A 51,790-nucleotide genomic window follows, 5' to 3' on the forward strand; every position below is an offset into this window, starting at 1 on the left:
CCACAAAACCTGACGGCTATGATTCGATATCAATCATAACACTTATTAACTGACAAACGACCGCATGTTGGCAGCTGTATATGTATACAAGCCAACGGCAGCTAATTAGCAATCTCATGCCTAATTGATTCTTGTCTCCACCAATAAAATCTCTAGTTCTTTCCATTCAAAAGTGAAAAATTAAATTTTAAATAATAATAATTACTTTTGGTAAACACAACAAGGTTTAGCGAAACGCTATACTAACATTTAATGTTTTCAGTTTAGTGGCATTTAAATTCGCAAGAAAATGAAAATGTGAAATATTTTACGGGTATTCGAAAGTAAAAATACATTCAAAGCCTAAAAAAGGTATGTAAAAAGGGGGAAATCATGACATTAAACACACAATAAAAATTATAAATTATACACAAATTAACTCCTGACGTTCTGGAATTACAGACTATAGTTGATTCCTGGACTCATGCATCAAGGGTCAATCAATTTTATAAAATCGATGATGAATTTTATTTTTTTTTAATTAAATTAAAAATTCAATTAAGGGAATTTTCTCATACATATATCTTATCCTTATATACTGGAGGGATTTCATAGCAAAAGAACTTGCGTCATGTTAATAATAAAACTGTAATTTGAGAAGCTACATGCAGTTTGGATAAGATAAATGTACAACTACCAGGAAATTGAAATTATGTAATACTATGTATTCATAAAGTCCATATGCATGTCCTTAATATTGTGGACCAATATACTATTTTTCGGAATCAAAGAAGTCTTTTTACAAGTGTTCTTACAACGTATTGTCTATATAAGAATGAAAGATTGACTTATTGGTAGAACGTTTATTAATTACATAATGTAGTTATGTGCACAGACCTTTGATCTCTTCAGTCTGGCTCAACAAAAACATGGGTGAATTTTTATACATGCCAACATTTGTTAGTTTGATTAAAAAAGATCTAAAGGCATGTGGTTAAGTGTAAAAAACGTGAAAAGGAAGAAAGTAATTATAAATAAGGAAAAAGGAAACTAAGTAAAATATTTGTGAAAAGAACACAACGGAAAAAGGAAGTTTCCCCTGGTTAGATCTTTCTGTTATGACAGGCAGTTTACATGTATAAAGTTAACATAACATGTTCGTTATCTCCATAGTTTCGTTCATCGAAATCAAAAACCGATGCACTTAATTATTGTAGGAGGAGTAGCATTTTGAAAAATTGTTTACAGACAAACAGACAGACGGACTGTCGACGGACACTCTACTATTGCTTAAGCCCTTCTGCTCTCTGTCCGGTAGAGCTAAAATTATAAAGAGTCTCATGAGTTTTCAAATATTTTTAATTTTAAGGCTCTGTCGAAAGATGTTTTCTCCCCCTAGGCACCTGATCCCATTTTCTATGCTGCATTGATGGGTCCTTGTAATTGCACTGTTAACGACCTGGCATTTTAAATAAAATTTTGAAGATTAGTCAATGTTTGTTATGAGTCTTCCTGTTCTACACCATTGTACCATGCAATATCTGGATTGTTTGTATAACCCATGTAAAGATGACGAGTCACACTAGCTTTTTATTTAAAATAAGTATGAGAGCAGGAAGAGTTTCATAACCTGAACATAGACTGATTTTTTGAAACAATTCTCATTAAACCAATGGCATGTATTTATAAAAGATATCAAAACTGAAAATGTAAAGAAATAGATTAATTTACTTCAAACACACAAACAAAATATATTGGGAGAATTTTGTCCTACAAAGGTTTCTTAAAGTTTGCATTATAATACTTAAATAAAAACTTTTTACTACTTTATGATCAGTACTCTACTGTTTTACATGTATATGTAATATGGCATGCACTTAAACTTTTATCTGTTTTATCAGTGGAAAGCGAATAGATTACTTGTTAACGACGCTTGCGCAGCTGATACATGTGTAATGCACTTGTAAGTCAAGATATATACTGATATCTAAATTAGTTGTTAAAGCCTGTGCATGTTGGCAGTTGTTAAGGAAGTCCATCAGTAGGATTTATCAATGTTTTTTAAGGAAGTTTCCCATTATATAAATGCAAATGCGCATCCTGTATAATGTTGCCACTAAATCCTCCAGGATACAGCATATACATTGAAGTCTTCGACTGGCTTGATCTCTTGTGTATCCTTTACGTTACTGATTCAGAAGTTACTGTTTTTGAAAGACGAAGTCTTAATAATTTTTTTACATTCTATTTCAATGATTAATTAGTTTTCTTTACTGATTTGATTAATAGAATCATGCAATGGTTGAACAGAAACTCTCTTTTTGGACAAATAATGCCAAGGGAGTGCGATTTATAGACCTTTTTTTTTTAAATTTTAATTTATCAGCGATTGACCGGTCTATATAAAAATCAAAGTCAATTAACGAGGCCGAGTCTAATTCGAGTGTGCATGGCTTTTGCGCAGCCTTTTAATTTCACGCAGTCATAAGTGCGACAGTTCACCTTTCCCAAATGTTGTGATTTTAATATAAGATTAATATTATCTGAAACGGCTACTGGTCTGAAAGTGTGATTTCACGCAATAATTTGGAAAAAACGCTGAAACGGCTCTAACGACGTCACTGTTTTCCGATTTTGTAAGCAACGCTGAAGATTGACACATGACTTGTTTAATATTTTTGCAGACGTCCATGGATATTATACTAAAAACTGTTAACAGAACATTAAAGGAAGCATACTAGCAATCTAAATGTTGCTATTTTTACCAAAAAGAATTATCTGCGCCGATAATTCATCTGCACCGATATGTATTTATACCCCAATATTGCAATTTTAGAGGTACTAGGCATCAAAAAAATAAACTTTGTAATTTAGACCTAGACCAAACAAGATGGTCAACTTTTTTTTAAATTTCACAATGTGGTGACTTTTTACAATAACTTTCATCTACTTGACTGAAGAAGAAATCTCTAGGGCAGAAATACAATATATATGGAAAAAATATGATAATTTGGCGCTTTTCCAACAAATTTCCATAGGGTCCAATAGTAAAGTTAAACAACTTTTTAGATGGTCCCCTAAGAAATCGGGATGGTAAACATTCGATTTTTTAATCTTAAAACAATAAATATAACAGTAAAAATTAATTAACGAAAAATTATCAAAATCCCTTGGGTAGAAATAATTAGACTCGGCCTCGTTAAGTTTGCACGATCCGACCGAGTAGTCAAACTCTAGGCATTTTCTCCTAATACAAGGCGACCCTTCCTATACCATGATTTTAACAGGAAAAAGACACTTCTAGGCGTTCATAGATTTCAGTGTTAGAAGGCATACACACAATGACTAGACTTAAAAAGGTTTGTACATGTATTTCTTTGTGTTTTTAATTCATTTCGTGTTTGAAAAATAACTGCCAATAAATAATAGAATTTTTCACAACGTTTTATATTTTCAAGGGACTTCATTATTTTAATAAATTGCCTAACAAAAACAAACAGGCTACTTCCTTTTACAAGCTAAAAAAAGATAGACTAAGGAAAAATATTATGCATTACATAACCCATATATAAAGGAAAAAAAATATATTCAAAATCTTCATAAATGCTATCAATACTGTTTATTCCGATATGTATTGTGACAAAATTTTGTGTGTTAAGGACGGTGTATCAAATTGAACAGCACAAAGAAACCTCGAAATAGCAGTAGGAATGAAAAATAAAATAAGGAATTTTCAAAGAAAGATTACAACGGTGCAAAATTAAATAACACTCACGGTCGGTTTACTGTAGACATCTGAGGACAAACAATGTATAATGTGTTGTGGATCATAAATTCTAGTTCTTGAAATATTCATAACAGCGTTTCAACTGAATTATGGAAGCTTACAAATCACATAGAAATTCTCTTCAGGGTGGGATCGGTTGCAATGAAGCAGTGAACATTTCTTGTCGGGCGATCACACCCGCCATTGTCAAGGAAAAACCAGATAAATCTGTAGACCACTCAGTATGTTAATAATGGCGTTATATACATGTAATTAGTATGAAAAGAGGTTCATCAGCATTTGGCTTGATAGTACGTGTAGATTGTATTTACTGAAAAGGTTATTGTATAGGCCAAATAACTTGCGAAATGTTTACTTTAAATGAGACTGTTAAATTAGATTTTGTTTTTTAATCAAAATTATCTAAAAATTTGGCTTGCATCTGTTCTCAGTTTATGATCCTGCGGCCAGCTCCCTCTTCCAGCAAGTTTTTGTAAATTCAATGGAAACTAATTGGGCTCCTTTATTAGCCGCCTTTTTAGGTCACCTGAGTAAACTCAGGTGACCTATTGCTGTCCGTTTTCGTCCGTCGTCGTGCGTTATTATTTAAACATTTTCAGCTTCATCTCTGCAACCACTGAACCAATTTCAACCAAATTTGGCACAAAGCATCTATGGGTAAACGGGAACAAAATTTATGATTTTCATGATCACTGCCCCCTGGGGCCTGAGGGGTGGGGCCAAAACCACTAAAATTAATGCAATCTTTAAAAATCTTCTTCTTTACTCCTGGACATCAAGCAGTCAAACTGTTTGCAAAATTGTAATTGGCATTGAGTCCTCTACCAAAATTGTGATATTCATGGCCCTGGGGTCAGGGGTTCTACTGCTAGGCTGGGGCTAAATAAGTATATAGTAAAAATGCATTATTTCTTTGAAAAATCTTCTTCTCTGCTCCTGGGTATTAAATAAACCAATTAAGTACATAGTTATGATGAGCAAGAGTGCCTCTACCAAAATTGTTAAATCATGGCCCTGGGGTCAGGGGTTTTGGTGTTAGGGCGGGGCTCTATTAATGATATAGTGAAAATACATGAATTCTTTGAAAATCTTCTTCTCTACTCCTGGGTATTAAATAGAATAACTAAGTTCATAGTTATGATGAGCAAGAGAGCCTCTACCAAAATTGTGAATTTTATGGCCCCGGGGTCAGGGGTACTAGTGTTATGGCGGGGCTCTATTGATTATATAGTGAAAATACATGAATTCTTTGAAAATCTTCTTCTCTGTTCCTGGGTATTAAATAAACTAAGTACATAGTTATGATGAGCAAGAGTGTCTCTACCAAAATTGTAAATTTTATGGCCCCTGGGTCTAGGGTTCTGGTGTTAGGGCAGGGCTCTATTGATTATATAGTGAAAATGCATTAAATCTTTTAAAGTTTTCTTCTCTGCTCCTGGATATTAAGCAGATAAACTACCTATATAGTTATGAGTAAGGGCCCTAATCTTCCAGAATTGTGAATTTCAAGGCTCCATGGTCAGGGGTACCAAAGAGGGGGGACTGTACTTATTTACTGAAAATGAAAGAATTGTTTGAAATGTTAATCAAACAATTTTGAAAAGCAAGGATGCCTTTTCAAAAATTGTGCAATGTGTGGATCTAGGCCTAAGGGTCAGGGGTTCATGTGTGGTAGGGGCACAACTGATTATTGCTGAATATTATTAATTAGTTGAAATGCATTTTTTGTTCCCCTACCCTGCCTATGGGTATTAAGTAACCAAACTAAACAACTGCTAAGTTTATAGTTATGATGATCAATGCTGCCTCTTTCAAAATTGTGAATGCCATAGCATCAGGCTTAAAACATGAATCAAATTCAATCACTGGAAAGTTGTTGCATAATGCTCAAGTGACCTATAAGGCCTACCCTTGCATAATGCTCAAGTGACCTATAAGGCCTATGGGCCTCTTGTTATCTTATATAATATATATAAATGAAGCAGAATTTATACAGAAATCTTCTGTTTGATATTCAGATATATGTACACGTTTTATCAGCTAACAATTAATAGGGTCAATATAAAAAAAAAGCAGCTAAACGTGTCACTTCTTTGTAAAATCCTATTTCTTCTTTTCTCCCTATTTTGGATTGTTGCTTTACAATGTATGACATCTATACTTTCTATTTACTAATAGAATTTTTACAAAATTAATTTCATTAAAGTCAATGGATGATTTTTATTACACCAATCAGCCAAATTCATGCTGTCAATAGAATTCTTCTCTTCAAATAAGGATACATACGCCAAAAATTAAATGAAATTTTGTCTGAAAAATCATGTATGCATAAAATAAACGTTAAATAGAATATATGTTTGAATAAAAAAATCTGAGCCACATCTTCCATTTAACTGATACAGCATTAGATATGACTGTACAAGAAAATTGTGTCATTGGTGTTACCATTTTTGTTTTTGCTTTAAAAGAGTTATCATTCCTGATAAGAGAATATAAACAGTCCTAAGTCATATTACATCACTTCTCACCAAAAACAACAGAAAGTGTTCCTAGATATTCATGATCAGAACATATTGATGGACTTCAGAAGTAAAAAAGGTAGACTAGTACAAACATTTTTTGTCAGTGGTGTTTCCATCGTTATTTCAACAAGATTTTATATATTCATTGAACTCTTTTACGAAAGATATTCTTTAGGTGCACTAATAGCAATGTGAACAAAACTTTTACTTTATCCAGGGTAAATCAGAGATACCAGATCATTTTATGACTAATACGTCATTGGTGTTACTGTCATTGGCATTACTTCCTAAAGTTTAACACCAATGACAGGAATGGTTACACCACTGACAAAACAGGTACTTTTGGAGGCAAAATATATTCTTCTTATATCGAAAAAATTATTTTTTTGTATTCTACTTTGCAAACCTAATTTATGGTGCTTGAAAGTAATTAGATTTATTTTCCAATAAATATTTTTTTTTCACATACAGACATTTTGAATATATGGTAATGCCAATGACAACTTCAGATCATATACATGTAACACCAATGACAAACATTTTTTATGCTCATAAAATATATTTTCCCTTCTGAAAAATTCACAGGCCATGCATGAATGTCAGAGTTTATCACCTAAATAAAGTAAAATTAGTCAAGTTTAACTTAGTTTGTTTAAATCTCTCTATAAATAGTTACCTTTTATGGTAACACCAATGATTAGTGAAGTTACACCAGTGAGTGACATGAGATTTTGAATAATACATTTTATCTACTAGTTCTTTAATGAAGAATGTGGGTTTTAAAACAATTATATCCTTCACAATTGAGACTATTTACCCTACCAACATTATTTTCTTCAAACCAATGATAAACCAACACTATTTTTTTCAGCTTTTCCCATGCATTAGTATACAGTATACGTGTGGGGCTTAACTGAAGAAAAGTATTAGAAAAAATTAATCTTTGTAAAAGGGGGTTTTCTCCTTTATATTTTTTTAAAGTTATCTACATATCTACATAAATCTCTTATTCTTTAAATGATTAAATGACAGAACATCTCATGTAGCTCTGCATTATTCTATGGTCACATTGGGATAAGTCTCTGTCACTGGTGTTACCAGATTTCGTTTTGTTATAAGATCATTTTAAGTATGAAATCCCAGAAACTTATTTCATTGTTGTATGTTACCTATGCAGTGTATTCTGTCTTTCATATGAAGTTTTATGTTATATTATATTTAATTGCTAATTGTGAAGTGCTAAGTCATTGGTATTACTAATTTTGATCATTGGTGTTACAGTTGAGTCAGTGGAGTAACCAACCTAAATCTTGTTAATTTTTACTTTTAATAAGTTTAAATGTAAGAAATAACCTTATATTACCTAATTTCCCTCCTTGAAAAAAAATCATAAACTATATTATTTTGATTTATACACACATGGCACAACATTTACAGCATAGTTTAGCGTGTGTCTATTGATTTTTGTCTCATGTCAATGTCCAAATATGATTGAAAACTTAATTTTCATCACTGGACAACGTTACTTTTGTACTTATCAGTAAACTTGAATAATCCTAGTAAATGTTTATCATAGCTTGCATTCATAAGTTTTTCACTTGGTTCTATACAACAAAATTTTATAAGGTAACACCAATGACAGAAAAACACAGTTTGATAATTTTTACGAGAACATTCTGAACAAAATAGCTTCCCTACTGTTTGCTAAATGTTGTTTTCCCAAAATAATGTGCAGCTATATCAATTTAGATACCAAAAAGAAACGGAAATATTTAATTGTATCTCCAATTTTCATATGAACCATTTAGCTGCTTTTTTAGCTCTACTGGTCAGAGACCAGAAGAGCTTATGCGATAGTAATGCGTCCGGCGTCCGTCCGTCTGTAAACAATTTTTCAAAATGCTACTCCTCCTACAGTTTTGGTCTGATTTCAATATAACTTGGCATACAATTAGACTACACTAAGATTAATTCTGTGTATCGGTTTTTGATTTCGATAAACGGTGTTGCCGTGGTTACTAAAAATAGAAATTTCTGTGTAATTCTTTCAAAATGCTACTCCTCCTACAGTTTTGGTTTGATTACAATGTAACTTGGCACACAAGTAGACTACACTAAGATACATAATTCTGTGTATCGGTTTTTGTTTTCGATAAACGGTGTTGCCGTGGTTACTAAAAATAGGAATTTCTGTGTAATTCTTTCAAAATGCAACTCCTCCTACAGTTTTGGTTTGATTTCAATGTTACTTGGCACACAAGTAGACTACACTAAGATACATAATTCTGTATATTGATTTTTGATTTCGATGAACGGTGTTGCCGTGGTTACTAAAAATTGAAATTTCTGTGAAATTTTTTCAAAATGCTACTCCTCCTACAGTTTTGGTTTGATTTCAATGTAACTTGGCACACAAGTAGACTAAACTAAGATACATAATTCTGTATATCGGTTTTTGATTTCGATGAACGGTGTTGCCGTGGTTACTAAAAATAGAAATTTCTGTGAAATTCTTTCAAAATGCTACTTCTCCTACAGTTTTGGTCTGATTTCAATAAAACTTGTCACACAAGTAGACTACACTAAGATACTTTATTCTGTGTATCGGTTTTTTATTTCGATGAACGGTGTTGTCGTGGTTATTAAAAATTGAAATTTCTGTGAAATTCGTTCAAAATGCTACTTCTCCTTCAGTTTTGGTCTGATTTCAATGTAACTTGGCACACAAGTAGACTACAGTAAGATGCATAATACTGTTTATCGGTTTTTGATTTTGATGAATGGTGTTGCCGTGGTTACTATAAATAGAAATTTCTGTGAATTTCTTTCAAAATGCTACTCCTCCTACAGTTTTGGTCTGATTTCAGTGTAATTTGGCACACAAGTAGACTACACTAAGATACATAATTCTTTGTATTGGTTTTGATTTTGATGAACGATGTTGCCGTGGTTACTAAAAATAGAAATTTCTGATTAATACTCTCGAAATGCTACTCCAAATACAGATTTAGTTTGATTATAATATAATTTGGCATACAAGTAGAATACACTAAGAACATAAAGAGACTTAATCAAGGATCATTATTCTATTTATTGCTGTTGGAAAGTTTCAATTCCCAACTGCTTAAGTACTTTTCTCTTCCTTTGCTATAAGTACAAACCAGTAGAGCTTCAGTCTCGACAGAGACTTCTGGTTTATATTGACCCAATTTATTTATTTAGTTACTTTTTTGTATATCGACTCGATATGTCCAGGTAAACTCAAAATTAGACATTACATCTGTTTCATATATATATGTTTTGGTCACTATAGAAAATAAGGTCCAATACCAAACCAGAAGTCTCTGTCGAGACTGAAGCTCTACTGGTTTGTACCTATAGCAAAGGAAGAGGAAAGTACTTAAGCAGTTGGGAATTGAAACTTTACACTAGCAAAAAAGAGAATAATGATCCTTGAATAAGTTTCTTTATGTTCTTAGTGTAGTCTACTTGCATGCCACATTATATTATAATCAGACTAAAACTGTATTTGAAGTAGCATTTTGAGAGTAACAGAAATTGCTATCTTTATTAACCAAGGTAATAATGTTCATTGAAGTCAAAAACGGATATAAAGAATTATGTACCTTAGTGTAGTCTACTTGTGTGCCAAGTTATATTGAAATCAGACCAAAACTGTAGGAGGAGTAGCATTTTGAAAGAATTTCACAGAAATTTCTATTTTTAGTAACGACGCCTACACCATTCGTCAAAATCAAAAACCGATAAACAGAATTATGTATCTTAGTGTAGTCTACTTGTGTGCCAAGTTATATTGAAATCAGACCAAAACTGTAGGAGGAGTAGCATTTTGAAAGAATTTCATAGAAATTTCTATATTTAGTAACAACGCCAACATCGTTTGTCGAAATCAAAAACCGATACACAGAATTATGTATCTTAGTGTAGTCTACTTGTGTGCCAAGTTATATTGAAATCAGACCAAAACTGTAGGAGGAGTAGCATTTTGAAAGAATTTCACAGAAATTTCTATTTTTAGTAACAACGCCAACATTGTTCGTCGAAATCAAAAACTGATACACAGAATTATGTATCTTAGTGTAGTCTACTTGTGTGCCAAGTTATATTGAAATCAGACCAAAACTGTAGGAGGAGTAGCATTTTGAAAGAATTTCACAGAAATTTCTATTTTTAGTAACAACGCCAACACCGTTCGTCGAAATCAAAAACCGATACACAGAATTATGTATCTTAGTGTAGTCTACTTGTGTGCCAAGTTATATTGAAATCAGACCAAAACTGTAGGAGGAGTAGCATTTTGAAAGAATTTCACAGAAATTTCTATTTTTAGTAACAACACCAACACCGTTCGTCGAAATCAAAATCCGATACACAGAATTATGTATCTTAGTGTAGTCTACTTATATGCCAAGTTATATTGAAATCAGATCAAAACTGTAGGAGGAGTAGCATTTTGAAAAATTGTTTACAGACAGACGGACAGACGGACGGACGCCGGACGCATTACTATCGCATAAGCTCTTCTGGTCTCTGACCAGTAGAGCTAAAAAACTATATAACTAATCCGATGAGCTTTTCCATCCTCAACTTTCCTTATTTTTAGCTCTACTGGTCAGAGACCAGAAGAGCTTATGCGATAGTAATGCGTCCGGCGTCCGTCCGTCTGTCCGTCTGTCTGTCTGTCTGTAAACAATTTTTCAAAATGCTACTCCTCCTACAGTTTTGATCTGATTTCAATATAACTTGGCATATAAGTAGACTACACTAAGATACATAATTCTGTATATCGGTTTTTGATTTCGACGAACGGTGTTGACGTTGTTACTAAAAATAGAAATGTCTGTGAAATTCTTTCAAAATGCTACTTCTCCTACAGTTTTAGTCTGATTTCAGTATAACCTGGCACACAAGTAGACTACACTAAGATACATAATTCTGTGTATCGGTTTTTGATTTCGACGAAAGGGGTTGGCGTTGTTACTAAAAATAGAAATTTCTGTGTAATTCTTTCAAAATGCTACTCCTCCTACAGTTTTGGTCTGATTTCAATAAAACTTGTCGCACAAGTAGACTACACTAAGATACATAATTCTGTGTATCGGTTTTTGATTTCTACGAACGATGTTGGCGTTGTTACTAAAAATAGAAATTTCTGTAAAATTCTTTCAAAATGCTACTCCTCCTACAGTTTTGGTCTGCTTTCAATATAACTTGGCACACAAGTAGACTACACTAAGATACATAATTCTGTATATCAGTTTTTGATTTCGACGAACGATGATGGCGTTGTTACTAAAAATAGAAATTTCTGTAAAATTCTTTCAAAATGCTACTTCTCCTACAGTTTTGGTCTGATTTCAATATAACTTGGCACACAAGTAGACTACACTAAGATACATAATTCTGTATATCGGTTTTTGATTTCGATGAACGGTGTTGGCATTGTTACTAAAAATAGAAATTTCTGTAAAATGCTTTCAAAATGCTACTCCTCCTACAGTTTTGGTATGATTTCAATATAACTTGGCACACAAGTCGATTACACTAAGGTACATAATTCTTTATATCCGTTTTTGACTTCAATGAACATTATTACCTTGGTTAATAAAGATAGCAATTTCTGTTACTCTCAAAATGCTACTTCAAATACAGTTTTAGTCTGATTATAATATAATGTGGCATGCAAGTAGACTACACTAAGAACATAAAGAGACTTACTCAAGGATCGTTATTCTCTTTTTTGCTAGTGTAAAGTTTCAATTCCCAACTGCTTAAGTACTTTCCTCTTCCTTTGCTATAAGTACAAACCAGTAGAGCTTCAGTCTCAACAGAGACTTCTGGTTGTAGTAATTTTCTGCTAACACATGTACATAGCACATGTCTCCTAACAGCTGTTCCATACTCACGAGCATGCTCCGAGTACAATGCTATCAATTTTTAACCAAGACAGGTTATTGACAGATAAGTTTCTGTTACAAGGGTTTAACAGCCTTATTTCAAGTCAACATTTCTTAAATGCAAGATTGATATACTGATCTTGTGAGCAATTATAACAAATCCTTTGTTTGTATCTTGGCTTGCGTTCGCGTGGCGCAGAGATTAGAGCGTCTGCACTAGAGTTGCCAAGGAAGGAATCAATCCTTATGTTGCGGGTTCGAATCCCACCGTGGGACGTGGAGACCGGTCCTTCGGATGAGACGGTATAAACCGAGGCCCCGTGTCGCAGAAGGTGCTGGCGCGAAAAAGATCCCTCCCTACTCAATGGCCCTGAGTATAGGACAAAATTTGCAGCCTTTACCGGTATATACTGACGTCTCCATATGAGTGAAAAGTTCTCGAGAGGGACGTTAAACAATATACAATCAATCAATTATACATTTTTGTCTCAATATAGATGTTCTTTTTCTACATTTAATATGACCATGTAATATATCCTCTGCCTGCACTTTATGTTTAAAGTGAGTTTGACCGGTCGGCAGGGGATGTCTTCTTTCCTCAAGCATCTGATCCCACTAGAATTTCAAGGGACTCGTATTGTATGCTATGGTCTCAAACTTCATATATGCTTTTTACGAATTGTTCACCACAAGGGACTGATGGGAGGGGGCATGTATTAGAATATCTTAACAGTAAGTACTTAATAGTTTCCATGAAACTATCTGATTTCTAAACACTTAATCTGGTAAGTTTTGATATTAACGACGACCGATTTTTTCCGTTTTCATACGATCGTGACAAGGAGTACACAGTGGTTGTGACCGGTCGGCAGGGAATGCTCACTAAATGGCACCTGATCCCTTCTCTGATGTTTAGAGGTCATTTTTGCTCGGTTCCCTAATTTTGTATTGTTGATTAGACTTTGGAGCTTGAATACTGTTCGTTATCTCCGTACATTTCATGATCTCATTTTTTTAAAAAAATTTCATATACTCAAACACTTTTATACACTAGGTTTATGTGAATTTTTTTCTATTGAAGGTGATAGCAGGACTGCTCGTTTTAATCCTTTTGATAAATGCTGCAGTCATTGTAAGTATGGTGTATATAGAACCTATGATGTAACCAATACTTTATTTAAAAAATGTAATTTCCTTGTATTTTATGTTGAATTATAGCAAAAAATACAATTCTTAAATATCATTACAATGTATTTGGCAATGCTTTATTGCGTTTTTCAGATTGTTGCTTTTCTTCTGAGGCCAAAACACAGAATTCATAAATTGACAGTCGACAACAGTATTCTCACTGACCTTGAACGCATTGGAGTACAAACTGGAGTACTAAATGTCGATGATTTAGTACCTGTCAATGAGCCATTAGACAGTGCGTTTTCTCAGAAAGTTTTTATATCAACGATTGGTTTATCTGGTATTGAAATTTTAATGTCCCTTCTAGTGCTGCTGATCTTGCTGAAAGCCAAAGAAGGTTGGAGATTAATATGGATGATACTATTGGCAATTTGTATTGTTGTAAGCATCTTCACTCTTTTAGCGCTGGGTGGTCATGACCATTGTAGACTATATAAAGCACTTGGAAAAGTAGGACTATTTTCCTAAAAGGACTATTTTTCTAGATCAATTAGATTACCTGATTTTTTTGGCTGGAGATTTGTATTGCAAATAAATAATCATCAAGTCTACGAAAACAAATACTTCTATTTTTAATTTCGTATAGAAATTCAGCTTTTGATTATAAATTATTTCAAGACAGATAAAATTTACACTACTATAAATATTAAATTTTCAAAGCTTATTATCAGCACAAAAGTATCATTTTGTTTTCTTTTGTAAACCAAAAAAAATTAAATACACTCTAAACAGCAAAATAGGCCAGAGATACATTATTCACAAAAGAAAAAAATTAAGGTCATAAGACATTCTTATTATTTAGAATATACATGTAGATATTTTGATACCAGAAAAAGTTTAATGTTCAATTTATGACATTTATTTTGATTATCATTATAGCTAAGCATCGTTACCACTGTGCTATTTGTAACACAATCAGTCAAACAAAGGAGGTTGGAGGACCCTATAGACAAAAACCTGAACAACAGCGAGTTTGTACGTTTTTTTCTCTTTAATTGTTTTTTCCATTTACTCCTTCTCCTTATATATCAAACTGAAGAAGAATTGGACATGAAAATATTTATCTCATTTGCAATATATTTCTGTATTTATAATTTTTTAAAATTCATTCATTATTTACTTTTCTTCAAAGTTTATAAAGCTGAAAAGTAATATGAGTGCATCTCTGACTAAAAATTATACCAGTGATAGCACAGATACAGACAACAATGTATCTGACAGCTGGAACTTAAGATTTTTCATCGGGGTAAGTTCTAATATTAAAATTATCAGGTGTAATTTTGAACTTCAATATCTTGAAATAGAAATATAGTCCACCAACCTTAAATGTAAATTATTTAGTTCGACAACCCTTAAATGAAAATTATTTAAATATTATTTTGTTAAAACGTGCCCCCTCAGTTTTCACTGCTATTGTCGATCTGCGCGATCCAGTGTGGAATAACACACTGATGTATTTTCATAATATCTAAATATCACTTGTATCATAAAGTAAAAAACTGTTTCAAGAAAACATAACCACGGGCCTTATAAGTTATTGGTCACCTGAGTACATATATCATGCAACAACTTTCCAACAATTTAATTTGAGGCCATGAAATTCACAATTTTAAGTGAGGCACCATTGTTTATCATAACTATTTACTTAGCATGCTTACTTTGATTACTTAATACCCAAGGCAGATTAGAGGAAAAAAAAGAAAATATGCATTTCCAATATAAAATCAGTAGTGGCCATCTCACAGGAACTCCTGGCCTTTGGGCCACACATTTGAACATTTTGGAAAAGGCACCTTGCTTATTTGGATCAATACCAAGGAGCATTATTTCATTTTTATCGTATACTCATTACTGCTTCCTCCCTCTCTATGCTACCCATGACACAAAGGCCTTGAAAATCACAATTCTGGAAGAAGGACACTTGCTCATCAGTAGTTATTAAGTTTAATATCCGGGAGCAGAGAAGATATGGCATGAGGCCATGACATTCAAAGTTTTGGAAGAGACGCCCTTCCTCATCATACTACATGTACATGTATGTAGTAAGTTTAATACCCAGGAGTAGAGAAGAAAATTTCAAACAATTAATGCATTTTAAGTATGGAATCATAAGAAATATGTCCTAGTAGCGGATTCCATATCCTGGGTCCATAAAATGAAGAGTTTTGGAAGAGACATTCTTGCTCATCATAAGTCTACATTAAGTTTTTTTGTTTAATGCCAGGGAGCAGAGAAGAACATTTTTAAAGAAATAATGCATTAATTCATTTTCATTATATATGTATAATCTATTTAGCCCCGCCCAGCACTAGAACCCCTGACCCTAGGGCCATGAATCTCACAATTTTGGTAGAGGACTCAATGCTTATTACAATCATGCAAACACTTTGAATGTTTTATGTCCAGAAGTAAAGATAATTTTAAAAGATTGCATTAATTTAACGGTTTTGGTCCCACCCCTCTGGTTCCAGGGGAGGAGGGAAAATGAAATTCTTAATTTTTGTTAACCTTCACCCATAGATGCTTTATGCCCTGTTTTGCTTGAGTTGTTTCAGAGCTGAAAATTATCAAAAAGTAACTAACGAAGCATTACGACGGACGAAAGGAGATAGCAATAGGTCACGTGAGGGACTCAAGTGACCTAAAAACCCTGCCTCTCAAACTTGGAAAGAAACATTAAATTTAACAACCCATTTTTGCAAAATAGGAAAAAGGTCAAATGGACTGTAACGTTAATATTTTAATGCTTTATGACAAACTATTTGTACTAAATGCGTAGAATTATGGAAGCTCTAAACACTAACAAAAAGTGCTTTTTGGACTTGGAGAAAAATATATCATATAAAGGTGTGTATATTTAGATTATTTAATTAATTTTCAACGTAGGTTATCTGCCTTAACTATGCAGGAAAAAAGTTCAAAGAAAAGTGACTTTGAGTGAACCAAAACACTGTTGTTTATTTACATTGGGAAGAATAATGCAACTAATGAATTCAATTACTTATTCTTGGTCTAATATAATGTTAAGCATATTATAGTCTATAACAAATTTTATAATAAACTGTAAATAAACAATTTTTTTTAATTTCACTTCTAAGGCAGATCACTCTATTAACATTAAAATATCCTGCAATTAGAACTCTTTAGTATGCAGTGTTTGGAGCTTCTTTTTTCAAAAGTATGCCGTTTATCGGCACAACGAACTTCGTATTTTGAGAAATAAATCAAGTTCAAGGGAAAAAGTTGTATTTTGCAAAGTCCATATAATTTTTAATGGTTTTTCAAACTAAAGACTATGCCATTATATATATATTTACTGAAATGTTGACGTTTTTTTTTTTTTTTTTTTTTTTTTTTTATTTCGTTATTTCGCGATTATGACTTCAAATGGAGTTTTAATAGTATTGTTAATAACATATATTTCCAGCGTAATTGTTGCGCTGTTAACCCGATAAACTCTACCACGAATGACTTTGACACAACACCATGGTGTACAACATCTGGAGATTGTCAGATGACCAACTCACAGATACCAAAGACATGCTGTGCAAGCTACAATGCAAAGAATCCTTCAGAGACAAATAGCAGATGTTACGAATATGTAGAGTCAGGCTTCTATAAAATGGTAATTGAAATACAGTTTACATAAAAACGATAATTATAAGTATATTTTAAGAAAAAGAATTATATATAAGATTATTTTCGTTAAAAGATCTTTATGAATCCAAATACGATTTTTTTCATTTTTCTTAAGATATACATATATAGAAGCTGCAGTGACTATAAAAACAATAAAGTCCAAGTGACTTATAATCGAGTTTAAATGAATGTTAACGAATCATGGTCAGTTTTAATGATTGTATTTTATTGTAGGGATGCTTTAATGTAGTAAAACGTGAGCTTCAATTTCATAAAGATGATTATATCCAACGACAAAAGGAACAACAAAAGAATCAAAACAAGTATTTTAAGGATGTTACCATATATTGGAAAATTTTAAGTTACATAAAGGTACAGATTTTGATTCATAATTGGAATGCATATTACAAGATTTTCAAAACTCGTTTTAACATCTTATCTAAAAGATAATGGACACAGGTTGTCTGGGGAAGCTATTAAGAATATTCGATCCTAAACCGGGAATGATAACTCCTAAAATTGTCATTTAAATTAAAAAGCCTCAATATAAAGTTGGAAATTAAATTTTTTTATGCAACGATTCGATAGTAAAATTTACGATTTTCTTTTTATGCATCTTCATATAATTCAATGTTCTTATAAGATGTAGGAACCATATGTAAAAGTTCTATATACATGAAAATGTCAAAAACAAATTAATATAGTTTTAGAGAAATGGGATTTTCTTGAATCTACCCTTGGATACCAAAGCTTATTAGCATGATTTAAAAATTAGAAATGACGATATCATCTGTTATGTCTTGCGCAATTGCAATAGTAAAAGTTTTTAAAACACATATTATATATCAATTGAATGAAATAGAATATTGCACATCTTTGAAACACATTCTTACATATTTTTTGGATACCTATAGCTTTTTAACCTACAATATATTTGATAATTAGAAATTTTCAATTAGAAATCGCATATCTGATGTTTCTATTCACATTTCCTGAATATATATTGGATATGTGATAATTTTCCCTATATATTACAAGAGATGTTTATAAAACACTTACGCCCCCCTCCCCCCAAAATTGGAATTTTTCTAAGTCCAAGGGGCATAACTCTGTCCAAAATGGCTCGATCGTAACCAAAAACAGAACGTGGCCTAAATATTTTTATAAAAAATCTGTATTTCAATATGTGCAACCCCTGCAAAGAAAATGAACGGAAACTGCAAAAAATGGGATTTTTCTAAATCCAAGGGGCATAACTCTGTCCAAAATGGTTTGATCGTACCCAAATCAAAAGTTGACCTATATATTGTTCTGATAAATCTTTATACCAAATTTCATCTCAGTATGTTTAACCTCTGCAAAGAAAATGGACGGAAACTGCAAATAATTGGAATTTTTCCAAGTCCAAGGGGCATAACTCTGCCCAAGATGGTACGATCGTACCTAAAACAAAACTTGACCTAGATATTGTTATGATAAATCTGTATACCAAATTTCATTTCAATATTTGCACCCTCTGCAAAGAAAATGAACGGACCGACAGCCAGCAGCAAAGCAATATGCCCTCCCTTCTTCGAAGGGGGGCATAATAATTAACTACAAAGATTAACTTTGAAGAAATACCTTGGCTAAATAGTTAGTTTTAAAATATATGTGTGAGCATTTCCTATTTCTGACCAGGTTACTTTCTGAAACGATGTAAATTATTGACAAACAAGTTGATGAAACAAGAATATCGGCAGTCTCGTTTATAGTTATCATTCCGTAAATTCTATGGTCGATCCCACCTCTGATGTTTTTGAGGTCCCTGTTTGCTCTGTTCCCATTTTGTATAGTTTTATGGACTTTGATATTGAATACTGTTCGTTATCTCCTTATTCTTCATCGATACAATGAACTTGTCATCAAATACAATTTATTACTCCTCCATGGTACCTTGTCCCACCTCTGATTTTGGGGGGTCCGTGTTTGCTCTGCTCCTATATCGTATTGTTTTATGGACTTTTGATCTTGAAAACTGTTCGTTATCTCCATTCCCATGGGAACCAATTACGCCCCGTTAATAGCAGACCTATTTTTGAATTCACATAAAGCAGAATTTGTGCAAAATCTTATGCGGGAAAAGAAGAAAAGACTTGCTTTGGCCTTCAACTCGACATTTAGATAAATCGACAACGTATTGTCAACTAACAATGGTAATTTCCATTCTTATGTCGATACGATAAATCCCGTAGAGGTTGAGATAAAAGATACCACAGAGTGACACATCTGTTTCATATTTAGATATTTTACTTGAAAAAGACGCTAATGGTAATCTAACAACCAAGCTCTATGATAAACGTGATGACTTTAACTTTTCTATTGTCAACTTCCCTTACTTATGCAGCAATATATCTTCATTACCTGCATACGGAGTTTACATATCCTTGTTGATTGAGCAGGCTCTACGTATGAACAATTTCTATAACGATGTATATTATTGACAAACAAGTTGATGAAACAAGAATTTCAGCAGACTCGTTTAAAGTCATCATTTCGTAAGTTCTATGGTCGATACAATGACCTTGTCAGCAAATACAATTTATGATAGAGTCAAATCCTGACTGACGTTTTCCATATTATTGACAGTCCATTATTTTTATACACTGAATTGACGACGGATTTTTCCGTTATTTCCCGATCATGACAAGGCGCACACGGTGGGTGTAACCGGTCGGCAGGGGACGCTTACTCCTCCATGGCACCTGATCCCACCTCTGAGGTTTCGGAGGTCTGTGTTTACTCTGCTCCTATTTTGTATTGGTTTTTTTTATCTGTACTACTGTTCGATTTGTTATATCCATACGTTTCATTCACCTTTAAATTCCCATTTTCACAATATTTAGAAAAAATATCTAATCGATGTTGATAGTCATAATGGTCATCTGAGAGCAAAATACTTTAACATCTGCATATAAAAACATACAGTTTCATATATAGGTTAATATTCCTTTCCACTTCATCTGACAATGTTGTTTGACCATTGACATCATTTAGGACGATTTCCATCTTAGTTTGGACTTTCAGTAAGGCGTGGCATTCTCGACGTTACATAATTACCTTCTGAAATTAACACAGCTTTCCTTCACTGTTGAAAAATACATGCCAATTAGTTTATCGAATAACCAATAACATTGTCTCGTCCGACAAAGAGGTGGACCTTAAGTCGTCTCATCGTTATCAACAACAATTTAAAGTTCCTGATGTTATTAATTTCTTAACCCGAAACCGATTAGAATCTATTCGCCATTTGACAGACGCTAAATTACATAACGACGAGAATGCCATGCCTTACTGAAAGTCCAGACTAAGGTGGAAATCGTCCTACAAGAAATTCTAGATCTTAATCATTGAGCTACAGTGAAAGAAAGAATACGAGACAAGTATTCACTAGTAAAACTACTGATAGATTGAAAAACGTTAAGCAAATCTAATACATAAATAACATTTTGATGTTATCGCAGAGTTAAGTAGCATGCCAAATATAGGTACATATCTATTTTAAAGTTATGCTAAACAATATAAATGTATACGGACACAATAATATGACAGAAGTATAATAATCTGCTGAAAATAAAGTGATTTTTTTAATGACGTCATAATTTTAAAAAGTCTTAATTATATTACTTTTACTTATCATCACTTTTTTCCCATTAACAATTGTACAGTCTATCCAATTTGCATTTTATAAAATATACATTGTTATGTCACAGTAAACAAAGTTTCAGGGTATATAGCTTTGTCCTATCCGTCTAGCTGTTTGTCTGCAAAAACTAACCTAAGTCTTGAGTGGGTGGGGCTATGGCTTTCATATTTCAAAGATGCATTCCCTGTGACAAGAACTTTCTTTGGGTACTACGAAATATGACCTTGACCTGTGAGTTTGACCTACTTTTACAAAAAATTCCACACTTTTACTTTGGCCATAACTTTTTAACGGTTGATACTAGGACTTTCATACTTCTTATATGTATTTTTGTGTGAGTAGACCTTTTATTGGATTTAAAACCCTTTGACTATGACCTTGGTACATATAGATTGACCTACTTTTAAATTTTGTCATAACTTTTTAACGGTAAGGTCTAGGACTCAACACGTATAATTCTAGTGACAAGACCTTCCCTAGAAAACCAACAGTTTTAACCTTTTGAACTTTAACCTAGGTGTTTAATCCACTTTTTAAGAACTTAAACCTTGGTCATAACTTTTAAACGGTTAAAGCTAAGGCTTTCCTACTTCAAATATGTAATCAATGTGAGACCTTTCTTAGGAAAACAACAACGTTGACCCTTTGACCTTGACGTAGGAGTTTGACCTTCTCTGGAAAAAACTTTAATCTTGGCCAGAACTTTTGAACAGATGGTGCTTGGGCTTTCATATTTAACAAAAGGAAGCCTTTGGGTAACAACAAATTTGATTTGCATTTGAGAAAGTTTCATCTTGCAATCAATGTTGGCATCAATGTTTCACAATCTTAAGACATCTTGTTTACTTTGTTTTGGCTAGTTAAAAACCTTGATGCGCAGTTATGTGATCAGGGATTTATGTTTACGTTAATCAAAGAAGTGCAAGAAGGCCGACAAAAAACTTTAAACAAAAAGTCACTGTCGAGACTGTAGCTCTACGGGTTTGTACTTAAAACAAAGGTAGAGAAAAGTAGCAGTTGGGACTTGAAACTTTACAACAGCAATAAATAGAATAATGATCTTTCATGAAGTCTCTTTTGTCGAAAATTGCAATAAGACTACAACTGTAGGAGTAGCTTTCATTAAAATATCACAGAATTTCAATTATAGTTACCATGGAAACATCATTCATCAAAATCAACACGAGGCCCATGGGTCACATCGCTCACCTGAGCACTGTGGTAAGGGTGGGACTATGATTTGAACAAACATGAATCTACACTAACCAAGGATGCCTGCATATTTCTTAAGCTAACTACCGCTTTTTTACCTTTTAAGTCCCCCCCCCCCCCCCGTGATTGAAACAAAATTAAATCTACAATACCTGAGGATGATTCCAGGTAAATATGATTAATCATGGCTTTGCTGTGTCCATGAAAAAGATTTTAATTTTTTTCCTGTATATCACTATGTAAAAAATTGCTCCCCCATTGTGGTCCCACCCTACCCCAAGGGGTCATGATTTGAACAAACTTGAATCTACACTACCTGAGGATGCTTCCATATAAATATGACCAATCATGGCTTTGCTGTTCTTGAGAAGAAGATTTTGATAGATTTTTCCTATAAATTTCTATGTAAATCTTGGATCATCCCTTGTGGCCTCGCACTACCACCGGGGGTCATGATTTGAACAAACTTGAATCTACACTACCGGAGGATGCTTCTCTATAAGTTTTATCTTTGGCACAGTGGTTCTTGAGAAGATTTTTTAAACATGCCACCAAATTTTCACTATTTCTCAATTATCCCCTCTTGAATTGGGGGGTGGCTCTTCATTTGAACAAACTTGAATCCCCTTTACCCAAGGATGCTTTGTGGCAAGTTTGGTAAAATTGGCCATGTGTTTCCGGAGAAGAAGTCGAAAATGTAAACAGTTTACAGACAGACGGACTACAGACAAAATGTGATGAGAAAAACTCACTTAAGCTTTCAGCTCAGATGAGCTAAAAAAACAAAAAAAGACAATTGTGTATCTCAGTTTAGTCACATCATATTATTTTCAGATTAAAACTGTTTTTGGTGAAGCATTTTTAAGTATTTCAGAGAAATTTCTAATTTTAGTAACAATAGCAACACCATTCATCGAAATCAAAATTACATAAACAGAGTTATGTAACTTAGTGTAGTCTACTTGTGTGCCAAGTTATATTTAATCAGATCAAAACTGTAGCATTTTGAAAGGATTTCACAGAAACTTCTATTTTTAGTAACGATGTCAACACCGTTCATCGAAATCAAAAACTGATACATGGAATTATGTACCTCAGTGATATTTATCTGTATGCGAAGTTATATTGAAATCAGACAAAAACTGTATGAGGAATAGCATTTTAAAAAATTGTTAATAGACAGACAGACGGACGTACGACGGACACATTACTATCGCATAAGATCCTCTGGTTTCTGAGCAGTAGAGCTAAAAACTAAAAAGATTGTTTTTTACTCAAGCCCTAGAGGGGCTTGAGTTATCTAAAACGATGCTATGTCATCGATTTACTCAGTTTAAAATTATAAAAATATATTGGGTGCGTTCACAGTTCTTCAGATGGTAACCGTCGGTATTTTTAATTACCATTATTATACCAATGGTACCAATGTTTACCAATGGTAGTTACCACTGGTAAACTTTTTTGCAGGCCGACCACATTCACGTTAGGATTGGTAGCGCGGGATTTTCGTTCATTAGTGGGATCGTTAAAAATGGCGGAAAACACAGTGCACGCGAATGTGAGAGACATTTCGGATGTAGTTTTGCCTCTTCAGTTGGAAATAAAAGGGAAAAACTTTAAATTTCTGGTCAGGGGAAAAGATTTGAAGTATTTATCGGATCGTAAGTATAAAATTGAGTCAATACTTTACCTGTATATACATCATAGACACCCCTTCTCAATCCGCGAGGTTTTTTTTTTAATAAATACACACCTGTATTATAAAATGATAAGTATATATGTATAAATTCTTTGTTTAAAACGCATATTTAGATGTATACATGAGTCATGACAAAAAATCCTTCGAATAATACATATAATTATTGTCTATGAAATCGTTATATACTTGTTGACAGTGTTATGCATGTTTTATCATCCGTGTATATAGTAATTATAGTATACACGCATACATTTGTATTTAGGCAAAATGACCTATTTAAAATTAAAAGTATAAAATTCCTTTTTCAGTTGTCTTACACTAATTGAATTTCTTTTTAATTTATTCAGATGTCGATGAAGTTAAGGAAGAGTTGACTGGTCTTATACCATTAGATGAAGTCCCAGATGACCCTATATATTTTACTTTTATCAACGGAAATGTCCACATCCCTGAAGTGGTTTTAAGGAAATTTAAAGAACACAAAAGTAAAGATGAAGATCAGAACAATAACATGGACGTGACAGCGGTTCAAGAAGATAATGATGGCGAATTAGAAAACTACTGTGAAACAGGAGCTGACAATGTTGAAAGTGACTCAGAGGGAGAATGCAAATCAAGATTTGAATGGAAATTGTCAACGACAAAAAAGCTGCTAGCTACACTCAAAGATAAAAAGAAAAAACAGGAATCTTTTTCGAAAAATGCATGGAAAAAGGTGGCGGAATCGATGAGTGGAGGAGGAAAGAAGAGTCCCTCGCCAGATCAGTGTAGAGAAAAGTTCTACTCTATGAGAAGAGCTTACCGAAAATATTTAACGGAAAAGAAAAAAACAGGAAACGGCAGGCCAAAGCCATTCCTACTTGAAATGGAAATGCATGACATATTACATGATGACCCAGCTTTTAACCCACCAATTGTGAAGAGCTCATTAGGAACTGAAGAGACCAGTTCTACCATAGTCTTAGGAGGAGAGGACACCAGTTCAGACAGCTGCTGCAGCAGTGAAAATGAGAAAAAAGCTCAAAAGAAAAAAGGCAATGAGTTAGTTGAGTACCTAAAAGACAGGGATGAGAAATTTCTCAATGCGTTCCAAAACATGCAGGAAAAAACAAACAAATTAATGGAGAAACTGATTGAAAAGTTGTAAAAATTGAGGAAGAATTTGAGAAGAAATTCCTTCTAGATACTTTTTTTTACACAAATTCTATGTGGTGCATTTTTTCTTTTTTTTTTTTGTTATTGTTATCTTGTTTATTTGTTGTTTATTTATATCAACGAAAGGAATCGATTATGATTTTTCTTAAATACAAAACAAAAGAAAAAAAAATACTACTGTGTTCTTTGAATTCATTTATTAGATGTTTAGTAGCTGTTGCATAAGTTGTTGTCTCAGTTGTACTCCTTGAAGTTCATGTCCATCTCTAGCAAATGTGTCATCAAAGTTCTCTGCTGCATTTGGTTGCTGCGGCTCAATTGGTAGATCACCATCATCTTCAGAGATGCATATATTGTGGAGAACACAAGCTGCAAGCACATTATTCACAAGAAGTGTCAAATCTAACATCTCAAACCTGTAAAGCCTCCGGAATCTGTTTTTCAGCATACCAAAAGCCCTTTCAATAACTTCTCGACATCTGCTGTGCGTTTTGTTGAATAGCTTTTGCTGTCTAGTCAAATTTCCATGGTCTCTAAAAGGAGTCACCAGCCATCCTAATAAAGGAAAACCTGAATCACCTAAAAGGCAAAATCCAGGTGGTATTCTCTCATTACTTTGGGCAAACAAATCAGATTGTCGCAGCACGGTAGAATCATGTGTGCTCCCTGGATTACCTGTCCAGACATAATTAAATGCTAGAGTGGCATCACAGGATGCCAAGAGAACAATAGAATAAAACCCTTTTCGGTTGAAATATGCCTGGTGAAGATGTTTAGGAGCAGTTATATGGATGTGACTCCCATCAATTGCTCCCAGTATGTTTTGAAACTGTGAGCGCTCAGCAAATAACCTGCATGTTTTATTAACTTGGATTGCATTGCTTGGCCATTTTATTATGTCGGGCATAATTTTACACAGAGCAGATCCAGTTCGTTTGATGCTTTTATGAAAACTGCTTTTAGAAACGTCAAATCTATCTGACATTGATCGCATGCTCTCGAGGTTACCTACAATAAATTGAATAATTATGTATTCATTTAAGTATCTCATGTCAATATTTAATTACTCTGAAACATACAATCCAAGATTTTTAAAATTAAATTCATTAACTTGCCTATAAACCACAAAAACATAAGTAGGTCTTTTTCCACATCAGGGGTTGGTCCAGTAGTTGGATTGTATTCAGATAGGACTCCTAACCGCAAAGATGTTGTTTGATATGTTCCTCTGGACAAGCGAAAATGCGACTTAAAGTCATCCATAGAATACAATGGGACAGTCATTTCAAAAAATCGATGAACCCGTGGTACATACTGACGCTTAATAGATCTTGCATAAAGGAAATCATTTCCGGACATTTGGTTATACATTAAAAATGTCTGTGTATTATTATGCTTTTGCATAAGCAAAGAAAGAATCAACTGATTTGTAGCCATGCTGGTTTACACAAGTATCTAATGGTTGCCATTGGCAGCCACTGGTAACCATTGGTAACTAATGTTGATTTCCTGACCAATGGCTAACAAAATTCTGTTCACAGTTCTATGGCTGCCAGTAGCACCAATGTCAAAAAATGGTACCAATATCAACCATTGATACTAATGGTTGCCATTGGCATCCACTGGTCACCATTGGTTACCAATGTCAATTTCCTAACCAATGGCTAACAAAATTCTGTTCACAGTTCTAAGGCTACCAATAGCACCATTGTCAAAAAATGGTACCAATAGCAACCATTGATTTTTACCATTGGTAGAACTGTGAACGCAACCATTATTTTTGTAGATAAAAATAATTCTAGAAGCAAAAATGAAGTTTATCTTGAAAACGTCTCTATATTGAAAGATATTAAGTGTTAAATGTCGGATTCTATTCTATGGCAAATGAACAATGAGTGAAGCTCCGCAGCGGCAACAGTTTCTATACAGAGATTTCGCGCTTTCCATCGCGTAGGAATCTCAGGTAACTTTTACAGTCACCGACAAAGCATCCATGAACGAGTCCACTGGTTACTCTGAAAGGTGACACAGGTTACCCTATCGTTAACAATTTCTACAATGCATGGCCAGAAAATGTGTGGCTGTGCCCCCAAACTGATATTGCTTCTCACAGGCCTGCAAATGGTGTATACTTTGAGTGACAGTAAAATAAAAGCACAAAACTAATGTTAAATTCTCCCTTACGTTTTTTTTAATTTTAAAAAATAGTATTATCTTCAGCTTTGGTAACGGAACCTACATAACTTCTATTGATTTCGTATGGAATATGTATTGGATATGCCGCACAGCTATATGAACCCGTAGTCACATGGGTTATTAACAAGCTATTTGGATTGATGTGTACCCGGTATTAAATGTTGTGACGCACGTCATTAAGCAAAAAATACTAAACTGTATAAAGTTTGAAGTATATTTTAAAAATGTCTACATAAAAAAATTCATTAAATTGAGAAACGGCAACAATGCTCTATTAAATATTCCTGAAAGTGTGGAACGTAAATTCATTTTAAAAAGTAGTACGATTAATTATATTTATTCTAATTTAATTTTGTTTCATTACATGCATTTTATTCAACAGAAGATTGAACTCAATAGCCCTCATCTTACACCATTATAGGATATTAATGACACTTCCTAGTTGACATTCTACAGCTTGAGTATCTCTGACGTTTTGTCAGTATATAATACTTGTTATTAATTTGCTCAGTTTGCATTTTTGAACCTTTTTCTTCTGAAGATTGAGGTTAAAAAAAAAAGCTCGTTGAAAGTAACTTAATTGAATCACAGTCCATGAGACAACTAATTCTAAGTACTGTCTCAACTTCCTCTTATTTATTGTCAAAATACTAAAACTACCAGTAAATACTATGTTATACATAGACCTATGCGTTTGTATGATACTACATATAATTCTTTACGCAAACTAGTAATACAATAATTGATATTTTAGAACTACTTCCATGATATCTTAATATACTCTATTTTACCACCAAATTTATAAAAAAGAGTAATTTGTACATTTGTTTCAGGGTGCCTCCTGTTTGTGTTCTATTTCCTGTTTCATTCTCAGTGTGATTTTGTTCAAGAAATGCCAAAATAAGGACACAAAAACAGAGATGAAAACAATGAAGTGAACGCATTCGACAAATCAAAGCAACCAAGTTGTTTTTTCGGAACATGTAACGTATTATAACATCCTTCAGGAATATATATTTACATTCACTAAAAATTTGTTCCTTTATTTCTTATGAAAAAACTGCTCTTCATTTCTCCGTAAACATGTCAATTCCTAAGCCACCTGATATTTGGGCTTTTCTTAAAGTAATCTGCCGGCGTATGAATATGGGAGACATTCTTTGGACTACTTTTTAAAAGTACTTCTAAATGTAAACATTCAAACGTATTTTGACAGTGCTTATTGACATGTCAGTCGCAATATTAAAAAAATATGAAAAATAAATACTCATTTTGTTATCTTTTTCTTCTTTCATTTAATTTTTTCTAACATAAATTTTAACACAATCGTCTGCAAATGTGATGTATATTTCCATACAATGGCAAGTTCTCACGGCCAGAATCAGTTAATTTGGTCACTTTGAATTTGGTTTAGAAATAGAGTTTGATGAATTCGATTTTTAACATTTAGATATGTTATGTAGCAGTAAAATAGAATATATAGAAATAGAATATATCACTGAAAAGCCTTCCTGCTTTGTCTGATCTCCCTAAACTTGAGACACCCGACCCCCCCCCCCCCCCCCTTAACATGCCCAAAGCGTGTAAAAGATTCAAAGAAAGAACAGAAGAAGTGAACATGTTATTTGAAGCTCGCCAAATGCCCGGCACCAAGAAAAACACAAACTGGGAGTGTAAAGTGTTTCAAGGTAATATACGCGTGTAGGATATACATGTATACATGTACTGCAAACTATATAAAATAGCGAAACAAAAATGTGTATAGATTCTACATCTAAAAGAGAAGGACTAATTGTTTTAAAATATGAACCAGAAGTCTCTCTCGAGACTGTAACTCTACTGGGTTGTACTTTAAACAAAGGAAGAGAAACGTGGCAGTTAAGACTTAACTTCACAACAGCAATAAATAGAATAGTGATCATGTATCTCAGTGTACACTATTTGCATGCCACATTATACTATAATCAGACTAAAACTGTATTTATAATTGCATTTTTAAAGTATTTCACAGAAATTTTTTTTGTAGTAACCACGGCAACAACGTTCATTGAAATCAAAATCCAATACACAGAATTATGTATCTTAGTGTAGTCTACTTGTGTGCCAATTTCTATTGAAATCAGACCAAAACTGTAGGAGGAGTAGTATTTCAAAAAAATTTTTACAGACAGACGGAGGGACGACGGACGTATTACTATCGCTTAATTAAAAAATGTATTACATAATGCGATATTTTACATGTACATGTATCTTTTTTTAGGTTGAAGCATTTAGAGGAGAGAGGGACCTATAGCTACTGATCTGTAATCAATTGCACCAAATCAGCTTTATAGTCTCCTCGAGAAATACATGTACCTTAGAATGCCCTTAAAAAATAGCAAATTTATTATACATAACACTGGCGGATTTAGAGGGGGCAGGGGGCCCGGGCCCCCCTTTTGTGTCAAAAAAATACACAATACATGTATTTGATAAATCAATGTGTTTTTGGCACAGGCACTTGTTTCGTATACGGGGTACCCCCTACTTATATTTAAAACATGGTACCTAACTCAATTTCAGGCACCTCCGCTTCAAGTTCGTATTTTGTTAATATATTAATCATTAACCTACTTTAAAATGACATCGTTCACTTCGAAAGACCCTATTCTTGTCAATTAAATCATTTCAGAAGTCTCTGCTCGAACCTCTTTATCGTAAATCACAAATTTTTTATTCCTAAAAAATTACCTCGGTAAAAATTAAGACATCTAATAAGATACATTTACTTCCGGTTGGGTTATAGATGTACACTAAAACCAGAGACCTCGGAATGAATACTCGGAAGTCTCTGGTTTTAACGTGCATATATAACCCCAACCGGAAGTAAAGTCAAAAGGGGGTATGATTTGAATTAACTTTAATCTACTAAGAATGCTTACATATTTTTTGACTTACTGTGGCTTTTTTCCCTATAAGTTTAAACTTTCATTTTGGCCCCACCCTACACCCGGGGGTCATAATTTGAACAAACTTGAAAATACAGTTACCTGAGGATGCTTCTTTATAAATTTCACCAATCGTGCGTTTGTTCTTCATTAGAAGATTTTAAAAGTTTTTTTCCTCTACATTCCTATGTAAAATTTGATTTTCAATTGTGGCCCCAGCCTACCCCAGGGGTCATGATTTAAACAAACTTGAATCTACACTACTTGAGAATGCTTCCATATAAATACGACAAATCATGGCTTTGTTGTTTTTAAGAAGATTCTTAAGATTTTTCGTATATATTTCTACGTAAAACTTTGATCGTCCATTGTGGCCCCATCCTACCCCCGTGGGTCATGATTTGTACAAACTTGGATCTTCACTTCCTGACGATGCATTAATTAATATATCTTTCCCGACACAGTGGTTCTTGGGGAGAAGGTTTTTAAAACATGCCACCAAATTTTCACAATTTCTTTTTTTTTTTATGCGCCCGGACCATAAAAAAAAAATCCGAGGCGTATATTGTTTTTGTCCTGTCTGTTTGTCTGTTTATCTGTCTGTCTGTTGTCAACTTTAACCTTCACCATATCTTTTGAACCATGAAAGATAGAGACTTCATAATAGGTATGCATACTCCACTAAAAAGTTCTTTCAAATGACATCAAGGTCAATGACCTTGTGACCTTGACTGTAACCTATATCCTAAAATAGTTTTTTGGAACTTTGTTGCCACCGGGCGCATAGTGTTTCACTAACACATATTGTTTCTTTTTTTTCTCTTTATTGATAACAAACAATAATATAAATAACACAAAGATAAACTACATTACACATTGACATTTGATGATTATTTTTACATAGAATAAAGAAAAAAGAAAAGCTATAATCAATTTGAGACAATAATAAAAATGATATTTATACTAATAATAATGATAATAATAAATAGGAGAAGCTATGACAAATGTGATAAATACACGTATAATGGAATTATAAAGAATACAATATATTCCTATGTTAGCATGATAGGCCACCTTCCACACTTTAAGAGTCCATAATGCCCTCATGCTAACACACAGACTCCACAACTGGATTTGTGGACCTGCTGGTAACATATATTTACATTTTCAAATTAATACAAACTTTTTTCAGCAATTTGTGAATCTGTACATTGTCATATGAAAATTCTGCAATATATTGATATGTATTTAGATATGATTTAACAAAATTAAACAAGTAATCTTTGTTACAAGTGCTACACTTCATCTTATATTTAAAAATTTTTAAGGCAATGAAAGATATCAACGTATTCATGCCATTGGTAAAATCTGTGTTTTCATAAAAACCTATTACAATATGCTTCCAACTTATTTTGAAACCTAAAATTGTACTTATTTTGTGCCATATAAAATTGGAGTCATCACATTTAAACAGAAGAGTATTATATTTTCAATATCTCCACAGTAAGCTCAAAGCTTTTGTATATGTCGATTCCACTTGCTCACACTCAGGTTATTGTTTAAGAATTTATGAAGTAATTTGTAACTAAATTCTGCTATATGCTTATCAGACATTTTCCAGATTTTCACATTATAAATGGAATGTAATTTTCCGTTATTGTCTCAAAATTTTTTTGCGATGAATATTTTATAAAAAAAACCCAGACGATTTAATTTATTTATTTGTGTATATGTACCTGTTTCCTTTAAATAGCACAGTAGTACTGTGTGTTATATTAATATAATTTAATTCTGTTTGTATTCTTGTCTCTCATTGGTTGATTTCCAAAAAGGAACGCATAACATTTTGTATAATCTGGTTTGGTATGGGGACACACCCCCCTTGACAACCAGCTGAATCATCTGTATCCATAAATCCCCTCATTTCCAGTCCTTCGGATTCATGAAAAATTCCAGATTTAATGAATGTACCTTTAACTTCAAACAGTTGCTCGATCTTACCTCATGTAAACAAGCATCATGGCTGCTAGATTTATGTATCAGTTTTTACCTCCCCTTGCTTCCCATCACTTCCGTTACTACGGTTGTATTATTGCGCGGTAAATTTGAACTAATAAAAACAACACAATTTTACATCCCCAGTTGTTTAATTATTTTAAAATTAAATTATAAGGAATGACTCTAATTCTTGGCCAGATTATCGAGTATAATATGGTTTGGGTCAGTTTACGCTTTTTTATAATCCGCTTCGCGGATTATAAAGCGTAAACTGACCCAAACCATATTATACTCGATAATCTGGCCAAGAATTAGAGTCATTCCTTAAATACTGTGCCCTTTCACACACATATGTTTTGGAAAATGTATTAAAAATACATAATGAGGTATTCACTCAAGATATTATTCTTGTATAAAAGTTTATTATAGAAATACCATCTGCGTCATACAGGTCTTTTATGTACAACATTCCTGATTTAATCCAATTTAAAAAATAAATTGATGTGTTTTTATGTGTAAAAAGTTTGTTTTTCCATATTAGTAAAGATAGAAATTCATCTGTGGATAGCTTTGGAAAATCTAATTTTACATGCATTGAATGCACAAATTGATTCTTTATAAAAGATGGGAATGTTTTTTAGTTCTTTGTAGTCATCAACATTTATTAGATTAGTCTTTGAAATGTATTTTAATGACAATGTTTCTCTATTAAATTGGTAGTTTAAGAATGATACAAGACTAGAATTTGTATTTAGTAACCTTGGAATCCAAGATGCCTTCGATGCCTTGAGTTTAGATTCAATATCTATGATATTAATACCTCCTTGTTTTTCATCCCCAATAAGTCTGTTTCTTTTTATACGGTCTTTACTGTTCCATACAAAGTTAAAGATTAATTTATTTATTTGTTTAAAAATTTCTCCGGGTGGATTGGGAAGAACGGTTGCATTATATTGCAATTTTGAAATACACAATGTGCTAATTATTTCTTTTTTTCCAAAAATTATTAATTTTCTCTTTTCCCATGATTCTAATATCTGTGCGATTTTATCTATTTTATCTTGCCAATTTTTTGCTAAACATAATTTTTTGTTGTGTCCCACAAATATCCCTAATGTTTTGACTGGTCGTTGGTCACTTTTATCCCTTCTATACTATAGCACGAATTTCTCAGAGGTCCTAGTAAAAAACAATCTGATTTATTAATATTAAGATTTGGTCCTGCTACTTTCAAAAAATATTGTACCACTTTAATTACATGTTTTACAGATTCTATATCTCTAAGAGGATTTGTAGAATCGTCTGCATGTTGTAACATCTTAATTTCATTATCATTTTCAATTTTAAAACCGTGCATATCCTCCGAAGAGTATATGCGTATAGCTTATATTTCAACTGTTATAATAAAGCAGATATTAGGCAGTCTTGTCGTATGCCTCTAGCCATATTATATGTTTTAGAAATAAATCCATCATTTTTTACTCTAAATTTGGGGGTTTTATATAATATTTTAATCCATTTCATAAAATTTGGTCCAAAATTCAGAGCTTTTAATGTTTCAAACATAAAGGACCATTCAATAGTATCGAAAGCTTTTTCAAAGTCTAAGAAAAGAAGAATTCCGTTTTCATATTGATCTTCACAATAATCAACACAAGCTAATTCAGAGAATTTGTGTCCCCCGCTTAGGGAAAAAGTAAACCATGTGCAGTTCGGAGGGGAGGGGGGGGGGTCAGATCTCCCTGACTGAATTTGTAGAATTATTAGATGTATACATGTATACTGAAGCCAATAAAATATGTCAATATGGATATAAAGATTTGATTGCATATTCTTAATTATGTGTATAGAAGATTCTGTTTGTATGGAATATTTATCACACCGTAATGATGATTCTATGAGTTTGTACAAGCTAGACCTCATAAATTTTTCATTTCACATGCTGAATACTTTCATTTAGTAAAAAAAATGTATTTCGGAAAAAAGTCTTGGAATCGAACCCGGGACCTCTCACATGTGAAGCGGGAGACATACCACAACACCACGTAACTGCTATATTTTAACGAAAATTATATGCAAAGATGAAGACACATACATGTATACATTCACGTTCGATATTGTCAAAATTTTACACAATGCATGGTGTCTAATTTAACCTTCATTAAACAGTTCTAATAAAGGTAATAAGAATATAAAGTCCGCCGATAACCTGTTTTATACGTAATAACTCTCCTTCATGCCCCTGTGCTAAAAATAGCGACATGTAATGCAATAAATAGCAGGTCAAAATTTAGTAATTCTCACAAACAACAAAAGAAATGAATGTGGCAATGTCTGTAGTCATATTCACTGTGAAAAGGAGCAAAAACGGAAAAAAAATCTTAGACTTTGAAATTAAGATCTATTACATTGATTCACATTCCAAATTATGGCTAAATATTTTGATTCATTGAAAAGAAATCAATTTTGAAAGATAGGTAGTCCTCATTGAAAGCGGCAAAAATTATGACGTTGTTGAACGTTACAGAGCAGCAGATAACAATGCAAATTTGTGTTATACTCGGGAAAAATCCTTAATTATTTCTAAAAATGTTACAGGAATATAAATTATATCCCAATTAAGTCGTGCATGTGTTTATAAATTGTACAGGTGGTATTTGAGTAACAGAGACCCTGTATCGGACGAGGACAATCTGTGAAGAAACAGTTTATCTGATAAAATCTTTTCAAAAACTATCAAAAATTGGGACGTCATGGAAAGACATAACGCTTCCGAGTTGCTGATCTTGTAAAAGCACCGCTAAGTTGTAAAAGAAATTAACACGCCTGCTAATCGATCACTTGCACAACCAGCAGTTGTGTATAACAATCAAAGGAGATCGATTTCCGGTTGTGCATTTGATGCGAATAATTCCAGTACACAGGTAGTAAATTGACCCGATTCAGGCAATAATTGATATTTTTATTAAAATATAAGAATGTGATTCCATGAGCAATTTATTTTTCTTTAATTTTACATTTTCAGAAAATGCAATGATCGTCGAATAGCGACTATATTTGTCTTGAAGCGAGGGCTGGTAGAGCGAAAACGCTGATTGAAAATAGTATTCGCCGACTAAAATTCGTTTTAATCTCAGCTAACCTTGAAAATTCAATGTCCACCATGAGTATGCTACAAGTGCATCCTATCCACCAAAATTGGGACTTCGATATGTGTATAATTTGACAAATATTCGAAGAAAATTACATTGCTTATGCATGCGATAATTCAGTTGTGAAAGAGATCTCGGGTTATGCATGAGATAAAGGACAAAAAGTTACAAAAGTATTAAACAATCTCCATAATTCACCTATTATACTATTTTATTTTTGGTAAATATAAAATTTTAAATATTGGCTATAATATGAAGACGTTGCAGGGGCAGATTCAGCAATTAAAAAAAAGGGGGGGTATCCAGGTGTCCAACACTCATGCATAGGCACTTCAAATCTGGCAACACTGAGTTTTCAACAATTCTATGGGGGACTTTGACTAGCCAAAAACAAACAAACAAACAAACAAATAAATATCGATTTATTTTTCCTTGTTTTTAAAACTGTGATTTCAAAATAATACTAACCGTATGTTCTTAACATATTCTTTCACTGTTTGACAACCAAACATTCCTCATGATTGCTCTTCGCTCTATCAATACATTTTTTTTCGGAGAGCTACAGATCTGCAGCTATTACATAGGGAAATTAATTTCAAAAACTTGCTGTAAACTGAGTATTTATTGTTGTTGTTTCATTTTCATTACCATTTCTAATTGGGTAATTAATAATATATGGTTATATAGAAAGAATTTACAATAGGTGTTCCCCATGAAAGGAAATCGTCATGATTTTGCGGATAATAATGAAGTGGTAAAAATTGCAAGGTGAATAAAAATTGAAAAAGTTTTTCAGCTACACTGTAGTAAAAATTGTTTTGAATGTGCTAAAAAGATTTTTCTTACATTTTTTCCATCATACTACGCGCCTTGATTAACCTACTGAAGAAACCATGGGTATTATCACGTGACAAAGATCCAGGGTTTCAGCATGTGGTTCATCTTGAGACGTCTACATCTTCATTCATAAATTCTTATCATTCATCATTGACTTTTTTATACATTAATGACTCCTTTGGATGAACAAATGCACTAAAATTTCTATTTAATTAAAAAAAAACATTTTATTTATTTTTGCTTTGAAGACAGTCTGAAATGAATATGATCTACCGATATTTCAGCTTTGAATATTTTGTGCTTCCCATGCATTGATGCTTTTGAAATTGTGAAAGTACTAGTAATTTTTGAAATTATAAACTTTGCGGCCGATTTGATGCTTTGCATCAATTTTATTTGGACTGTATAATAGGGGTATTTTTTTATTGAAGGATTATTTTGGGTTTTTGAAGATTTTTCCCCCATGGTATACATGATGAATAAATGTAATAAATATAATTTGTGAGATAAAAAAGTCTCCAACAAGTCCGGGGTTGAATATCCGGGGGGGGGGGGGAGGGGGGGGTCCTGTCCACAAGCACCTGTGATGTGGTGTTGTCTTCTTGATCCTTTCCATCTCGATAACAAAATTCAGGATTCCTAGCTTCAAAACACCAGGAAATACTTACCCCATGACAAACGCATATCATCGAGAGCCTGCCTCTTATTTTTTCACAGACAACACTTTTTACTAAAAAATATATATGAAATGAAAGTATGAAAAATTCGGGGTCTTTCCCTCCACTTCTGTCGCAGTACCGTCAAATAGAGGTAAGGTATGCTTGAGTTAAACAATTTCGTACTGAAAGAAGTTGATATATATGCTGGGTTTTTTTTTTAATTATATTTTTTCTTTTTTATTATTATTATTATTTTTTTTTTTGCATACGGAATAGTCATATTAAAGATGCATTGGAAAATTCACACAAGATTTATGATCTAAATAATACACACATAATTTTTTTAACGTAATTATATTGATTGTAACTGAAACTTTAACCCCCTCCCCTAACAGATCTACTTCAACAGTTTACTTATCTTTTATATCTTTTTTTCTCACAAATTCAAGTTATTTGCAAGAAAATCCTATGATTTTACTTTTTAAATTTTGCAAGACTACGTTATAATTATATTATGTTAAATTTTATTCATAAAGTTTGAAACTTTTTGTCCTTCATCTCATGCATAACCCGAGATCTCTTTCACAACTGAATGATCGCATGCATAGGCAATGTTATTTTCTTCGAATATTTGTCAAATTATATACATATCGAAGTCCCAATTTTGGTGGATAGGATGCACTTGTAGCATACTCATGGTGGACATTGAATTTTCAAGGTTAGTTGAGATTAAAACGAATTCTAGTCGACAATACTATTTTCAATCAGCGTTTTCGCTCTACCAGCCCTCGCTTCAAAACAAATATAGTCGCTATTCGACGATCATTGCATTTTTTGAAAGTGTAAAATTAAAGAAAAATAAATTGCTCATGGAATCACATTCTTATATTTTAATAAAAATATCAATTATTGCCTGAATCGGGTCAATTTACTACCTGTGTACCGGAATTATTCGCATCAAATGCACAACCGGAAATCGATCTCCTTTGATTGTTATACACAACTGCTGGTTGTGCAAGTGATCGATTAGCAGGCGTGATTAAGACATTGACAAAGGAAATTATACAACGAAAACAATTGTTAGAAAAATGAATTTCAAATGCTAGAAAATGATTTTTAATCAGTGATTATTGAACTAAACTGTTGAAATGTATAGGGATAGTACCTTTGAGAAATTCTTGACGCTATATTTTTGACGTTACATTGCCGTTAAGTATGCTCCGCGGGTACAAAACATGTTGAATTTAAATTGAAGTAAATAAATTTCTATTAAATCGAATGAAATGAAACTTCACACATCAACAAAACAAATTTTTTAACACAGGATATTTAGCTTATTTTAATTTTGTTGAAAGCATTGTAACGAAGATTGACATCGTCCACGAACTTTTCGAACAACCCTCGTACTAATAAAGAAACGGAGCGGGACACTTTGAGAGGGGTGAGAGAGGTCCTAGGGACTTTTGGTGTAAAATTACATTGCAAAAGCTCAAAATCCTCTTGAAATATAGCACGAAAACGATAGTGTTACACACAAACAGAATGTATATATTTATGACCTTGAACTTTGACCTTTTGACCTCAAAATCAATAGGGGTCTTCCGTAAGCCACAAGGAGTTGTTCTGTAAAATGTCATTGCAAAAGCTCAAAGGGTTCTCGAGATATCGCGCGGAAACGAAAGTGTTATAACAGACAGAATTTGCGAATTTATGACCTTGACCTTTGACCTCAAAATCAATAGGGTTCTTTTTTAGTCCATAGCGAGTTGCTATGCAAAAGAGGGAGTTTCGATAAGGCCGTTTTGCGGCCCCTCGAGAAATGTTATGAAATTGTGATATGTCGTAGAGAAATGTCTTATCTTCCTAAAAATATGAAAATAATTTATACTGCACATTTTCTGGTCACGTGATAAATTAAAGTTTAAGTATACCCCTTTCCCTTCATTTTAGGTGTAGGCATATTTTAAACGGGATACTGAAGTTTTTTCAACGTCCAATCATAAATGAAATGTGATTAATGTGAATAAAGACATCAAATAACCAATTTCTATAATAATTTTACAGAAAATTAATAAAATTTATTTTATGTGAATGCTTTTTAAATTGCAAGATTTTTCTCGACTTTTAATTGTAACTTTTCTTTAAAAGAGGGAGAATTTAACTTATAAAACATATATATACAGTATAGACAGAAACATTTACAAGAGGAATTTACTGACAGTTTATATTTGAACATAATAATCAATTTATAACAGTTTTCCCGTATGTAGGGAAACAAATGTACAAAAAAAAAATAGACATGAGATAGATCAACTTTGAGTGTAATTTACAGTTGTTTAGAACTGTTTGCAATACATTTTCATCAACTAAAGTTATAGCGCAAATTTTATTGTGAAATTATACAGTATTGAATTTAATTTTAAATCATGCTTTGAAAAACAATTAAATGGATTTCCGTACGATTAAAGAAATGCAAGAACACATTTATATTATTTTAAAAGTATATTCAAAAGAATCGCAATTGCAATGCTCATTGTATTTTAATGTATAAATAATATTTTAAAAAATCAATATATTTTATCAAGATAGCAATTATTAGTCCCCTACTGGTAAAACCAGAGGGACTACAGGTATAGTATACGTATCGTCTGTTTAGCTGTCCGTCCCTCTGTCTGTCAGTCTGTCCCATTTGGTTTTCCGCACTTTTCTCTATAATCGCTTGCTTGCAAACTTTGATAAACTTGTTTTTAGTATTAATTTGATTTTTTTTTTACCTCTGGGGGGGGGGGGGGGGTGTCAATTTTTTCCCCGAAATGCTTGTAAATATTGTGCTAAGTTTTGGTAAATGAGTTAACCTCGATCAGTAATAGATATTTGTATTTTGTTTCGCTTCAATGATTTTTTTTTTTTGCGGAATTATGTCTCCATTTCATTCTGAAAGTTAGAAGTATTTTTTAAAACAACTTAAAGATGCATATTATGTTCTCAGCAACTGAAACTAGGTTCTTGCTTCACCAATTTTAGTTACATTTAGTAAGTGCTTGTCCAGATCGCAGTTCAAAATACATTTATAAATGCCAAAGATGTGTTAAATCCCAAATTCTGCAGAAACATATAAATCAATATTTAGTCTTTAAATAATTTACGTTCCCTACTTAAATATCATCCACACGTAAAACATAACGAATGTTCTCTAGCAGATTGGAGCAAGGGTTTCTTTTTGAAAAAAAGGCTAATATGATATTTTTTCTGATATATGTTTGATTCAGAACGTTAAGGAATGGACTCGTTTTCACTTCTTTCGTTAAATCAGTCAGAAAATAGAAGTAAGATCTGGCATCTGGACCATTTCTGGTAATGTGAAACCCTAAATGTATAATCGGTGCATGTTTAGTCAACCTTTTACTCTGAGCATTCATCAATGGAATGTAAGTCAGACCCAGCATCCGAACCAAGTCTAGTACTGTGCATCCGAAGATGTATCATGAAGCATGTCTGGTCATCAAGTACTTATAGTGGCATTGATAAAAAAAACTTTAACTTACTTTAAAAACATTGACCTTGACACATATTAGCTTAAAACCCAGCATCTGACCTTTTGACCTCAAAATCAATAGGGGTCTTCATTAGGCCACAGGGAGTTGTTATGTAAAATTTCATTGTAATAGCTCAAATGGTTCTAGAGATATCGTGTGGAAACGAAAGTGTTTAACAGACAGAATTTTCTTATTTATGACCTTGACCTTTGACCTTTTGACCTCAAAATCAATAGGGGTCTTCTTTAGTCCATAGGGAGTTGCTCTGCTAAATTCATTGCAAAAGCTCAAAGGGTTCTCGAGATATCGTGTGGAAACGAAAGCGTTACAGACAGACAGAAAGACGGACGGACGGACAAACCCAAATTAATATCCCCCACTTTTCAAGCGGGGGACAATATATCTACCTTTTATGTAAGCTGACTGGTCATTATTCAGGAGTTTTGAAATAACTGTTTGTAGTCTTCTAGCTAGTACAAATGCCAATATCTTATAGTCACAGTTAGTCAGACTTATAGGTCTATAAATTTTTAGAATAGATTTATCACTTTTTTATGAATGAGACTTATGATTGACAACTTTTGTGTCGTAGTTAACTCTTCAGTCTCAAATGATTTTAATAAGGCATCGTAATAGTATGTTTTTATATCATTTCAAAATAATTTATAAAACTCTACTGGTATCCCGTCTTACCCTGGTGATTTTTTTTTCTTATTTCTGATAGCTTCTTCACATTCTTTCAAAGTGGGAATATCATCACAATAACTTTTTTTCACTGTCTGTCAATTTTGATGAAATTTTTGTTTCCGAAATATAGTTTGTGATTTCTTCTTTTTTTGAGAGTTTTTAGACGTATAAAGATTTTCATAAAAATTACATAGTGATCCTAAAATTTCATTGTTGTTATATGACGTTTTTCCCTCTTCAGTTATTTTTTCAATTACGTTATATTGTTGCCGCTTATGTTCTAAATGCAAGAAATATGGTGTACATTTCTCACCATATTTAATCAAATTAGCTCTAGATCTGATGTATGCACCTTGTTATTTTCTCTCATAAATCTCGTTTTATTCTTTTTCAAGGTTTTGCTTTTCTTGGTTATTTATTTCATGAAAGGGTCGATTTTCAATGTCTTTGATTTTTCTTTCTATCATCTGAACTTTTTGTTTCAAGCTGTTGCTTTTTTGTTTAGAGAAGTCTATTGAAAATTCTTAAAGACCTGATAGCTCACTTCTCATCCATAGGCGATGTTGTTGTTGGAGGGGACTTCAATGCTAGTTGTTATGATACAGATAACGGTCATGTTAATGCATGTAAATCGAATCTGCTCAAACAATTTGTAATTCGCAACTGCATAGGAAGCCCCCGCGTCGATTTCGACGCAACCGGTTCTCAATTTACCTTTATGCAAACTAAGTCTACACTTGACTATATATTTTGTACCAACTCTCTGTGTAAATATGTTAAAACGTATCATGTGTTTGAGGAAGGTTCAATTAGCTGTACATCTGACCACCTTCCAGTTTTCATGGTTCTTGAGTATCATGCTAAGTATCATACTATAGACAAAGGTTTTCATTGTTTGCCAGCATGGCATAAAACAGACTCTGGTAAAATCAATGCATATGGCGATTTTGTTTCAAGTGAATGTAAAACATTGCATCATAGAAACCTTGATTGTGTTAATGACATTGATACTTTTTGCTCTGATCTCAACTGTCTGTTACACAATGCTGCATCCCAGTTTATCACTGTGTCTAAATATAAACCATACTTAAAACCAGAATGGACTCCAAAAGTTAAAGAACTCCATGACGAAGAACGTGAGACACGCAGGATTTGGATGAGTGAAGGTCGACCGCGTGGTATGGGCCACGAATCCTATAGGAACTACAAGCGCGCCAAAAGGTACTTTCGTAAAGAGCTTCAATCTGCGCACGACGACTTCCTAACCAAGGTATTTAAGGACATTGACGAAGCCTCAGAGTGTGATGTGCGGTTATTTTGGAAGCTCATCAAACGCCAAAGACCCCGTAGCTCTCGACCATATCCTGAAATAGAACTTGATGATGTCACATACTCAAACCCAGAGGATATATCCAACTGTTTCGCACAACACTTTGAACGTATATACAATCCACAGGATAACGGTACCTTTAACTCTGACTTCTCCCAATATATTGAAAATTCTTACACCAATCTGAAAACAACTACCAAAACTCTGACTGACAAATCCTTCCCAGGCGGAGATGTCACCATTGACGAAATTTCCATGATCATCAGTGAGTTAAAACACAGAAAAGCTCCTGGGTTAGACAAAATTCAGAACAAACATATAATCTACGGAGGCTTAGAACTTAAACTATGTATACAGCATCTTTTTAACTCAATCATAAAAACTGGTCAAATCCCAGACTCCTGGAAAAAAGACATTATTGTCCCTATACACAAGGGAAGCAACAAACCACGGAAATCCCCGGACAGTTATAGACCAATAGCCTTACTTCCGTGCCTTCTTAAGATTTTTGAAAAACTGTTATTAGGCAGGATAAAATCTCATGTTCTTTCTGCTATTGAATTTCCAAACACACAACAACAGGGATTCCAGCAGAAGCTCGGCTGTCTCACTGCATCTTTCAACCTCCAAGAAACTATATATCATAATATAGAGCTTGGTAGTCCGGTATACGTTGCTTTCTTGGATACCCAGAAAGCATTTGACACAGTGTGGCGACATGGTCTTATGTACAAGCTGCACCGCCTGGGAGTATCTGGTCGGCTTTGGACTCTTATAGACGACTGCCATACGAATACCGCCTGTTCTGTTGTGGTAAATAACGCAAATTCGAACTGGTTTCCCGTATCTCAAGGAGTTCGTCAAGGAGGGGTACTCTCTACATTTCTTTATTTGGTTTTCATACATGATCTACTTCAAGACATTCAAGATAAATGTCCCAATATGGGTATCTACAACATCACAAGTTCTAATCCTGCCCTTGCAGATGACATTTCCTGTCTAGGATTATATCCTGCAGCAATCCAAAACATTCTTTCCACAGCATATGACTATTCTAAAAATTGGAGATTCAAGTTCAACGCTGACAAGTCTAGTGTTCTTCGATTTTCCAAAACATCTACCAACTATGACGAGTCCAAAGTATGGTTTCTTGGTCCAGACCCTGTGTATTTATCTAACACGTACAACCATTTAGGAATTCTTCTTCAATCCAAACTCATCCATACCGAGAAAATTGAAAATGCATGCAGGAAAGGACGACAGGCTTATTTTGCCCTCCAAATAAAAGAACACCTTAACCCAGTCACCATATCACGGCTTTACACCAGAATTGTACTCCCTTCGACCTTGTACGGATGTGAACTTTGGTCCAACTTACGTCAAAGGGATCTGCAAACCCTTAGCACTTTTCAACACTTCATATGCAAGCATTCTGTTGGTCTACCAAAAGACACCAGATCTGATATCTGTGAATCCTTACTTGGACTTCTTCCGATTTCGTCTGAAATTGACAAAAGAAAACTGCAATTCTTCGGCCGTTTGTGTGAACTGGATAGCAAAACTCTAACGAAACAGATTTTTCTCCATCGGCTTTTTTCTTACTTACAGTCTCCCGAACTTAAACATTATGGCTTTATCAATGACGTCATGGCTCTTTTGCATAAGTATGACCTCCATCAGTACCTCCTTATATACTTACAAGATGGTTACTTCCCCCCAAAATACATGTGGAAAAGATATGTTAAAGCAGCTGTCACCAACGTACATTTGGAATCAAGACGTCAACGGATGTACTCAGATCCGTCCTTTCTTCTCTTCAATACTATAACCGCAGGGAAATCTCCGCAAACTATCTGGGAAATTCCAAGCAACATCCACGAAATAGAAATTTGTAAATTTATTGTCAAGCTATGGACTCTTTCAGACTCTCCTCCAGAACCTTGTCCCCTCTGCGAAGAAAACTTCAGGAACATTTTCGAGCACATCTCTACAACCTGCTTGGGCACAACCGCCATCCGCGAAGCGTGGTGGGACACTCTGATCGAAAACTTTGATATCATATTAAATGCCGAACTTTCCGGTCTCAGTCCACATGACTTATACCCTTTTCTGCTAGGTGCTAGATTAATCTCAAGCACCTTATCTCATTTTGATGGTCCCAGCTTACATATGTTAAATTTTCGTTTCCTAAGGGATACTGCAGCATGGTTTAACAGACAGTTGCGTAGGAGAACAGAGTGACCTGTCTATACTTACTGTTAGCAACCTAGTTTTTTTTCCTACCTTGTATATCGCTCTAGTCAGCAACCTTGTTCTTTCCTAATGTAATATAATGTACACATTTATTTTTTTCCTCCTAATTCATATGTATTTATTTTTTCTATTTTCCTTTTGTAATGTTTATATGATTTGAAATGTTCATATTCATGCAATCTCCTACGGGGGGAAATAAAGATAGAATGAATGAATGAATGAAAGTTAATGAGTCAATCGAGAGAAAAAAGTTATCCGAGATCAAAATATAATCAATTCGACTACTTGGTATATTTTGTGCATTGCACCATGTGAATCCAGATTTGTTTTCATTTAAATTTCTCCATGTATCAATCAAGTAAAGTTGTTTAATTAAGGAAAAAAATTGATGTGTACTTGTGTCAAAACATTATTTTTTTCATCTAGTTTACAATTTAAATCTCCGCCAATAAATAAATTGTCTTTATTTAGAACATATTTTCGTACCCACGATTTAGTTGTAAGAAAAAAATCTTTTCTATTGAGCACTTTGTTAGGAGCATAAAGGTTTACTATACAGTATGATTCGTCCTTAATTTTAAGTAAAATTTTTCGACCATCAGATGATCTATGACAATTAATGAATTCAAACTGAAAACCATTTCTAATAAGAATAGAAACTCCTCGACTAGAGGATGACTCGAAAAACAATGATAACTGTTTCCTAGTCATTGGGCATTATAAACAAATTCTTTTGATTCAATATAATTGGTTTCTTGAAGGAGAACAATATTAATATCTAGATCTTGTAGCCAATCATATAAAATTGTACGTTTCTTATAATCATACAAACCCCTTACATTAAGGGAAAAAAATTTTCAATAGATCGTTCATTATTCTTAGTTCACAGAGATACCTTATTCGCTGTCAGGATGCTGGCTGTCGTCCTCTCCACAGAGGCTATCGCGTGAGCGTTTGGTGGGTCCATCTTTCAGCTGACTGACGAAAGAAGTTATCTCTTGTTGTACAAATTTCGGCGCTTTTCGTGCGGGTTGTCTCGGGACTGAGAAACTGCGACTAGGGCGATTTTTTGGCGATGTTTCTGAGCCAAAGACATGATAACCTGACCCATCTTATTTAAGCCAGGCCATGCTTTGGGTTTGGTATTCAGTGTAGCATGTTCATCCAGTCCACTTCCCCAGAAATCGTCATAGGTCGCTTCGACAATGACACATTTTGATCCACACTTTGTAATTTTCTCACGAAACGAATCAACTTGGCTGAATTTAGCTTCAATAATATTTGTCATGACCTCTGACTTTTCAGTTTCCCAGGCGGAATTTGTTGTAACGGTGTCACCGATACGCTTTGCTTCAAGGGGAGTAGTAACTGTTCTTACTCTTTCTGCTGCATTAACGTCACCACTGCGCAATGCTTTTGTTAACTGAAATGCATGTTCGGCGGATCTATGGATCTCATCGTAGACTTTAATATTTGTTGTATAGATTTTCGATAGAATATTTTTATGGCCGTGGAAAGCCACGACACTATCGTTTTGCTTTTCCTGGTATTGACAGTCCTCCGAGCCTGGATCATGGCCTGTTTGTTTGCAAACTTTGCATCGCTGTTCGTTTTTGCAGTAGCGTGCCTGGTGGCCGTTTTCGGAACAGTTCTTGCACTTTGTGTCTTGTTTAGGTTTATTCTGACCATAGTGAAAGATACGGCATTTGCGACCGCCACAGTATGCAAACCTAGGCAAAGAGGTTCCGTCCGGTAGCGGAACAATATATACGAAACGATTCCCGTTAAGAACACTGGTCATTTTTCCCTTGACAGGATTTCTGATATTTTCAAAGCCTTATTCACTTTTAAGTTCAACATTAAAGCCAAGCAGCATTTTAATGATTTCTGTATCCTGTACTGACAGAGGAATACCAGACACTGTTACTTTCAGTACAGGATCACTTGGATTCTTAGCACCAGAAGAGAATGGGTCTGAATCGTATGCAGAAACAGTTTCAAATTGGTTCCTAAACTAGAAACTTTCGCGAAGCAGTTTTTGTCTGCATTCCTTGTTCGTTAAGTAAATGCGCCAAAGATCTCTATCTAGTTGTAGACATTTCACATTGTCTCCAACACTCATTATAACTGACTGAAGAATATCATAGTCTGCTATACTTTGGTTGTCAGCAACCAATTCGCTGTTTTTGAAATAAACCTGTTTATCTGTCCTGTTATCCACTGTCCAGTGATCACACTGATCGCGATAATCAGAGAGGTAAACGCAAGTGAGAAGTTACTCACCTGAACACTCGATAGCAAGGTAAACAAAAGTATATACACACAATGGAGAATGAATAAATCACCAAATAATCAAGAAAAAAACCACAAAATTTGTAGGAAATTAATCCAACATATATACAATGAATACAAAAGCACTGGCTAGTGCAATAAACTCCAGTAAAATCTCGAGTTTAGTGAATAGTCTGGTCAAAACACAGAGCCCACATAAACACGTCCGTCTCGGAGCTCGTCACGTGACCTTCACCATTTCTTGATTATCTCCCTTTGAATGAGGGCTTGGCCCTTCATTTGAACAAACTTGAATCCCCTTCACCCAAGGATGCTTTATGGCATGTTTGGTTGAAATTGGCTCAGTGGTTCTGAAGAAGTCGAAAATGTGAAAACAGACGGACAGACAGACGGACCACAGATAAATTGTGATGAAAATAGCTCACTTGAGCTTTCAGCTCAGGTGAGCTAAAAATACATCGTAAAATTTTACAGGGGCTATTAACCGAAAACTGGCAGTACTAAAGAGAAACATAGACATTGCTTCAAAAACTGTCACCGGTCCCTCATCACAATCCTTTATTAACGACCCTCTGAATAGCAAACCTTCTACCCACAGCCCTGCACTTGTTCAGAATTCGTCCTTCATGAATTGTGAGATTCATTTCCACCAACACCATGCTGTACAGGAGCCAAATTACAAAGTCTGAAAAAAAACACTACGTGACCTAGTTATATGGTGCAAATTAAAACGTGGCTAAATTACTTTTTTTTATTGATTGTTAAAAAATGTAAGCTACTGTTAATTAAATCGTGTTTGCAGTCATATTTTGATGACTTGTTTAATTCGTTTGAACTTTAATTCTGTGGCTTATTTTGGTGACCGATTTAGTTTGGTGACGTTCAAATTCCATACTAGTATATGGAGGTAATCTTAAATAGCTCTTCCATCGCTGAAACTTACTGTGACAATATAGTAAATGCATGATACAATATTTCACGTTATTGAATCCTTAATATGTAAGACGAAGATAAATATAAATATCTCTTTTGCTATCTATTTGTACAAGATTAACGGTCGCAGCTTCTGCAGAAACAAAGGTTTTAGACTAGTCCGAAAAATCTGACATTTTCCTGGCTTTTTTTACGATTTTGATATTTACATGCCAGGAAAACGGTTTTCCTGGCATGTAAAATATCAAAATCGTAAAAAAGCCAGGAAAACGTAAGATTTTTCGGACTAGTTTTAGACATAAGGAGTGCCACATGGATCAATATTAGGCCCCCTATTGTTCTTGTTGTATATTAATGACCTTCCCTTACACGTAAGTCATTCAAATATCGATATGTTTGCTGATGATGCAACTCTACATGTTTATGAGAATAATATATTTAGTATTGAAACAGCTCTAAATTCTGATTTAGTAAATATTGGAAAATGGTGTTTAGAAAATCAAATGGCTCTAAATGTTGATAAAACAAAATGTATGCTGATGGGTACTAAACAAAGGAAATCAAAATTAGATAATCAAAATCTCAGTTTACATATCTCTGACAAACACCTCACCAATGTTGAAACAGAAAAACTACTTGGGGTACATATAGATCAAACACTGAACTTTCATGATCATGTAGACTCGGTCTGCAAATCTTTAACATATAAATTGTTTACTTTGCGGAAAATCAAGAAATTTCTTCCTTTGAAAACCAGAAAACTTTTTTACAATGCCTTTATCCTGCCTTCCATTAATTATTGTCTGACTATCTGGGGTAATGCACCACATAGTTACATGGAGAGAATCCATAAGCTCCAAAAGCGGGCTGCTAGAATTATACTTGATGCTGCCCCTGATGCTCCTTCTAAGGCATTATTTGAAAAACTAAGGTGGCTATCTGTTTTTGACTTAGTAACTTTGCATAAATGTATTTTGTTGTACAAGATATTTAACAATCAGAGCCCGGCTTACTTGCAAGATTTATTTATTTCTCAAACTTCTAATGCTTATACTTTACGTTCAGAATCTAATTTTGACCTTCGCCTACCAAAACACCGAACAAATTTATTTAAAAATTCACTTCAATATTCAGGTGTTCATATTTGGAACAATTTACCTATAGATATAAGATATGCGCCAACTCTGCCAATCTTTAAACGAAATGTAGAAAAGTATATCTTCAACAGCAGAACTTGATTACTCTGAACTATCTTACTCATGTGACATTATACATGTATTACTTTTTATGTCATATAAATATATCTGTTTATTATTTCTATTTTATTATGATTATCATTATTATCATGTGACTTTGTGTATGTACGTGTATTATAATTCACTTTCTAATTTGTTCATCTTTGCTAATTTGATGTAATACTGTTGTTATTATTAGAAGGCCCTGAGGAAGAATAGTGTATCACACTAATCAGGCCACCTTCTCTAAATAAAGTATTATTATTATTATTATTATTATTATTATAACACAATGGCACATATTGAAATGAAACGACCCCCAAAATCAAACTTTGACGGAGAAATATGAAATTATTTTTTAAAACAGTGATATACTTGCAGACTTGTTATACCTAGTGGCGAATTTAAGGTTGGGGGGTGCACCTGGTGCCCCCCCCCCTAAAATTGTCAAAGTTAGCATAAATCAAATATGTCTACTTGGTAGACCTCATTTTTACCCTACAAAATCTCTAGAATCCAGGAGCTTTCGGGGGCTTCGCCCCCTGGGCCCCCACCAGGGCTTTGCCCTGGACCCACTGGGGGCCTCAAGGCGGCTCCCAGACCCCTTGCCTACTTTTGGCGCCCCTCGAACTTCAATTCCTGGATCCGCGCCTGATACCCTTATAAATACCTTTCTATATATTTATTACAAATAAAAAGTAAAAAAAAGAGAGAAATATTTATTACATCGGTCTAACAATTTCACTGTTGACTGGCCTGCCGGTCCAACATAAGAATAGTTAGACTGCAATGTCACTGCTACGTCACAAGTAATTAATCGTCATTCAATATCGGCGACACGGAAATACATGTAGCCGAAGTTGAGAGGTGCAAAAGTTGTTGCTACCAGCAAGGTAATGAAGAAGGGAAGAGTATGTTTGGTGATAAATAATTTTTGTGATATAATAAAAATATTATTAATTTTATTCTTTCTCAGCCATTGTTTTATATTTATTGATTAAACCATAATTTTCCATATAAAGTAATTGATAATATAGTGTTTATTGATTAAATCATAAGTGAGCAGTGAAGGGTATATCAGAACAGTTATAGACTGGGTGTTAGGGCAACATATGATTTGTTGGACCTGAAGGTGAAAATATTGCCCTTGGCCTGCGGCCTCAGGCAACATTTTCACCTTCAGTTCCAACAAATCATATGTTGCCCTCATACCCAGTCAATAATTGTATATTATCCCGCTTCAGACAAATTTGTCGATTACTGATTGGATAAAAGCTAATCACATGACGCCCTGAAATTTTCCGTATTACGTCTCCATTTTCCATATTACGTCTCCGTCGAGGCGTAATATCAAAATCGGGCACGCGATTCCGTTCGAAGCGTTGTTATTGTAAATAAAAATGGCGGCTAAGAAACGGTTTACGTAGGTAGTTTAGTTAAATTTCTTGTTACCGTAACGATATTTTATGTTGATTGTTATTAGATTAAAACTGAATATTTTCATAATATGCACACATTTTCTTTTAATATTGAGAAGGTCTTCAGCGGGATAAATTCGTAACACAGTCAGTTAGTGACCTAATACGGATTCATACAGGGTGTGAAATGGAAATCCGTATTGGGACTCGGCTTCGCCTCGCCCAATACTGATTTCCATTTCACACCCTGTATGAATCCGTATTAGGTCACTAACTGACTGTGTAACTAATAATATTTGCCCCCCAAAATCAAACTTTGACGGAGAAATATGAAATTATGTTCTAAAACAGTGATATACTTGCAGAATTCAAAGCACTGAATATTTTCATAAGCCATGATGTCATACATGAATGTTTGATATGACGTCAGGAAAATGACGTAAATGTAAAATTTCTATGATTTCTACAGAAAATGGCGTATATTACGTCGATATTTTGAGTACAAGTCACTGAGCGCAGACCTTCTCAAGCTCAACGTTTTGATATAATGTGTAGAATAATAATATCAATGAAATGTGTAAATATTATTCTGGAGCTCTTTCTGAAAATTAATACAAAATCCGAATAGATTGAGACGTCATAAAAAGCAAAAAATATCAAAAACCTACTTTGAAACTATAATATTTTTTGTTAATTTAAATTTCTCATACAATATATGCAAATCAGCACATTTCAAGAAACTTGTGGGGGCAAATTCCGGCAAAAATATGCAATATACTGCATATAGTTCTTTGGCATAATATATTTATCATAAGAATATTTAGGTCAAGTTCTGTTTTGGGTACGATCGAGCCATTTTGGACAGAGTTATGCCCCCTGGATTTAGAGAAATTCCAATTATTTGCAGTTTCCGTTCATTTTCTTTGCAGAAGAGGAATATATAGAAATTAAATTTGATTTACAGATTTATTATAAATTAATCTAGGTCAGTTCTGTTTTGGGTACGATCGAGCCATCTTGGACAGAGTTATGCCCCTTGGAATTAGAAAAATTCCAATTATTTGGGAGAGGGGGCAGATGTGATTTACAAACATCTCTTGTTTCTGTTTCTGTATAATTATATTTCATTTACAAGAAAGTAAAATATGGACATCTATTATTCTTATTATTTGCCCTTTCTAAAACAGTTTAAAGCTGAATAAATCAAATTTAAATGCAGCCAAACAAATTTTAAGCATATATCAAAACAAGATATATTCGCTTCATTGTTTTTACTTTTTTATGATTTACTTCATCAACGCTTTTTCTATGTCAGTTTTTTATCATTTAATGCGAAGATTTTTTTAATATGCATAAAGATATAAAAGAAGTTATTGATTTTGTACACTGTAGGTGAATATTAACTGCATGCATGGAATAACTGCCCGGTATGCAGAAATTCAAATCAAAAAAGATTATCAAATATTTATCTTTTGCATCAATAACATAAGAAGTTCAAAGGTAAATAGCACAGCTCCTGGCCTTTGATCAAGTGTACTACGGCCTTGTGT

General features: G+C 33.7%; 2 protein-coding genes across 2 annotated transcripts; both read left to right on the plus strand.

Moving 5' to 3' along the window:
* Positions 1–3,184: 3,184 nt before the first annotated feature.
* On the plus strand, positions 3,185–28,247 carry LOC134234650 (uncharacterized). The gene is made up of 8 exons (XM_062716716.1): positions 3,185–3,338; positions 13,288–13,338; positions 13,488–13,778; positions 14,277–14,372; positions 14,530–14,643; positions 16,825–17,022; positions 17,271–17,408; positions 27,817–28,247. Exons 1-8 carry the CDS (start codon positions 3,321–3,323, stop codon positions 27,919–27,921), a joined length of 1,011 nt encoding a protein of 336 aa, XP_062572700.1. The 5' UTR covers positions 3,185–3,320; the 3' UTR covers positions 27,922–28,247.
* On the plus strand, positions 23,339–24,908 carry LOC134234651 (uncharacterized). Its single transcript, XM_062716717.1, has 2 exons — positions 23,339–23,594; positions 23,980–24,908. Exons 1-2 carry the CDS (start codon positions 23,369–23,371, stop codon positions 24,777–24,779), a joined length of 1,026 nt encoding a protein of 341 aa, XP_062572701.1. The 5' UTR covers positions 23,339–23,368; the 3' UTR covers positions 24,780–24,908.
* Positions 28,248–51,790: the final 23,543 nt, after the last annotated feature.

The sequence above is a fragment of the Saccostrea cucullata genome, unplaced genomic scaffold, assembly GCF_032062105.1.
Source record: "Saccostrea cucullata isolate Sc308-1 unplaced genomic scaffold, CSIRO_AGI_Scuc_v1 ctg3903, whole genome shotgun sequence".
Classification (NCBI taxonomy): domain Eukaryota; kingdom Metazoa; phylum Mollusca; class Bivalvia; order Ostreida; family Ostreidae; genus Saccostrea; species Saccostrea cuccullata.

Coding starts and splice junctions, on each gene's coding strand:
- LOC134234650 (XM_062716716.1), top strand. Junction 13,779..14,276: donor TATTGGCAATTTGTATTGTT/GTAAGCATCTTC, acceptor TTATCATTATAG/CTAAGCATCGTTACCACTGT. Junction 14,373..14,529: donor ACCTGAACAACAGCGAGTTT/GTACGTTTTTTT, acceptor TTTTCTTCAAAG/TTTATAAAGCTGAAAAGTAA.
- LOC134234651 (XM_062716717.1), top strand. CDS start 23,369: ATGGTAGTTACCACTGGTAAACTTTTTTGCAGGCCGACCACATTCACG. Junction 23,595..23,979: donor TTTGAAGTATTTATCGGATC/GTAAGTATAAAA, acceptor TAATTTATTCAG/ATGTCGATGAAGTTAAGGAA.